At 37.8% G+C, this 71,632-nt stretch overlaps 3 protein-coding genes across 9 annotated transcripts in view; 2 read left to right on the top strand and 1 right to left on the bottom strand.

Annotated features, from left to right (window-relative positions):
- Window positions 1–31,900, top strand: part of ddx4 (DEAD (Asp-Glu-Ala-Asp) box polypeptide 4) — a 33,775-nt gene extending 1,875 nt beyond the window's left edge. Inside the window, exons 4-25 of one of the 4 annotated variants that reach the window (XM_079411311.1) lie at window positions 4,469–4,516; window positions 5,078–5,110; window positions 7,954–8,007; window positions 9,083–9,139; window positions 17,335–17,361; window positions 17,455–17,541; window positions 17,771–17,809; window positions 17,891–17,917; window positions 17,994–18,056; window positions 18,253–18,297; window positions 18,387–18,422; window positions 18,512–18,556; window positions 18,863–19,005; window positions 20,175–20,327; window positions 20,462–20,616; window positions 21,156–21,285; window positions 21,383–21,549; window positions 23,583–23,728; window positions 28,936–29,035; window positions 29,197–29,467; window positions 30,107–30,214; window positions 30,316–31,900. In XM_079411311.1, the coding sequence (XP_079267437.1) occupies window positions 4,469–4,516; window positions 5,078–5,110; window positions 7,954–8,007; window positions 9,083–9,139; window positions 17,335–17,361; window positions 17,455–17,541; window positions 17,771–17,809; window positions 17,891–17,917; window positions 17,994–18,056; window positions 18,253–18,297; window positions 18,387–18,422; window positions 18,512–18,556; window positions 18,863–19,005; window positions 20,175–20,327; window positions 20,462–20,616; window positions 21,156–21,285; window positions 21,383–21,549; window positions 23,583–23,728; window positions 28,936–29,035; window positions 29,197–29,467; window positions 30,107–30,214; window positions 30,316–30,399 (2,018 nt within the window). In that variant the 3' untranslated portion in view covers window positions 30,400–31,900. Of the gene's footprint in view, window positions 1–4,468; window positions 4,517–5,077; window positions 5,111–7,938; window positions 8,008–9,082; window positions 9,140–17,334; window positions 17,362–17,454; window positions 17,542–17,770; window positions 17,810–17,890; window positions 17,918–17,993; window positions 18,057–18,252; window positions 18,298–18,386; window positions 18,423–18,511; window positions 18,557–18,862; window positions 19,006–20,174; window positions 20,328–20,461; window positions 20,617–21,155; window positions 21,286–21,382; window positions 21,550–23,582; window positions 23,729–28,935; window positions 29,036–29,196; window positions 29,468–30,106; window positions 30,215–30,315 lie in introns of all 4 variants that reach the window. The other 3 variants (XM_079411310.1, XM_079411312.1, XM_079411313.1) reach the window with 3 other exon arrangements.
- Window positions 31,901–42,712: 10,812 nt separating this feature from the next.
- slc38a9 (solute carrier family 38 member 9) lies at window positions 42,713–59,506 on the top strand. 3 transcript variants are annotated; one of them, XM_079410563.1, is made up of 16 exons: window positions 42,747–42,809; window positions 43,194–43,214; window positions 44,335–44,448; window positions 45,743–45,872; window positions 46,393–46,511; window positions 46,769–46,832; window positions 46,909–47,002; window positions 48,183–48,353; window positions 48,460–48,516; window positions 50,242–50,436; window positions 50,565–50,672; window positions 51,159–51,265; window positions 52,152–52,265; window positions 52,367–52,515; window positions 58,101–58,190; window positions 58,447–59,506. In XM_079410563.1, the coding sequence occupies exons 3-16, from the start codon at window positions 44,366–44,368 to the stop codon at window positions 58,610–58,612; spliced, it is 1,647 nt and encodes a 548-aa protein (XP_079266689.1). In that variant the 5' UTR covers window positions 42,747–42,809; window positions 43,194–43,214; window positions 44,335–44,365; the 3' UTR covers window positions 58,613–59,506. The 3 variants fall into 3 exon arrangements, with proteins under 3 accessions (XP_079266687.1, XP_079266688.1, XP_079266689.1); XM_079410561.1 differs by lacking the exon at window positions 43,194–43,214 and having other exon boundaries at window positions 42,713–42,809; XM_079410562.1 differs by lacking the exon at window positions 43,194–43,214 and having other exon boundaries at window positions 42,743–42,809; window positions 44,310–44,448.
- Window positions 58,782–70,728, bottom strand: LOC306865769 (SH2 domain-containing protein 4A-like). Of its 2 annotated transcripts, none has more exons than XM_079410565.1 (9): window positions 70,307–70,728; window positions 69,316–69,537; window positions 68,612–68,771; window positions 67,036–67,159; window positions 66,377–66,524; window positions 63,867–64,065; window positions 62,284–62,414; window positions 61,735–61,952; window positions 58,782–60,188 (listed from the first exon to the last, which is right to left on the bottom strand). In XM_079410565.1, exons 2-9 carry the CDS (start codon window positions 69,488–69,490, stop codon window positions 60,096–60,098), a joined length of 1,248 nt encoding a protein of 415 aa, XP_079266691.1. In that variant the 5' UTR covers window positions 69,491–69,537; window positions 70,307–70,728; the 3' UTR covers window positions 58,782–60,095. The 2 variants fall into 2 exon arrangements, with proteins under 2 accessions (XP_079266691.1, XP_079266692.1); XM_079410566.1 differs by having other exon boundaries at window positions 58,783–60,188; window positions 69,316–69,533; window positions 70,307–70,447.
- Window positions 70,729–71,632: the final 904 nt, after the last annotated feature.

Below are 71,632 nucleotides of genomic sequence, written 5' to 3'. Positions count from 1 at the left end.
TAAAAGTATAAAAGTTGCTCTTTTTATTAATTCAGTTATAAATATAATTATTTATTGTGGTTATACAAAACAAATTTAGTTTTAGTTTAATTTTAGTTAGATTTTTCTTTTTTAAATAAAATAATGAAAAAAATAAAGTGTGACAGTTATATTTTAAAATAAAATTAGAAAAAATTATAAAATTAGTCCAATTTAATCAGACAATTAGTATAATAAGACATTTGGGCTGTTGCCAAACAAACGAAATCAATATCAACAAAATTCATCTTTACAATGCAGAGGAAAAGCAGAAACTGCATCTGAAGTGGAATAGATACATTTACCCACTGTTAATGCAGCTCTGAGGGACATGGAATGCTTTAATCTGCAGTTACAAATGAATAAACAATGTTTTGATTCATAAAACGTTAAACTGATATTAGAAATTATTTTAAAAAATTTAAAAATACTGTAAATGTGAAATTAAAACCACCAGTAGGTGGCATCAAGTCACTGTTTATAAGTGAGTCATTGCGATTGAACCTAATCATTAAACAGTTGATTCGTTCAGGAACAAAACACCGTCATGTTGCTCAGAGACGCAAAACAGTGCTGTGGCTGTGTTTGGTATTTTGATGTTGAAATGGCGCAAAAACAAGCAATATGGTGTCTAAAACGGAAGTCCTTAATGTTAACTTGTTTATTGAACTTTTAAAATCACATTTGTACTCATGATGGTTTTTGGAGAGGAAAAAAAATTCAGATCTTCGTGTGAAACTATATGAAATTATATAAATATACATTTTCTGCCCCCATATCTTGAATTTTCTGATCATTCTTCATGCATTGTAATACTGAATCATGCAGTGAAAGAACACTCGCACGTGAGCTAGTCTAACCTAGACGACTTTATGTAATGTATGCGTGCACTCTGTAGATGTGTTTTGTTTGATTCTTGCAATATACTCGTTAAAACAATTACGAAATTATCGCAAACAATATCACACCCCTATAACAAAGGCTATATCATAAAGGCAGTTATTGTTTTTGGTATTGACTTTTTCATAATGTCGAGCCCTTTATTTATTTATTTATTTATATATTTACACACATGCGCATATTTAAACACACCTGAACATGCTAATTGATGTCTTCAGGATCATTAGAAAATTACAGGTAGTTGAGCGGCGGCACATAATATCCGCATTCTGATTGGTCAGATCACCTGTCAATCAAGCTCCCTGCGACCGGTCAATTGATTGTTTTCACGTGATGTCACACCCTTATAGGAACGCCCACCTGGAGGGCAAAACGAAGCTTTGCTCCACTGACGGCCAGCTATTTTTTACACATTGCATTTAGTACTATAGTGTAACGCAGATATTAAAAGGCGAAATTCAGTAAACGCCTTATTGATGTATATTTTGTACAGGCAAACAGATGAACCCAGAATATAAACACAATGTGCAAAGTTTCACATTAAATGGTTTCCCAGAGAAAACTATTACAAGAAAAACACTGAACCATTAAGCGGATTGTGTTCATATTCCGGCCTCATCTGCTTGCCTATGTAAACTATGCATCATTAATGTTTTCTTTTAATATTACTGATTTAAATATATTAAGGCACTTTAAGTGTTTTTACAACGTTTTATCGCACTGATGGAAATATTGACTCTTTCTTCCCACTGGTCGCACTTTTTATATATATATATATATATATATATATATATATATATATATATATATATATATATATATATATACGCACACACACAACATTTGATTAATCAATGCATGCTGATGAACTTTTATCAGTTTATAGTTATATGTAACGAAAGTGTTCAACATTCAACCTGTTCTTTTTCATCAGTATTTGTGATTTTAAATTTTGTGAACAGGAATTCCTTTTCGTGCGCTTTCACTTTCAAATTCGCGATCTTGGTGTCACGTTTTACAAGAAAAGGTAACTGTCTGTTTTGCTTATCTAGATGGATTCATTGTTGTTGTTAATTAAAAACATTCTGGAAGAATACCAGCATGTTCACCTTCTCTGGTTTAAGAAGCGGTCTTTTACTTTAGTTTGAAAACCAAATCCTCCGTTGCGCTCAGTCTGATTAAACCAGTCTCTACCCACGAAGCTTTCGCGCTGAAAGCGCCTCTCTTCACGTGATCAGTGAAATCTGACTCCTGCTACAATGTGCCGCGGCTCTGCAGCACGCGCTGTATGAAGCAGACGCTTTGGAGCAGTGCATGCCATGCACTCGCACAAATGCGACCACGTCAACGGAGTGTCTTTTAGAAAAGTATAGATAGTATTTTCTTTTCATCTTGTCTCTGAATGATGCATATTATAGTGTTCATAAGCGCAGCTCTCCTTTGTTTATAGCGATAACCAAAGAAACGCTGTATCGCTGCTGTTCAATAAGCGCCACCTGCTATTCAGCACATCTGCCGTTTTTCTTTCGTGCAGGTGTTTTATGTAGTGTAGTTTCACAAAACAAGTCAGACCTTTCTGTTTTTGCTTCAAATTAAAAATTATACCATCTTAATTTAGATTAAAAACTACTCATGCTGCATGTATGCTGCATCTTTGTTTGGATCATGATTAAAATGCAGTGGTTGCCTCTATTTTTAAATGGAAAGCGCACAGGCAAAGCATTAGTTTTATATGAAGAGATTTCTTGGTCACTTTATTTGATTTGTGGTTTATTTTAAAATTAAATTTTTCAATTTCACAAAGAAATATGCATTATTTTGTCCAAGCAATAATAAAAGCAGGACACCATTTAATTTACTGTCAGGTAGTTCTGCTCACGAGCCCTGCGGTAGTGTCAGTGTTGCCAGATTTTCATAGAAAAACAACAAAGGACAAGCACAAAAAAGATTGTTTGCTGTTTTATGTCACAAAAAAAAAAAAAATCCGCAACAGACCACTTTGTTAACTCTATAAAGTGCCTATCTTTATGAGCTAAGACCAAACAACATGCCTAAAAGCGCTTGTAAATATGAGGACATGGCAACACTGCAAGACAGCACTCTGTAAAGCAGCCTCCCGAGCATAAACAAAACGTAGCACATCTATCAGCGGTAGTTTAGTTAAAATCAACTGACAAAGAGTCTTTAGCCAAAAAATGGCAGATACCAAACCGCTAAATTCTTCTTCACTTCACAAGATGCCAAAATTTTGCTATGGTTACAAATGCGGGAGTGACTGCCGTTCTGTACACACATGGAACGAAAATTTACGGGACTCTCTCCTGTATTTAAATGCAGTTGTCACTCCTGAAACTTGCAGTGTTTTACATGGCCACCTAGTGGCTGGGTCCTGCTGTTCAGTCTGTATTTCTCACAGCACAAGGAAAAGTGGCTTGGGCTCCTCCGAAACAATCAGAAAATACAAGAGAGAGTTATATGAACACTGTAATGATCTTGTGGCCACCAGTTGAGAACCACTAATGGCTTGTTTCCATCGAGCAGTATGGGTGAGTACAGAGCGTAAGGCTGCTCGTTGGCGAATACATGAGCACAGAGCGCCTGGTAATCGGCGTAGCAAATTTTCAAATGTGCTCTGTCTTTATAAATAAACCGCATACTTGAGTTTTAAACAACTACATTCTCGCCTGAAAAACTCTTAAAACTACATTTCATGACACAATAACAGTAATATTTTGAAAATTACGCGTGTTTTGGGGCCATGACGTTTCACAAGTCCACAAGAACGTATATTGAGAAACGGCTATTGTCTGTGAAAATATAAAATTATAAAATACGCTTATTTTTTTGTTTGCGCACTGATGTAATAATCTGAACACAGCAGAGCGGAACAAGTGAAGGAAAAGCTTTATCCCCTTGTATCACGCAAAAGTGACTATTCTAGTCAACCAATCAAGGTTCTGCAGTGAGTTTAGCTCCACCCTTTTGTTATCCTTTGCTGTGCTAGGTACCCCAATGAAAGGGTACCAAAAAAGTGGTACGGTTTGCTATTTTGGTACCATTCACAAGTTCTGACAATGGAAACGGACATAATTGCGTACCGTACTGTACCCAACCGTACCGCTCAGTGGAAACAAGCCATAACTTACAGACAGAGAAAACTTGTTGCAAATCTGAAAGTGATTGACAATAATATAATTGTTCTAATATATTACAAACCTATATAACTGCCTCACTAATCTAATATTACTTTTTCAAAAGTAAAAAGCTTCAGTGTACTTTTGTCTTTTTTTTCACACTTGCATGTGAAAAATTAAAATATATTTTTTAATGGACTTTTTTTGGTTTGATTGCATTTTACCAGTGTGCAGGCAACTTTGGCTACCTGGTTGACTGTACTTTTTGTTTTATGCACCTGAGCACCTATTGGCTCTTACTTTTTTGAGCGCATAATTTCTGCTTGATTAATATTAATTTTTCAGAATATCTGCAGATTTCAAAGGACTTGAATGTACACTTAGCCTAAATTTCAAATGCACTGTTTTACTTGCAGGTCTGAGCTCTAGAGGTGCAGATGGTGGATTCAAGAGCTTCTATACAGGTCCACTCTCCCATTTTGTACATGCAGTCATTTGTAACTCCTTTTTTCAGACAAAGTAAATATACAGTCATTGACTGACTTTGACAGCAATTCCTACTGTCCTGCAGACTTCGTTTCCAACCCTGCTCCAACACACTGTAGTTATCAAGTAATCCTGAATGCCTTGGTTAGCTGGTTCACGTGTGTTTTATTGAGGTTGGAGATTAAATCTGCAGGATGCTAGGTTTCCAGCAGCAGGATTGTAGAACCCTTCTATAGCATTTGAGTTGCAGCTCTGGACTAGAAATATTAGATGCTAACTTTTGTTTTATGCTCATTAAGCTGCTGCTTTTAGACAGCCTGCTTTAGTCTCCTCTTAATTCAGTCCTAACACATGCAGATTCTGTCTCTAAATTCCACTACCTAAAGTAAATCCAGTAACAATTCATTTTGCACTTCTGTAAATTACTGAAGGATATGTACAGAATGTGGTTAATCATTCTGTAGAAGAGTGGCAACTGTTTAGTTGCGCTGTGTAAATTGTGTGTGAGTAGCAATTCACAAAATGCTTTTTATTTGTAGGAAGTACAGGAAACGGGAAGGCAAACAATGAAGGTTTGTTTCCATTTTTCTCTAGGGCTGTTTCTATGAATTTGTTCTGCAATCCTGAAGGGAATTTCTGTGTTGCAAGGCTCCAGAACACAACTAAAATTGTCGCAAATGCTACAAAAATGTGCTACAAATGTGCTTTTAAAATTTACCAGGACTGTCAGCTAATTTTAAACAAATGAATTAATTGCACAGATTTCTGTGATCACTATTAATCAAGCGGAGTGTGTAGAAACTGGCCCTGCTGCTGGGTTGTTGCCCTTCTCCGGTCCTGTCCAGCTGTCCTCATGTAACGGCCCATCTCCTGGTATCTGAATGCAAATATAATCAGAATCACTTAGAATGAGTATCAAATTCAATCTAATTTATACTAAATACAGCTCATTGAAACTAGGGTTGGGCCGATAGACGATGCTATCGTCCATCGCCGATGACTGATGGACATCACGATGTTGAGCCGACATCGTGATTCCCCCCCCCCCCCCCCCCCCCCCCCCTCTTCCACAATCCGCCACATCCCAATACAGTGTTCGGAAAGGAAGTTAAGTGTACTACGGAACCCCTAAAGGGAATAAATAGCCTACGAAATGGGAGGATAAAAAATGTGTTTCAATACTTTCTCTCGCAATTAAATCTTTGGGTAATTATACTGTATATAAACTGCGGGCATCAGGGAGCTGCTACCAATATACAGGGCATTGAAACCGCTTTCGAATGCGTGCTCTTTCACTTTTGAGATTCGCGATCATACGGACTCTGTACTACGGAGCAGCAATACCACACATTTTACAAGATTAGATAGTTGTCAGTGGTGCTCAGTATCTGCAAATCATTCGCCATTGTCCTATCAGTCATCTCTCCTTACTCTGTGTATGTGGTAAGTAACTTTCATGTGCTGTAATGTAACGGGCAACCGCTAGCTAGCAGCTAATGTCCCTTTAGTGGCTCCGTAGAACGCGTTTCGTTTTCCATGCCTTTCTGCATACGAATTCATCTAACCCCGCCCCCCGATGTCATTGTTCATCACAATGTTTCACTGTAGACATCGTCCGATTGGCCAATTTGGTAGACATCGCCCAACCCTAATTGAAACAAAGCTCTTCTAAAGTCGTGGCCTAATGGTTAGAGAGTTGGACTCGTGATCCAAAGGTTGTGGGTTCGAGTCTCGGGCCAGCAGGGATTGTAGGTGGGGGGAATGAATGTCCAGCACTCTCTCCACCCTCAATACCACGACTGAGGTGCCCTTGAGCAAGGCACCGAACCCCCAACTGCTCCCCGGGCGCCGCAGCATAAATGCTGCCCACTGCTCCGGGTGTGTGTTCACGGTGTGTGTGTGTTCACTGCTGTGTGTGTGCACGTTGGATGGGTTAAATGCAGAGCACGAATTCCGAGTATGGGTCACCATACTTGGCTGAATGTCACTTCACTTCACTCACTCACTTAAACCACAGCAATTCTGTAATTTGTCAATCTTTTGGCTCCTAATTATGTTTTTGGGAGTCAGTGGTCTCTAGCCCTGTGTTGGTTGTCACAGGTTTATTAGAAGCAATAATTACTTAAGCAATTCACGTTATTAGCGAAAGTAAAACATTTTTATATCAGATTCTAGTGTGATTTGGAATAGAGATTGGCGATATGGGCTTAAAAATATACCACGATAATTTCTGGTATTTATTGCGATTTAATATCAATGACGACAATTCAGGGAATCCACTTATGCATCCACTGAGACAAAAAAAAAATCCAGTGTCTTAAGAGAAGTTATCTTTCCTATTTTTACCCTGGTGATGTGAGCATTACTGAGTACGCTGGTAATGGAGTGACCATTTAATTCATACAGGACACCAGAGGGCGTTCTTGCGCAGAAATTGCACATATGCATTGCAGAAGTAATTGCACTGATGCTCCAGGAAATCCCTAATATGGACAAAGTTATTTAGTTATCGCTGAATAAAAAGCAGATTTGAACTTGTCTCGATGTTAAATTTTAACTGAGGAACCTTGAAGACCATAAACATACAATTGCGACTGTTTTTTCTGTGTTCAAGCAGTCTTGGGTATTTTTATTAGAATGAGGTCTATTTATAATGCAATGCTAGTCGACATAGCCTTCATCACGGTATAAAATAGTATAATTTCTGCCTCATTCTGTGATATGAAACTACATCTGATCAAAGTTATTTCAAACACTCGACTGATGTTATGAAGTTAATTTGGAGAAAAAACATGCCAATAAATGATATCTTTGCTGGACAACAGGTTTGTAAACGGGCTCATACACATGCAAAACTCTGCTGCATTTATTCAAGGCTCAGACCGATTTTTGTCGCACTGTACAGCCCTGACCAAACCAGTTCCAGACAGTTGAAGAAGCTCCTCTTTTAGCAATATATTCCTCAATTTCACGTCCTCCTCCTGCCATGTTGCTCCACACGGTCGCACACAGAAATGTCAACAACTAGGCTTTGTTATTGCGGGAAGGCTAATTCTTATCGTGGGGAGAATCTTATAATATCGCAAACGATTATAAATCGCCCATCCCTAATTGTAAACTATGATTCCTGAAAGGTAATGTAAGGATACAGCTCTAAATCAGATCTAAAGTGTGTCCTTGTTAAATCAAATAAAACACTACGTTTATTCGGCTAACACACTTTATTCCATCCATTGCCTCCTTCACATCAGCTCCCACTTCTACACTCCCTTCCTTCACAACCCCGCCCCTCTCACCGCGCGCGCTCACCTTTGAACCAGCGCATGCGCTAACCTCCTTTTTAACCTGGAAGAACCTTCTTCCAAGTGAACAGGGTAGGGATGAAATAACATGTTAACAGTCCTTGTGTTTGTAGATGTTGATGGCAGCTCATGGAAGACGACTGCTGGTGATGGATTCAGGGGCAGAGGTGAGTAGGTGAACTTTTATTAAATAATTAGAAAGCATAATTACATCAGAGTGTTCCCACAGACAGCGTTTCATCTCTCATTCCTGTTCATGGAGCCCCTACACTGCGCTTATTGAATGTCTCCTACTAGTCAATCAGAAACAAGGACTCAAGAGTCCTGTAGTGTAAATTTTTTTAAAAATTTGTAGTGAAGTTAAATTAACTGACCACATTTCTTTCCAAATGGGACATTGTACGCAAAATTTGTGAAAACTACATATGAATGTTTACAAACAAATCACGATTAACCAAAACACTTTCACATTACATTTAATCCTAAACTAATGACAAATGTTTTTATTTGAGTGATGGAAGGCAAAAGAAAATCACTAACTTTTTTAAAACCAGATTTAGAAACCCATGTTAGTTACACGGAAAGTTTTTGTGAGAAATTTGGATGTGTATAAATGAGTAATTTAACCAATTATTAATGAATGAGAACCATTGACTGTACAGCAGCCCTGATTAGGGAGGTGCAGAACTACATATTTTTAAAATAGTCTTTTAAGGGCATTGCGTAAACAACAAAGAACTACAGATTTAAACTTTGTAAATCTGAGTCCAAAGTTGTTTGTGTACAACTGCTGTAAGCTTATGTACATTGTGTTAGACCAGCATTGGTCAAATTATTTATTTAATTTTAATTAAATCAATAATTAAACAATAATATCCTGGTCAGAGGAGAACTGGCCCCCTGACTGAGCCTGGTTTCTGCCAAGGTTTTTTTTCTCCATTCTGTCACAGAGGGGAGTTTTGGTTCCTTGCCGCTGTCGCCTCTGGCTTCCTCAGTTGGGGACACTTAATTTCTAGTGATTATCATCAATTTGATTTCACAGATACTATTTAAACTAAACTGAGCTAGACAATGACATCACTGAATTCAATAATGCCTTTAACTGAAAATTGAGTGTTTAATCTTATTATACATTACTGACACTCCATCCTCCAATTTGATACGGTTAAGTGCTTTGACACAATCTGTATTGTTAAAAGCGCTATATAAATAAAGGTGACTTGACATTGCTTATGTTTGTAGGAGGCAGGGGAGGATCACGAGGAGGAAGAGGAGGCTTCAGAAATGCCTTCAAATTAGGTGATATTACATTGATCTTTCATTCCCCTCAACTGAAGTCTGATTTTAAGGCTATCGGTCAATTTTTGTTATACTCAAAAAAACTAAACAAAAGCTGCCTCCAAAATACTGATGTAATTTGAAAGCTTTTTTCACTCATTGCAATTAGGGCTGGGAATCTTCAGGCACTTCACGATCCGTTTACAAAACTATTATTCATCTACTTTTTTTTTTCCCCACATAATTCTTCTGGTGTGCAAATACAAATTTACAACTTTACATCTTAACCAAAATTGGAGTTTCTATGTTTTTTGTTTATAGTTGGAATCTCTGTGTCGGTACTGTTACTCAAAAGACAAATGCGTTGAACTCCTTTTTATTTGACCGCATCCATTGCAGTCCACCACAAACAAAATAACATAACACCGGAAGCCCCGAACTCTTTTTACACAAGTCCTTACTTCCTTTGCAAGTACTATATGCAAACTTGCATTCAGAACCCTATGAATATAGTACAGAAGTATTATAATGAATAATGATGACTGAAACTTAACAAACTCCATGTCTTAAAAAATATATATATATAAACAAAATTCAGCACGTGACCTAGGAGCTCTCATTGCAAACAACAAAACATTAACATAAAATAACCAGTTTTTTTTTTTTTTTTTTTTTTTTTAAAGCTCCCATTGTCCTTCACTAAGTGCCTTAAGTAATTGCAGTGGTGATGCCCCCTTTTTTGTAAGGCAGTCTGCAAGTTGTTCTTTTGTATTATACCACAGCACTCGTTCAACCCTTTTTTTTTTTCTTGAATAGGCTCTTTGATGCTGCTAATTTCCAGACGCAGTCTTTTCTCAGCAACTGATTTTGTGGACTTCAGTGCATCAACAAGTGAATGATTGTCAGTTACACAGATTATTGGTATAGCATGTTCAGTGTCACCAGTAGTCAGCTCAGAGAACACTGTGGTCAGAAACATTGCATTGTCAATTCCATCTGACATTGCCAATGTTTCACCAGCCATTGTGCTTCGCACAATCCTCTTAACTCTTTTTGACTGCCAGGAAAGGGGAGAGAACTTCCCATTTTCTCCCATGAGAACAATCAGATGTCCACCTTGAGTTCCCCCATCAGAAAGATTTCCAAATGAGGCATCACTGTATACAACCATCTTGAGAGCACTGTCTTTGCTCAGGTATTGAAAGTTCAGAAATACCTTTGTTTACTTCAGTTTACACACTATTCTGTTTGCTTCATGAATAGTCTGCACAGTTGCAGTTTTTATGTTTGACGCTAAGCTGCTGGCATCAAACATTACATCAGGCCTACTCTGCCTTGCAGCCCAGAGTATTTGGCCTACCTTGGACCTTAGTCGATCTTTTTCCTCCTCACAAAGAGGAGAGTTTTGTTCCACAGCTCGAGAAGGATCCAAGTGTATGGGTTGCATATGTTTAATGTAGTTTTCCTCATGTACCTGCATTTTATTTTCCACAGTCTCAAAGTTTATTCCCACGTAACAGAAACTGTCACACTCCTCACGCCCAACTTAAAACATGGACCTGAGATGAGGTATTACTGTTGTGGAGAAACTTTGTGTGCCTCCCCATATGAAGTCATCTACATGGCAAGCAAGTACCCCAGTCACAGTGCAGTCCTGATCTAGCCAATAGAACACAGTAGGATCTACTTGTGACATTGTTCCTCCTGACCTCATCACAATCTCCTTCACTCTATTATACCAGTAGAGTGAAGCATCAGCCAGACCATACACACACTTTTTAAGCTTCCATAGCTTTCCTTCATTGTTGGCCTCAGGAGGAGGTTTGATATAAAGATCACGGGACAGCTCCATTCCTTGTAGAAATGCAGATTTTATATCCATGGAATTAAGTGTCCACTGTCTTTGACAAATCACTGCAACAAGAAGCCGAAGAGACTCTGAAGCACATGTTGGTGAGTCTTTTTTTTAAATTATGACACCTCTACTTCTTCGAAACCTCTAGCAACAAGACGAGCTTTGGGTACAAGCCCCTTGAGTGTCTCTTTGTAGGTACAAACCCACCTAGTTGAAATGCACTTTTGTCCCTCATCCTTCACTTCCTCAAAGACATGGTTATCTCCAACTCTTTATCTCTTCCTGTTTTGCAAAGTCAAAAGTCACATTGTTTGTTACATACACATCCTCACATACATCAGTGGAGTCAGCGTTAGTAACAGTGGATCCAATCTGAAGATTCTCAACATTCGACATGTCAGTAGACTCTGTACTGCCTGCTACATTAGTGGGCTCAATGAGCAACAGGTTATACCAGTTTTTATATTTACCTGTAGCTTTACCTGCACGTCCTAAGACTTCAGCTGTGCACAAAATACCTTTTACATTATCTCTGTATTGTACAATTTGTCCTTTTTGTAAGCTGACAACAGTTTCCAGTTTAGCACCACTGGGTGTCTCTGTATTGTCACTTGTGTGCTGTTCTGCTTCATTCTGCCCCCTTGTGTCCTCCATTTGCCTCACCTCTTGTTGCACCTCAGTCTCGGTTTCTTCTGTCAACTGTCTCTTACTTTCAGCAAACTCCTGTCCTTGTTCATTGTCTGTGTCATTTTCTACATCAGTCTTTGTGGCATGCTGATCCTCTCTTTCTGTATTCACTTTTCTCAGTCTGAGACTATGTACCCTAATGCAAGTCCCTCCATGTCTCACAAATACCACTGCGCCGTCCTGACCAATGACCCTTCCTGGCCCTTTCCACTCTGGACAATCAACTCTCTTGTAGTACACTTTATCACCCATTTCATATTTCTCATCGGTGTGACGTATTTGCTTCCGTAACGCTCTGTGAATTCTCTCTGAGCACTCTGCTTCTGTAAAAGCCTTTCTTGATGCATGTAAAGCAGAGATGTGTCTTGCTACCCACTTTATCCGAAACTATTAGGATTTCATTCTCATCCTCATTCCTTTTCTCTTCAGCAGTTGCCAAGATCTGCTCACTGCACTTCATGTCTTTAGGGCTACTTTCGTTGTCCATTGTTTACACAGTAGTGACCAGAGCTCGTAAACTCAAGTTCTACAGGTTGATTAAACATTACCGCTCTGTCATTTTTCATGTCTAATACTGTTCCTGCTCTTTTCAAGGAGACTTTGCTTAAGAGCAATGGAATGTCAGCTGGGACAACTTCGGTCTTGATATGTCCATTTTTTGCAGGAATTTTCAACCTTTTGTTGGAATGGACCACTTTTCCATCTCCAAACCTAAATGGTCTATGGCTGTGTTTGTCTTCCTCAAATCTGTTGTCTCCTTTTGACTTAGCTCAGTGATGTAGTGATTTAGCCATTCTTGTCCACACACAGTTCGAGTGCATGCAGTGTCTATTATTGCAGATCCAAAACTTTCAGTCATAAGGATTTCTGCTTCAGAGTGTAATTCTTCAGTAAACAGTGTAATGTTGCAGTCCTCTACATTAGTCTCCCCACAGTCTTCGGTCATTTTGATTTGCTCACCTTTGTGTGGGCAGTCCTTGGCCCAATGGAATGTACTTTGACACTGCACATTTCGATCTGCGGCCGTATCTGTCCAGGGGGTTTGTGCCAGGTAACGGTGTCCTTTGTTGGTCATTCTGGAGCCATGACTTGCCTCTCCGTCGCCTCTGTTCTGTTACATATGCCGTTTCCTGGTTGATCCCTACTGTTGAAGCAGATGCGTTTCCTGAGAAAATTCTCTTTAGTGCCAACTTCATTGTCACTAAACTTCAACTTCAAAAGTCAGATCTGCACATGCTGTTAAAGCTAACTGTCGATCTTTCACATCCAAGCATGCAGTGTCCAGCAGCTTAAAAGCTAATACTGCATCAGGAAGCTCCATTTTATACTTGCGCATCCGAGAGCAGCGTTGTTCAAAATCGATTATATAATCTGTCATGGAAACGTTACGGTCTCTCATTATACGATCAAAGCTCGTATAAGCTTCATATGTCCGGTCCTTTTCTTCCTTGAACAAATCAAGTTTCGCTAGTAAAGTTGTCATGCCAGTGTCTGTTTAAATCGTCTACGGGTATTTACATCGCCGTTTCTCTCGCTCTTCCCGACAGCGTCAAAGCAACCGCGAGCGCTTTATTTTTAAGTTCCGTAACCAGGGTACCCGCGGGGTCTTAAAAGCATTGAAAAAGTCTTAAATTTGATCATCTCAAATTAAGGCCTTAATAGCCTTGAATTTGGTATACAAAGTCTTGGATTTCGTTACAAAGGTCTTTTTTTTTTTTTTTTTTCCTTCTCCTAGGATTAAGTTCATACTGTAACAAAATTAACTGTTACTAATGTAGGCTAATTAAATTAATGCAGCGTAACTTTGAGTGCACCTCACGCTCCACGTCATAGCAGAAAGCGCGAAAGCGTGCGCACCCGTTACTATGCAGGGCTCGTAAAATCGCTAGCCCGACATCCCGGGGCTATTGCGTTTTCCAGTCGGGCTACCAAAATGTATCACTGCCCTGCCCGACAGGCTACCTTAAATACAGGGCTCCCACGCAATGTTCTCTCTAAGCTGAGCGCACGCGCGACCGCGCTCTTCTTCCACCGCGGCCGCGCGTTTGATTGAATGCCGCCAGTAAAAGGGAAAGAATAGCAAGGCTCAGGCAAACCGCTATAGAGCTGATGTCACGACAGAGTTAGAACCGGTTTCACAGAGCACGATGTGCACCAAATGAGTCGCTGTAGAAACTGAATACTTCAATGGTTGCGGTGCGGTCAACAAGAGAGACAACACAAACACAATGACGTGAAATAAAACATCCTCATGTATTAAAGAGTGGCTTGATTAAGTGCTGGAAATAATGGAGGATGGGTAACAACTCTGAAACATGTATAGACACACACAAGAGTATTGTACAAACTGTACTTCATAACGATGTTTAGACCGCTATAGAAGAATTCATACGTTCACTTTTTTATTTAACTTACAGATCTCATCTTAAGTTTTGCTTCAGTTTGTGTATTCTATTCTATCAGTTTAAATGGGTTGTTTTGATAATATATTATGTTAGGCCTATATTATAGACTCAAAAACAAGGTCAATTATTTATCAGGTGTTTGACTTTGAGTCTCTTGCTCACCAAGGCTGTATTCATTTAAAAAATACAGATAAAACCGTGATATAGTGAAATATTATTGCAATTTCTAATATTGGTTTCCTATTTTAATACCTATACTTTTAAAATAGCATTTATTCCTGTGATCAAAGCTGAATTTTCAGCATCATTACTCCAGTCTTCAGTGTCCCATGATCCTTCAGAAATCATTCTAATATACTGATTTATTATCAGTGTTGAAACTTGTGCTGCTGCTTATTTATATGGAACCTGTTTCTTTGATTCTTTGATTAATAAAAAGTTTAAAAGGACAGCATTTATTCAAAATAGAAATTTTCTAACAATAGAAGTCTTTACTATCAATTTTATCCATTTAACACATCCTTGCTGAATAAAGTTTATTTAATTTTCTTTAAACCTTTTTTTAAAGTATCTTTAAAAAAGAGAGAAATTTCTGACCCCCAAATTTTGAATAGTTTATATTGTAACACAAAATCTCTATTTTGACTAAACACGGTTCTTTTTTTTTTTACTTTTTATTTTTTAAAAAATATCACAGGTCCCAAAAAATAGTATAAAAAAAAAAAAAAAATACAACTGTTTCCAACACTGATTAAAAATCAGCATATTAGAATGATTTCTAAAGGATCATGTGACTCTGAAAATACTGCTTTGCTTCACAGGAATTACATTTTAAAGTATATTAAAATAGAAAACAATTATTTTAAATTGCAATAATATTTCACAATATTATATAATGGGATATTTCATATTTCGTAATATTATATAAAAATGGGAAAGTGTCGGTTTAATCCGCTGTGGCCAAGGAATCCGAATTACGTTTGGGTCAAGCCTGTGCCAGGAAATGACCGCGAGGCCTATTGCAACCAAGAGCTGCGAAGGCTGTAGTGTTCAACACCAAGTTCAAATTTGTTTATTACAAATCAAATGCGTGTTAAGCTGTTGCGTATGTATTAAATATAACTGATAATTTAAATAAAGTTTTATTTAATTCAAGTAGCCTACTTGTACATAATTATTTTCTAGGGTTCGAAATTTAGACAGATTTGACATTTTCCCCTCATACTTCTGTCGGAATGGGTACGAAGTTGGCATTGAATTTCATTTGAAATGGTATTAAAAAGGTCTTAAAAAGCCTTGAATTTCATTTGGAGGATCCTGGGGGTACCCTGGTAACTCTAGTCCCAATTCCGACTTCATTCTTCCAACTTTCGTATGGCTGCCCCTCGTCAAAGGTTGGTGGGACTCTGTAATTGCTAGCCATCCTCTGCTACCAATGTTACTCAATAAAAGACAACTGCGTTGAACTCCTTTTTATTCGTAGGTCTTAGTTACATTGTGTACTAAGACCTACGGAAAATGAAAAGTTGCGATTTTCTAGGCCGATAGTCTAGGAACTATACTCTCATTCCGGCGTTATAATCAAGGAACTTTGCTGCCTTACCATGGGTGCAGCAGGCGCAATATTACGCAGCGCCTGAAAGCAGCCTCCAGCTATACGTATCGCAACTTTTCATTTTCCGTCAGTACACGATGTAACTACAGAAGAGTCGAGACTAATGCACAGATCTATTTCGATATATCAGATGTTTTGTCCTACTCTGAAAACACAACTGTGTGTGCATCAGTTTCTTATAAAAGTATTCGAAAATGCAAGTGCATTTAACCGCAGCCGCAAACGAGCTTCAGGACAAACAAACACAAAACGCACGTGAAAGTCTGTCAGTGCTCGAGATTTGTGCATCTAATAGTACTGCATTCCAAACGGTATAAATGAAAGCATATCAAAAGCAAGTAAAATACGGCGGGTGGAAGCGCACACTGTCAAGCAATGTGCCTGTGTCTCACAGAGCAAATTCTGTGCAATGTTGCCTGCCACGTCTCTAGCGCACACAAGTGCCATTAGGGCTGTGCAATTAATCGAAATCGAACCGCAATCGCGATTTTTGAGATGTTGTGATTTACTAATCGCAAAGCCTGCAATGTGGACGCGATATTCTCTATTCCAGATCAAACGCAAATGCTTGAATGGCAGTCTTACTAACCAAGCACACCTCCGTTCTCCTCAATCAGCAATGCTCTAGCCAACTGCGTAAACGCCCACCATTTAAGAAAAAGAAAAGAAAAAAACACAACTTGAAGGCGTGCGTGAGTGGGATTATGGCATCTACAAGGTCAGATCAATAGTCAAGTAATACTAAAGAAAATTTTATGTAATATGAGATTACTTCAGCTTCGAAATTACAGACACCGAACAGGAAAGGTAAATTTGCAAGAGCTGTGCCACAACCCATAAGAGCTCCCTTATCGGTTCAGCTTTTAGTACTGGAGAAAGATACATTTTCTTAGATGTTTTTATTAGTACATGAACGCTATCTTACACTTTTATCTCCCCAACAGATTTGAAATAAGTTTATAATGCATGTTCGCTTTTGTGTAATTGTATTGTTCGCTAAATTCTGTAAAAGTAGTAATACCATTATAATCTTCTCTGCTGGAAAACACAATAGAAAATGCAATGGATTTAAGGGTTATAATGGGAATTGTATTGGTTTTAATGATGTGTACTGGCATTTGATGGATTCTATTGGTGGGATGTAAAGCTCAGAATCGATTCTGAAATATTCAGAATCGTTGAAGAGAGAATCGCGATGCATCAGAGAATCGTTTTTTTTTTTTTTTTTTTTCTCCCACCCCTAATTGCAATGTTTTGATGCATCTTCCAAATTTTTCTGGGTGAAATCATTTTACTGTAAAAGACATGTGAGACTAAATCTCTCAGAATGGCATTGTGGGATGGGTCGCCACACAAAGGGTTTCAGATGAATTCCCTTTCTACAAGGCTGTAAGAGAAGGATACATGGTAAATTACTTCCTTGAAGTGACCATCACTTTTATGATAATGTGACCCAGGGTGGCGACTCTATTATTAGTTATAGCACAAAATGAACATCAGGAGGTGTATTTAAAAAGCAGTGTAGCTAACTGAAATTCCTGACAATAATTGTGACACATTGAGCAAAATAATTACGGTTATCAGTTTAACTGTTATTGTGCAGTCTTGCATGTATGCAATTAAGAAATTTAACATGATCTTGCTTATTTTTCAGAAACTGATGAAAATGGCAACAATGAGGGTAATGTTTTTTTTTATTTGTTTTTTGTAAATAAGACATGTTTGTATGACCCTTACACTCCATTGTTTCATGGACCCCCTCTCTTTGTTGCAGGTTGGAAAGATGGTGAAGGCCAAGGGAGAGGTCGTGGTGGTTTCCGTGGTGGTTCTCGCGGTGGTTTGCGTGGTGGTTTCCGTGATGGTTGGTTTTTGGAATAAATTAATTTGAATTGTAATTTGTGAGAAAATAGCCATGCACATTTCTTGTGATCCCTTTCTGCCATGTATGAAGTTGGGTGCCTGAGGCAATGGTGAAATATGTAGTTTAATGCTCATTATACACACATTTAACCACACAACATTGCCTTTGACCAATCATAGTAAAGTTGTGTAATGACTTTTCATTTTAATATTCATTGCCTGTTTTTAAGGTGGTAATGAAGAGACTGGGAGAAGAGGCTTTGGAAGAGGTGATGACTGTTTTCATCGGTGTACAATAAAAAAAAAAAAAAAATATTTTTTAACATGAATTGTTCTTGTTTATCTTCCAGAAAATGACGAAAATGGCACAAATGATGGTAATGTCTTTCTTTCGAATAATAGTCATTTATTAATGACTCGTGATGTTTCAATGAGCCCGTCTGTTTGTTGCAGGTTGGAAAGGAGGTGAAGGCCGAGGAAGAGGTCGCGGAGGCTTCCGTGGTGGTTTCCGTGATGGTTAGTTGTAGTTATAATGTGATGTGATGGTGGCTGGAAGACATGAGGCGTGAATCTAGCACAGCTATGTAAAAAGTTAGTTACCTGGGGCAATAGTGAATTATACAGTTTAGGTTATATACAGTACATGTTTGACCACAGCTGCCTTTGACCAATCACAACTGAATCATGTCATTTCATTTTAATATTTATTTAGGTGGAGGTGATGAAGAGACAGGAAAAATAGGCTTTGGAAGAGGAGGTGACATTTTAATTTTCTTTTTTTTAAAGTAGTTCATGAGTAATTTATCTTATGGGTTCAATTGAATTATTCTTAATGACACTGTGTAGGTTTCAGAGGCCGGAATGAGGAAGTGTTTTCCAAGGGTAATTTACTGCATTTATAGTAACTAGTAAAACTTAGGCTTTTTTAATTTGCTTAGTTTTCTTGTTTGTTTTTTCCCCCGATTGTCCAGCCTCAACAGCAGACAAGCCAGATCAAGAAGCAGGTGAAAATGCAGGTGGGTCATATTTTGCTTCAATGCAAGTCATTGCTTTAGCCCAGGGGACATCAAACTTGATCCTGGAGGGCCGGTGTCTTGCAGAGTTTAGATCCAACTTGCCTCAACACACCTGCCTGGATGTTTCAAGTATACCTAGCAAGACCTTGATTAGCTGCTTCAGGTGTGTTTGATTAGGGTTGGAGCTAAACTCGGCAGGACACCGGCCCTCCAGGACTGAACTTGGTGACCCCTGTTTTAGCCAGTGCAAGAGTTGACTTGTTTTATATCCAGAATAAACTAACCTTGTGTTTCTCTTTCTTGTAGGACCCAAGGTTGTCTATGTGCCGCCCCCTCCTCCAGAAGAGGAGAGTTCCATATTTTCCCATTATGCCACAGGCATTAATTTTGACAAATATGATGACATCCTTGTGGATGTGAGTGGCAGCAATCCTCCAAAGGCTATTATGGTAAGTTATTAGTGCGCGCACACACAGATATATGTATATATGTAAGCAATTTATCTTTCTATTAGAAGATGTAGTATAAGTGCAATTTTTTTGTGCTAAATCAATCATGTTGCCATTTTTGTGACGCATGGCATCAGTTCAGTGTTTTTGGGTTGTTGAAATTAATCCTTTCAATGATGCATTGTGATGCAGACGTGGGCGATTCTGCATCGATGCAGTAATAGACTATAATCGATTATAGCCTACTGCTGTTTCTCTGACGTTATGTCGCATATACGCAAAGACTGGAGTTGGTGCTGCGCTCACACAAACATTCAGGTGCACAGAAAACAGTATCGGTCTATGGGCAAGACTTCCAGTTCATTAGTCACTATAGGGAATTAACGAGAAGAATAACATGCAGTAAACGGTAAAACTAATTGTGTAAAAACTGTGTTCCTAATTAATGCATTAAAATGTGAAGACACCAATTTGCAGTATCAAGCAGCAAAGCGAGCGGTTTTGTACTGCTAAAAATAGCTGGAAGCGAAAGAGACCGGAAGCCTGACCCATAAAATTTACAAATGGGCACGCCCATTTTTACAGGAAGAAAGGTGGATAGGGATGGTAAGATTCACAGATTTCGCATCACTGCATCGGCATAAAAGTTAACAATATCTTGCGTCATTTAAAAAGAGTGCATCGCATTTGTATCGCAGTGCATCTCTTCTAACATACTTGCATCAGCAAAAAATGATTTGTTAAAAAAATAAAACATTTCAAAGACCATGTAAATGTAAATTCATTTTCAATGTTCTTATGAACAATATTGATAAGTAGAACACAACCAGGTAGTGCATTAACCAGGTACACTTTTTCAGATATAATAAGGAACTGGTTAAATCACTCAAGCTTTAAATGAACTGTTTCCCAGTTTAAAATGTCATAATCTGGAACACATCTAAATGATGCCTGTGTGCTTGTGACTGATCTCAGTAGCTCAGATTTGACAAGACATTGATGGAGGAAAAAAAATACATCTTCATTGTCTACACACAGGCTCATTTCCATGAGAGCCGTTTTGTGTACATGGCACGTTCAGAAGCAATGAAAATAGGGCAAAATGGCTACAAATTCAACAATACCTCAAAATAAAATGAGGTCCCTCATGAGCTCGCTCTCTCTTGCAGACTTTTGATGAAGCAGGACTTTGTGAATCACTGAGAAAGAATGTAACGAAGTCTGGATATGTGAAGCCTACTCCTGTCCAGAAACATGGAATTCCCATTATTTCTGCTGGACGAGATCTAATGGCTTGTGCCCAGACCGGATCAGGAAAAACGGCAAGAACAACCCTCTATGACATGCTGCTCTTATTAAATGCCATTTAACATGCCAATTTGTGATTGTTGTGGTTTATCAGTGATGGTAATTACTTATATAATTGACTGTTTGCTTGCTCTGTGCCATCACACAGGCGGCCTTCCTGCTGCCCATCCTACAGCGGCTGATGGCTGATGGAGTGGCAGCCAGCAAGTTCAGCGAGGTGCAGGAGCCCGAGGCCATAATCGTGGCCCCCACCAGAGAGCTCATCAATCAGATCTATCTGGAGGCCAGGAAGTTTGCATATGGGTACGCATTTTAGAATTTTCAGCGATTTTTATACATTTATGTATTTTAATTTATAATTTTCCTGGCTGAAACCAAAGAATTCTGGAAACACTGTAATTTTAAAAAAAGTTATTTTTAATTTTGCTTGAAATAATTTAAATTTTAAGTGGTATAAAATGTGTATATATAGACAGACATACAAGAGTTTTTCTCATGCGTTGCACTAATGTCTCATAGCCTTTGCCTAAATGCTTCTGGCCATAGAGACATGAATCCCATTTTAAATGACTAGAAAAATAGATGCTAACTAAATCTGCAATTGCCTTTTGAATTTTTACAACAGTATGTTATGCACAGTAGGGCTAGGTATTGATACAGATTGAGTCCCTTTATTTAGACCTTTATTTAGTTCTTTATAAAATACATGCTTCCAATTCACAACTCCTTATTAGTTTAGTCCACACTAAGGACTCGTATGAGGTCCCTCATTTATTCTATATCGCTTGTAGCTTCCAGGTTAAAAACTATGGCAATTAAAATATAAAATATATCTTGTGTAGGACCTGTGTGCGTCCTGTGGTGGTTTATGGTGGTATAAATACTGGATACACTATTCGAGAGGTGTTAAAGGGCTGCAATGTTTTGTGTGGGACCCCAGGACGATTGCTTGACATCATTGGTCGTGGAAAGGTAATGCCCCCCCTTAATGTGCTAAAGTATTTCATAAATGATAGAATATATAATGTGGGATGTGGGTATATGTTGTTGTTTTACTTTTCTCTGTCAGGTTGGCCTGAGTAAGCTGCGGTATTTGGTTCTGGATGAAGCAGACAGAATGCTGGATATGGGCTTCGAGCCGGATATGCGTAAGCTGGTGGGATCTCCAGGAATGCCTTCAAAAGAGGATCGGCAAACCCTCATGTTCAGTGCCACCTACCCTGAAGATATTCAAAGGTCTGTCTCTGGCACGCTTTAAAGGCCAATTCACATTGCACCGACAAACATCAACAGACACATTCGTCAGGTTTTGTCTGATTGGTGTTACCCTTGTCTGTTGCCCTTTGTTGGCGCTTGTTTTTGCTGATTGAGCATGTTGAGTCTCTGTTTGTCGGCTCTTTGAACGTGTGATAGTGACGTGCTGTACTTAGTCGGCTGTTGGTCTGTGTCTGTCGATGCAACGTGAATTTCTTTTAAAGAATTATTCTTTAAGACAATGTTAAATGTTCAAGCGGCTTTTTGCAACTACTGTAAAAGGTTACAAAGTTTCAAAAAGAACAAAAACCATCAGAATAGATGCTTGCAAACCAGTTCTTAGAGCTCAATAAAAATGGCTTGGAGACGGTATGCTTCTGTTGTTTCGTTGCACTCCATCTAGCTACAAGAGTGAGTCTAATGTAAACACCCCCTTAACTTGTCTGACTGGGGTCGAATAAATCTAAAACCAGATTAATTACACAGGGCTTTAAACGGATCAAATAGTCATCCACACAACTAGATGATTTTGAAAATGTTTGCACATCTGGGCCTGTATTCACGAAACATTTTATCTAACCACTAAGTTTTCTAAAGAGCAGTAAAAGTTTGGCTAAGAGTTTTCTCTTAAAACCAATTCACAAAGCACCTGAGACAAACTTTTACTAAGGAATAAAGAGTCTTAAGCTAAGACTAAGGGCGGGGTTGACCTTGCTATGGATGATGTCAGCATGCTTACTATGCACACAGTGATTGGCTGATAGTCTCTGTCAGATTTATTCATGGAAATATTGTAGTGCAATATTGTTGCTGTATTCAAATAAAGGTTTAAAAAATAGTTAATAGCCTGCATTTTTTTAATCTTTTTGAATATGGTATAGTGTCACTAATTAAACAAGTATATGTTCAGCTTATTGTCAGCCTCTTACATGTATGCTTCTCAAAAACAATTAAGTGATACCTTTTTAAAAGGTCACTTTTCATCAAATGTTTCTAAAATGTTTACATTCAGAGGCAGATTGCCGGCAACAGCCATTTTAAAAATAGTTTCTGGCTTGGTCTTAGTGACTTGGGAGTCCTCTTCACTACTCCTAACCTTTCATAGATTTAGGAGCTAGTTTTAGTCCTAAAACGCTTTGTGAAATACTCTGAGCAAAATTTAGGAGTCCTAAATTTAGCATTGACACACCCATTATTTTTTAGATTTTCTCCTGAATCTGTGAGTTACGAGCTACTTTTAGCCTTAAAGGGTTAGTTCAAAAATTAAATAAATTCTGTTATTAATTACTCACCCTCATGTCGTTCCAAACCTGTAAGACCTTCGTTCCTCTTCGGAACACAAATTAAGATGTTTTTGATGAAATCAGAGAGGTATCTGACCGTCAATAGACAGGTCCAGAAACGTAGTATATACATCGGTAAAACAGTCCATGTGACATCAGTGGCTCAACTTCAGTTTTGTAACGCTATGAAAATTTTTTTCTTTTTTTTTTTCTTGTTTTGCACAAAGAAAACAAATAACAATTTACTCTACTCAACCATTCTTCTTCCCCGAGTTATGTCTTCCACCATTTTGGAGAGTATGACAACGCATACGCACGCTTTTTCTTAAGCGTAAACGGCGCTTAATACGCAGATTACGTTCATGTATGCGCTTTCCAACCGAACGTAAACAATGCTGATTACGTCAAATACGTTCTTAGGTACTCTCCAAAACGGCGGACGGCATAACTCTGGGGAGAAGAATGGTTGAGTAAATTATTTTTGTTTTCTTTGCGCAAAAAGTTATTCTCGTAGTGTCGCAAACCTGAAGTTGAGCCACTGGTGTCACATGGACTGTTTTACTGATGCATTTACTATGTTATGGTTTGGAACGACATTAGGGTGAGTTATTAATGACAGAATTTTCACTTTGGGGTGAACTAACCCTTTAAGATGTCTTATGAATACGGGCCCTGTTATTTAGTGAGAGTGATGCTTCAGTAGGAATGATCGATGCATCATGTGTTGAATAGGATGGCTGCAGATTTTTTGAAAGTGGACTACATTTTCCTTGCTGTTGGTGTTGTTGGTGGAGCATGCAGTGATGTGGAGCAAACTATCGTTCAGGTGGACCAGTACTCCAAGAGAGACCAGCTGCTTGAAGTGCTCAGAGCTACAGGTGCATTCACATGCACACACCTTTGATTATTTTACATTGAGGGCTTATTGAAAATCCATATGCACTTTACTTATTGAAGCATAAACATGTTGCTTTTAAAAGTCAAAAGCCATTTGATAACCTTTAGAAACTGATGGATATTCAAGTCATTAAATTAGTTCACAGAAACCTTTTAAGGGGTCATGAACTGCCTTTAACCCTCTGGGGCCGACAAACGCGTATACGCGTTTTGGGGCAGATTTTCCTGATAAGGCAGAAATAAACTTGAATTACTCTGCCATTTTTGATCGTTCAGATAAGAGCAATACACCATTCGAATCTGTAAGGGGTCTACTTTTATTTGTATACACTCATAATAACAACTAAACTTTGTGCTTTTGAAGAATAAAGAAAACCGGGTGCGCTCTGTCTTCGTCTCGGCGTACTGTTTTCAGAAACGCGTCACTAAAATGAAGTGTGTACTCGAGACAGCGAACTCAGCGAATACTCGACACAGACATGAGTTATCTCTATAGAAAGCTTGAAGTGTCTATTTTCAAATGAAGTCATATCGAAAACAAATATTCTGTGATAAAGTAATCCGTATGAAACCAACATGATGTTCAATCTGTCCAGTCTAACTCATTATTTCTAATGAGATCCCGTCCCCTCGTGTTCACATGTAAATAACCACGTGACCCGCGCACACTTGGAGACGCCCAACATAAACACAGAGTCAGCAGTGAAGAGTTCAGCGCTGCTATACTGTTCGTTTCTGGAAGACGCGCTGAGTAAAGGCTGGATTTCCCTCAAAATAAGAACAAGAGTTCATCAAGTAGAGAAGATCGATCTGATGAGTAAGTAATGCTGCTTTTCTGCATTAGTTAACGTGTTATTGTGACAAACATGAACACATTACTAGTTGGGTTGTTCCCAAACTACAACACGATGAATGCTACACATCTAAGAAAGTTTAGACCATGTTTATTAATAATCTGTTCACAAATATATTTTAATAGCGTGCTAAACGATAACAATTAGTTCTCAGATATAAAATATATTTTTATAGTACGAAGTACATCCTTTTATAGTACAAAGCATGCGTGAGTCTATGACTGCAGAATCATATCTTCTATAGTATAAAATCATACATGATGTTCAGGATGGCTATATGACTACAAAATCATAGTTGGGTTTTCCCCAAACTGACTACAGTGTTTGAATATGATGGGCAATTCATTGTATTTAAATTTCTTATGGCACGATGATGTTTTCATGCTCAAAATAAAAGTAATATGAGAGTACATTGTAACATGATGAATGCTACGAGTCTAAGTATGTTTAGAACATGTTTATTATTAATAGTCTTCTCTGTTCAAAAATAGATTATAATGGCGTGCAAAACAATTACTTTCTCAAAAATAAAATTTCTTTTTTTTTCTATAATACAAAGCATGCATGAGTCTATGGCTAAAAACCTATATACATGCACACATACATACAGATGCTCCTGATATAAACATGCTCACAAATAGGAATGGGTACCGAAACTCGGTATTAAATCGGTCTCGGGGCTAAATTATGAAAGACCGGAGTATCGATAAGCTCTGACGTTATCGGTACTTCTGTCGGTATTGGAGAAATTAAGAAAACACACATTTATTGTTGCTCTCTCTCTCCCTCTCTCATATATATGTGTGTGTGTATATGTGTCGCCAGCTGTTTTTATGTGCAATAATATTCAAACATTTGTCTGATGCATTTTTGCTATGCGCAATTCAGAAGCCAGATCGTGCTCACGCGGAGGAGCTTCAGCACACGCAACATGAAAATCCTGTTTAATTATGATAGAGGAGAGAACCAACTATTCACACATCTGCTCACACTTTAGGCCTGTGGCTGTTATATTAAGCTAAGTATTTTTATTTTTTTTCGATTTTGATTTTGGCTTCCAAGGATTATAGCCGCATTTCTTCTAGCACAACTCCCTTCCCTTCATAGCGGCGCGGATTCGTTCCTCCGAACCAAAACTTAACATCTGAATCAGCTCAATCAGTGATTGTTATAAAATGCCGTCTTTACTGTTGCTACATTGCAGGACATATTTGATAGTAAAACGATGAAAGTACAATCTGCTGTTCCCCAGGCTGAAATGTGTGTGCGTGCGTGTGCCTGCGAGGCGGCGTGCTCCAAACCGGACAAGCAAAGTACACTTTGAGCTTCGGGCGCGTCGAAATAACACAAAAATATGCCAAAAAATACACACACAATGTGTCAAAATGGCCGGTTATGAGAGTCTTCACTTTTATGTTTTAAGTGGACGAGAACAGTGTCAGTATATTGTCTTAAAGTGTCAGACTGGAGCTTGAGCCATCAATGTTAATCAAAGAACAAAATGCAAAGAGAAAATCACCCACAGCTCTTAATCTGAACAACGTTATAGCTTTAATAAGCATGAATCTATCAGTACATGAAAACTATGCAGTGCTCATTTACATCTGATTACTTTTAGATTTATTTTGTAGTTATTACTTACCTGAACATTAATATTAGTAGACCTTCATGGAAAAATGAAAGCACTGTTTCATTTCGTTTGTGTGTTTGTTTTATTGTATTTGTCAGTTTGTTTTACTTTGTTTCTTTGATCATGTTGTTACTGTATCTTATCTTATGTATATAAAACACTAAAAATACCTGCACACTGGTGCATTTACAAATTGATGAAGTGCAGGCATTTGTAGTGTTTTATATACATAAGATAAGATACTGTAAGAATATGAACAAAGAAACAAAGTAAAACAAAGTACCGATAAGAATACCGTTAAAGTACTTGATCGATAAGCAGTATCGATAAGAGTAGTAATACCGTTAAAACCTTAACGTTACCCATCCCTACTCACAAATGTTTTCTTTTTTTTGGTTTGTATTTGATTGAATCAGATACCTGCACCACAGATGATGAATCCTGCTGACTTTGTCTCTTCCAACTGTTTTCCTCTGAGAGCGCTGCACCAACATCAGATGTTCAACTACACTGATATTCCATGGTAAAACAAGATCCTTGACTACTGATGTTTTTTTTCTTGAATCCATGGAAAGTAGCAGAAACACTTAACATAAATATCAGGTATGATTTATTTGTTTCACTTGTTGAACAGAATCTGTTGCAGGAATGACTCGCAGTCTGTTCACATCTCTGTGGTTAGATCAGTGCACAATGTGTCTTTCACCTTCATTGTATGTTTTGATTATACTGTTGTAAATAAAATAATTTTAAAATCCCATTTTTTTTTTTTTTTTTTCAATCTCCTCACTCTCTCTTACCTGCCTCAGTCACAGTCACACTGATGGGCCATTAGCAGCCTTTAGGGGAGGGCCCTTTGTCTCTCAGGAGAAAAGGACCCTCCCCTAATGGCCCATCAGTGTGACTGTGACTTTGAAGCAGGTAAGACAGAATGTGAAGAGATTGAAGTGTTTTTTTTTTTGTATTTTATTTACAACATAGTAGTATAATCAAAACATACATAATGAAGGTCAAATACACATTATTGTGCACTGATCTAACCACAGAGATGTGAACAGACTGCGAGTCATTCCTGCAACAGATTCTGTTCAACAAGTGAAACAGATAAATCATACCTGATATTTACTTGTTTTATTTAAGTGTCTCTGCTTTCCATGGATTCAAGAAAACAAAAACGGCAATCAGTAGTCAAGGAGCTTGTTTTACCAAAGAATATCAGTGTAGTTCTGAGCGCTCTCAGAGAAAAACAGTTTGAAGAGACTGAAAGTCAGCAGGATTCTTCTGTGGTGCAGGTATCGGATTCAATGAAATACAAAAAACATTTGTGAGCATGTTAATATCAGGAGCATCTGTGTATATATGGATTCTGATATAAGATTTGATTTTGCAGCCATAGACTCACGCATGCTTTGTACTATAAAAGGATGTACTTTGTACTATAAAAAAGGATATTTTATATCTGAGAACTAATTGTTATTGTTTAGCACGCTATTAAAATATATTTGTGAACAGATCATTAGTAATAAACATGGTCTAAAGATTCTTAGATGTGTAGCATTCATCGTGTTGTAGTTTGGGAACAACCCAACTAGTAATATGTTCATGTTTGTCACAAAACGTTAACTAATGCAAAAAAATAAACGTTACTTACTCATCAGACTGATTTCCTCTTCTGCATGAAATTGTTGTTCTTTTGAGGGAAATCCAGCCTTTACTCGGCGCGTCTTGCAGAAACGAACAGTAGCCGCGATCAACGACCTCTTCACTTTTTATGTTTGGCGTTTACTCGCGTGGCTCATGTGGATATTTACATATGAATGGCACGAGGGGGTGGGATTGCATTAGAGATAATGAGTTAGACGGGAAAGACTGAACATCGTGTTGGTTTCATACGGATTACTTCATCACAGAATATTTGTTTTCGATATTTAAAAGTAGACACTTCAAGCTTTTTATAGATATAACTCCCATGTCTCTGTGTTGAGAATTCGCAGAGTTAGATCATTTTAGTGACTCGTTTCTAAAAGCAGTTCACGGAGAAGACAGAGCGCACCCTGTTTTCTTTATTCTTCAAAAGCACAAAGTTTAGTAGTTCTTATAAGTGTATACAAATAAAAGTAGACCCCTTACAGATTCTAATGGTGTATTGCTCTTATCTGTACGATCAAAAATGGTAATTCAAGCTCATTTCAGCCTTATCAGGAAAATCTGCCACAAAACGCATATTTTGTCGACCCCAGGGGGTTAAAGGGACGTTTCACCCCAAAATTGTATTTGTCATATACTCACACTCATGTTGTCCCAGACATGTATTAATTTCTTTCTCGTCTTAACACAAAAGATATTTTAAAGAATATGGGTAACCAAAAAGTAGCTGGTCCATATTGACTTTGATGGTAGGAAAAATTATTCTATGGAAGTCACTGTGACCAGCAGCTGTTTGCTTATTCACATTCTTCAAAAGAACATTTATGTCCAGCAGAAGAAAATCATTCGGTTTTAAAAATTTCTTGTCAATAAATTTTTGGGTGAACTAACCAGTTATGTGAAACGGATTCTTGTTTTTGTTGAAATCCAGTTTTGCATCAATTTTATACACGTTATAAAATGTAAATGGGTTGTGAAGTTTAATGTTGACCTCAACTGCAATGTTCATATCCTAAGCAAACTGATAAATTTCATGGCACTTTGTTTGCAATTACAGGGAATGAACGCACGATGGTCTTTGTTGAAACCAAAAGAAGTGCTGATTTCATAGCAACATTTCTCTGTCAGGAGAAAATCTCTACTACAAGCATCCATGGGTATTTTTTTTGTCCTGTCACTTTCTCCAATTTATTTTCTCTCCAATAACATGTTCATGCTGATATAATGTTAAAGAAAACAAGGCAGTTATAGATGCATGTTATTATAGATCATCTCTGACCAAAGATTTTAATTGAATTTTGTTTTCCTTTCTGAATAGTGATCGGGAGCAGCGAGAGCGAGAGAAGGCTCTCAGTGATTTTCGCGCAGGCCAGTGTCCGGTGCTGGTGGCCACTTCTGTCGCTGCCAGAGGCCTGGACATTGAGCAGGTCCAGCATGTTGTGAATTTCGACCTGCCCAGCAGCATCGATGAATACGTCCATCGCATCGGAAGAACCGGGCGCTGTGGGAACATCGGTCGGGCCGTGTCCTTTTTTAACCCAGAGTCCGACACTCCATTAGCTCGCTCTATGGTCAAAGTTCTGTCAGGGGTTTGTACTTTTCATATTGCATCCAAGATCCTTAGCAGCGTTTGCACCAGGAGTGAAATCTATCTTTAGTTGTGCATGTTCATATTGTGCTTTAGGTCTGTCAAAAAAAATACAAATATTTAGAGTGCTCGTCGAATTTAAATAAAAAATCCACATTCAAATGCAAAAACGCTGCATTCGAATTTTAGGTGTGCATCAGGCAGCCTTATCAGTGGATTCAGACGTTTAGCCAACGGTCCGTGGGCGTGACGTCTGAGACTATTTTCCCCCTAACTGGAATTATGCCTTTTAAATTGGAATATTGATAATATTCAAGTACAAAATTAAAATTGAGCTGTTCAGCCATTTTGACAGCCTTATTGTGCGTATAAAGTCTCTTTATAGGAACAACCGATTTAAATTAGGCTTTTATCCACGTAATTATTGATCATTGCTAAAGCAGCATGTCAAATACGGTCAACTCTCAAATGTGCTTTCTTGACGCTCAACAGAAAACATTGATTTACCATGTTTTATGTGCTTAAAAACGAATTGAATATTGTAATGATGTTGCATATTCTGTTGGAATGTAAACACAGGCAATCAGCTGCATACGGTACATGCAAATCTCAATATAACTTCATAAACCTCATCTCACAGGCCCAACAGGAAGTTCCCAAATGGCTGGAGGAAATTGCTTTCAGTGCTCATGGGACAACAGGATTCAACCCACGTGGAAAAGTGTTTGCATCTACAGACACTCGGAAAGTACGGCTCATCACTTCTCATGTGACTTGTCTGAACCCCAGTTTTGAACTCGAGTTGTAGTAGTTTGGTGCATGTCTTTTAATAATGGCTTTTGTTTTTAGGGAGGGTCCTTCAAGACGGATGAGCCGCCTCAAGCATCCGCCACGAGCCCAGCAGCTGCTGCAGATGATGAGGAATGGGAATAACTACTCTTACACCTTGCGTTCTATGTAGATTTTTATTTTTTATTTGTGAGTGTATTCATTTCTCCAGCATGTTTGTTAAAATGTTGATTGATTAAGGTAGCATTACGGTAAAGCTGTTGCATTTATTTAAAAAAAAAAGTCATTCTGAAAACTGAAGGTTTGATCTGAAGGACAGAGTATTAATCAAGACAATACCTTTTAGCGGTTTGGTTTGAATTAATAATCAGATTTTTGTATCATTTGTTTTGACTAAAGAGCACAACTGCATTAGTGGATTTGTTTTGTTATCACATTAACACTTTGCTAAGAGTATTGAGTTTTGTGAGCCTTCACCTGAAGGTCTTTCCTACAGTTGTACCATATCTATCAGTTCTGTTAAATGTGACAGTTTGTAGGTTGTTTTTCTTGACATTTTTGTCTTAAAGCCTGAGTATACAAGTAAAGAAGCTTGTTTTGCTAATGTACCTTGCCAGATGAAGGTAAATAAAGTGATTGTTTACCATACGACTTAGTTTAAAAATTGAATCTTGCAAAAAAATTCACTTCAAGATTTCTGGCGACTGCTGTACCGCAGAGCAGTTCTTCTACACTTTAAAATGGCTAAAAATAAAGAGTTGACATTTGACTTTTCAAAAATTGTGAGTTTGATTTAAAGTGATTTCTAAACCTTTTTTCCTAAATGTCAAGCTCTAAAATATTTTGTCAGGTAGAAATGAATTGGGAACAGCTGAAGAGTGGAGGGGGAAAACATGCCACATCTCTTGATCGTGAACGGCAAAAAGACATGAATCATTTGAGTCATATATTGGTCTTCCAGTTTTCTGTAAATAAGCTTCGTCTTTACCAAAGAATCTTGAGTATAGCTACACTTTTTATTCTGTGAAGTTTGTGTTGTATTTGTAGATTTGATCAATTCTATGGTGTTCTTAACCGTAAAACAGTGATATGCCTTCACTGAATAGGAGGTTTCTGCTGTATCTCCTTTAATGACAATCTCTGTTTAGGGTCGTCTGTCACAAAAGCGGAATCTGTACATGTTCACTTCTGCATTTTAATGGGGCTGTGACAAAAATACGATGAGGCGTCTCGCACCGTAACCTTTAACCATAGCATCTGGTTAGAAGTGGCAAGTGTTAGTCTGGTTCGTTATGCATGTATAAATACAGATGCTTTAATTTTGAGACTGCTATATATTCGTTCAGTTAAGGCCAGAGTAAAATAGCTGTTTACAGATACTCATTCAACACTGGAGGCGTTAGGGTGGTCACAGATGAAGATCAGCCTTTAATTTCATCGATCTGATTGCTCACTGAAGTCCAATCCTTTGTCATTGATGCAGCTTACATCTCAAGGAAAAACACGCAGAAGTCTGGCACAAAGCAATAACTATAAAATAATTTTGAGGCTACTAGTTTGAGTTTACATATACATTTGTGCTCAAAAGTATTCATACCCTTGGTGAATATGATCGAAGGCGACTGGAAATAAATTATCATTAATCCTTTTGATGTTTTATTTGAAAAATTTTAAGGAATCTAACTTTTCATTGAATAAGAATTTAAAATGGGGAGGAAAGTTGACCACAATTTATCATACTCTTTTATTCAATACTTTTTGCATCCTCCTTTTGCCAAGATAATAGCTCTGAGTCTTCACATACTGTATAATGCCTGATAAGAACATCTGAAGAGGTCCATTCCTTCATACAGAATCACTCCAGACTCAATGTCCAGGTCCATGCTGGTGCTGCTCTGCACTCGTTTTCTACAGGGTTCAGGTCAGAGGACTGGGACGGCCATAGCAGAAGCTTCATTTTGTGTTCAGTGACCCATTTTAGGTTAGGTTAGGGAATTTGGCCTTTATGTGTTCCTTCATATTTATATTCCTGTGAATCAGGAAGTCATGGCTGGATAATTTCCTGCTCCTAGTCTCCCTGGTGTGATAAAAAATGCAAATATGAAAGGGAATATACTTCAGAGATATTTTAATTGTAAGAATTTCTAGGGGTACCAATAATTGTGTACTAGAGAAAAATATTTCATAATGTGATTTTCCCCCACTTTCAATTTCATTTTTTAATTTTTTTTTACTTGATTATATTCAATTCAAGTTTATTTGTATAGTGCTTTTCATGATACAAATCATTGCAAAGCAGCTTTACAGAAAGTTTTAAGCTTCTGCATTATATTTAGGAGGAGGTTATTAGTGGTGACTATTGCAGAAATGTACAGTAAGAATCCTGCAGTTAGTTACATGTAATCAAACAGACGGTGAACACTATTAACTGCAATGATTGTATGTTGCGATTAAGCAAAATTTGGTAGTTTTATATGTTGTTCCATGGTTGGCATCTTCTGGGGGGTGTTCGGTCATCTCAGATCTTTGTCAGGGTTGGATCCAGACTGAAGCTTGTGTAATTCCTAGTTGCCTTGGGATAAAAGTCCTGTGGCAGAAACAGAAGCAGAGACGAAATTAGCATAGCTGCTGTTCCAACCAAGCAAAGATGATGTGTTCAACCTAAGCAAAAGAATGCTAATGTGTATTTCATCAGATATAGCTTAAGTACAAAGTTATGAAATGCATTATGTGAATGCTTGGCTAAAGAGATGTGTCTTTAATCTAGATTTAAACAGAGAGAGTGTGTCTGAACCCCGAACGTTATCAGGAAGGCTATTCCAGAGTTTGGGAGCCAAATGTGAAAAAGCTCTACCTCCTTTAGTGGACTTTGCTATCCTAGGTACTACCAAAAGTCCAGAGTTTTGCGACCTTAGGGAGCGGGTTGGATTGTAGCGTGGTAGAAGACAAGTTAGGTACGCAGGAGCTAAACCATTTAGGGCCTTATAGGCAAGTAATAATAATATGTAAATGATACGGAACTGAATAGGTAGCCAGTGCAGAGACTGTAAAATTGGGGTAATATGATCATATTTTCTTGACCTGGTAAGAACTCTAGCCGCTGTATTTTGGACTATCTGTAGCTTGTTTATTGAAGATGCAGGACAACCAGCTAGCAGTGCATTACAATAGTCCAGTCTAGAGGTCATGAATGCATTTTTGTATCATGGGAAATGCAAACACTGGCCCTAGGGCCTTGCTTCACAACCCTTTTGACTTCAAGGTCCCCATTTTCCAACATTTGTGGATTTTTTCCAGTTTGTGATTTACTTAATATAAAATATTTTACGTGTTTATTAAATATTTATTTATACCTGATAAAATATTTTAGAGCTTGGCATAACCAGAAAATTTATATTCATGAACTGTATAGTAATTATACTATTTCATTATTATTGTTATTATTTTATTTTAAAAAAAAATTCTTTCCAAACCTAGAAATCACTTTTTGGTTTAAAAAACAAAATCGTTTTGTCTTATTTATTTATTTAAATTATCCCGAGTTTGCTGAGCTCGCCTGCTTATGTTCATCTGTCTTCTGTGGTGGCTTCTGCCAGTGCTATGAGGAATCATTTTCAGAGTCTTGGGGTTTTGATGCAAGAATTTAGATTTTATTATCAGAGACAATAAAACCGAGAGACGCTGCAGTGAATCTCCCGAATACATGGCCGCTCCTGCTTATATCCAGTTTCTCCCAAGGAGTGTTCTATACATTTTCTATAGTGTTATTGTTTCTAAGAAACAGTCTCCATCTGTTTGCTAGAGCAGACACTAACCCCTCTGTATGTTACGTTAAATGAAGAGGCATGACTTGGTCATAGGATGTGCAGCATGACTTGGTCACAGGATGTGCAGACACTTTAAACCATATGTCTGCACATTTAATTCTTTTGCAGGCCTCTACACATGCAGACAAATACCATTTTACAATAGTAGAATAACTTGATACATATATGGCTATATTCACATTGATTACACAAATAAAACTCTTCGTCATTCCCCCCTTTGAGACTTACTAAGTCTCATTTTTACTTGTTTTTACCCAGAGTGCTGTTTCATAATTCAGTCTCATCAATTATTACTACCTAGTGACCAAATTAAGTCAGTTTTATCACCAATGACTAGACTATGCAACAGTACTCTGGCGGAGCAGCAGGACCAAACCTCTCCCCCACAATTGACTAGGAAGGAGTAAAAGATCCTGTCTCCCTAATTCCTTATTTAAGATAAAACAATATTATAAGCATGAGCGTGCATAAGCCCAGTCCTGGTAGTGTACATTTTGATTACACTTCAAATTCCATTTTTCATCATCTTGACATTTTAGTATTTCCATTTGCTTAGCTGTGGCTTTGACAACTAATGACCTCAGTATAGGAAGCACACAACAAAACAGTAATCCTCCTATTAATACTGCAACTCCTATAAACATTCCTAATTTAGTTAACCATGCTCCCCATGCTCCTAACTTTAGATCAAACCAATCCCAAATTTTATTATCAGTCCCACATTTTATTATCTGTCCCAACATTTGCTTTAAGTTTTAACCTTAGGTTTTTTATGTGATTATTACTTCACTAAAAGCTCCTTTTGGAGCAGTATTATTTGGGATATAAGTACTGCATTGTTCCTCAAACATAATACATATTTTTCCTTTTTCAGTTAACAAATAATATAAAGCTATTCTATTTTGCTCTGTCATTCTGCTTGTTGCATCCAATTGCTCTTCTAGAAGTTATAAGGTCTCATCAGTGTAATTATGAAATCTTTGCTGATTGTAATATATGTAATTGATCCATTCTGTATTTTTAGTTTGTGTAATCCAAACAAATATTGAGTCAAACCCTGATTTGACTTCATCTCTTGCTTTAAACTCATAAGGTATACCTCTTGGTTGACCAATTGAATCTATAAACTGCAGGGTCTTTTTCATAGGCCCTTTTAGATCTGGATTTTTCTTCATTTGTTGCTTCCTCTTCAAGTGAGATGTGGCTCATTTTATGTGTCAGCATAACCCTAGTACATAATCCTGACCATTTTTTCTTATAATGTTGTTAAGAGGCCTTATTCTAATTCACACATGTCTGTCACTGCAATATCGATGTCATCAAATATAGGTGGTTGGCCTTGTTTTATCATTAAATAGTCATCTTTACATCGTGGTGTTTCCCATATTTTGCAGCATTTTCTTTCAACTTTTCCTACATCACTATGTCTCTTCTTTTCATAACATTCAAATTCCTGATCTGCCATTAATTGTATTCATCCTTGTGGCTTTTGTACTTTTGTTTTCTGTACTATTGGCCATTTACGGGTACGTATGCACTGTAATTCAGTTGCTTCTCTGTAGTTTGTCGTAGATTGTAAAAACTGGCACCAATATGGGCAAAATGCCATTTTTTGGGTACAGTTTCTAAAGATATTTATCGCTCTGCCTCTTTCTATAAAACATTTACCTCCCAATCTTACTACATCTAACCCCATTACATTAGATAGTCCTGGACAGTTGTTAAACCATTCATCATGAAATATTCTACAACTAGACCTGTGTATAGGTAGTAGTACAATATAGAATTGGTCTTGCTTCAAAGCAAACTATGCAGTTTTCTCAATTCTCCTTTTCTGCTGTGTAATTTACCCATTTATACCAATTATTGTCTTCTTCCTTTTCCCATAATATATCTGAATTACCCCTTTTCTTAAAAGTAATATTATGATTATCATTTACAATGTGCATATTTTGTCTAGATAGTTTTTTCTTCTCATCTAATTGTTGTTCTTTTTTAATTAAGTCAAAGCCACTGTTAGTTTCACCCAATAATTGAAAAGTCAATAGTTTGCACTTCATCTTATGTCACTGGTTTCTTCTTGTCACTTTTTCCTAAGTTGTCTGCTTGTCGTTTCCTTTTCTTTCCACCTCCTTTTTTCCATTTGTTGGCCCACATCTGCTCCAAAGTATTTTGATCATCTTATTAGCCATCTCCCATTAATCATTCCATCTTCACCAGGGTGACTCTTTACAAGTCGTTGCAATGGTCTTTCCCTCGTTGGCAAGGGAGGGTCGTTACTAGCACGCCCTTCACCCCTCGCTTCATGCTGTGTGGGGTTGTTGAATGGTGGAGCAAACCATTCCCTGGCCTTGACAGAATTGCTGTAACCTGTAAATGGAAACCTTCACAGTTTTTGTTAGTGATATCAAGCATGCTCATCTGTTCATATGCTCATCTGCTCATCTGTCCAGTCGTCCTGTGGAAACTTCATGTGGGTTGAGGGCTGTCCTGGCCCCTTTTTTGAGCTCTCACAAACCCAGTTCTGTCAATATAATGAGTATAGGGCTAATACCCATCTATAATATAATAAAGAATTTGGTTTTACTCAATTATTTGCATCCTTAGTATTTTTCAAATGATTTCAAATTTATTCTCAACAATTTACTAATTCATTTATCTTTTTGTTTTATAAACTGAGTTCCACTATATCATTTGATAATTTCCTGGGCCTATCTTGCTCAGTAGCATAGGCATTTTCACCAGGAAAACACTCAACCCACTTTATTTATGTTAACAATCAGAAAGACAATATTTTATACTGTTGACACAGAATCAGCTCCATCATGATATGCTGAAAAGTGAAAGTGAAAAGAAAGTTAGATATGGGGTGGACAGAGCAATCTTGCTTGCTTTGCCTTCCCATGTAATGCGCTGCGCAAGTGTGGCACTGTTTTTCTTTCTGCCACAATAATAACATAGGTACTGACCAGGAAACTTAGCCAAATTCATCCATGGTCATTATTTTACTGGGCATAATTTGCCCTGTGGGCCCACATTTTAAAATTTGCATACAGCTGTTTTGGCAAAATAATTCATTTGCCTCAGTGTCTCGTCAGACACCTTCATTCACTCCACAACACCATCTTTCACACTCTTTCACACCCCCCTTTTTGGCCAAAAACATGTTTTATCTTGAGATGTCATCTGATTGTGACCTAAATTGTTTTAGCTGTGGAATGCCATGTATTCTGAATAGGATAAAACAAACTATTTTCGTTACACTCTACTGAGCGTAGACCTGATTGTATTCCACATAGTTTCTGGATGTCCGATGCATCTGGACAACATCAGTCACCATATAGTTTCATTTAACAATGCAGTATAAACCTCTTTTGTTTTTTTGTTTTTTTTTTACACAATTTAATAGATTTATTTGTTTAGAATAATTGTCTGCTTTGTGCAATTGAGAGAGCCAATTTATTTTCTCAAATGTCACTTATTTGTGTAATTTAAAGTTTAGTCACATACGTTTTCTTATTGCTCATGAGCTACTTTGAGAAGAGGATAGGAGCTCTCTGCATAATCTAGGATCCATGGCCATCAGCATTTCTATCTTGTTACCCCCAGTGTTGATAGCATTTATGAGTTCATGATTTTGGATCTCTGGATTAAAAACATTTATTGTTATTTTATTCAAACCTAGTAAATTACCTTTAAACAAAATGGAGTGACCAGTATTTTTATTTTATCAGCTACATTTTTCCTATTTCCTATTGTCTACCCTTTTTTTTTTTTTTTTTTTTTTTTTTTTTTTTTTTTTTTCCCAAAGAGTTCAGTATTGTTTTCAATATTCAGTTATGCATTTCCCCCTTAGTTGGTTAATGAAATAGCCATCACTATGCCAAATCCAGCTCCATTTTTATCTGACTGGTGAGTCAAGCACCCACTTCAGTCTGTCATAATTCCTTTTTCTTTCAGACATAAGGCTGGACTGGTACCTACTGAAAAGCAGATTGAGAATGTTAGTTAAAACACAGAATTTAGAGAACTGCTGAGAGACCAGTGAATAATCAAAATTAATACAATTAATAAAATAATTAACACAATTTGAAGCAGTCTCTATAGTGAGTGATCATTAAATGTGCAGCACCTGTGCCCACCAAGGGAAGGGATGGAAGTGCTTCTGGTTAGATCATCAGTCTGTTGAAGCTGTTTAGCTGTTGCACTGGGTCGTCAGTCAGTGATGGCACTCAAAGGACTGATGTTGTGGTGTATGGTCTCCGTTGTTTCTCTGCCTCTTCCTCTTTCTGGCTTTTGATTGATCCTGCCAGTTTTGCATTTCAGGATGTTCTCATTACCCTTAGGAAAAGTCTCAAGTGAAAGATTCACCTTTTCCTGCTTTAAGTCAGCCTTTCTCCATGTTGACGTGTGCCCTCCTCTTTCAGGAGGGAGTTGACAATCCATCAGTCCCTCACTCTTCTTCTCTCTGCAGCTGAGTCTTTGCTTCGTTGTCATATAATTAGTCAGACTCCAGTTCTTTGCTTCCCTTTGTCAAGGCTCTGTTCCAGAAGCCATCTGAAATTTTTAACACTCAGAGACTGCATTAATCAAATTGCACCTTTATAAACTCTGACTAAATTGTGTCTGAGCAATCAGCTCTTTATCTAAATTTTCACTTTTCAACCATCTCTTTCAATGGTTCCTTAATAAAAAGGTTAAATAAAAATAAATTAGATAAAATAAATGAAAAAAGTAATTTGGTCAAAAACAGCAGTTCCCTCATTCTATTTTAGTCAAGCAAGTTGTTCATTGCAGAAAACCAGCAAGCAGTTTTTTCTTTGCCAACTGCAGAAAGCAGCTACCTTTATTATCTAAGTATACTACAATAAAACAAAAGAATCCTTCATTCTACACCAGCATGACATGCGTATGGTAAAACTAAAGACTTCAATCATATTTTTTTCTTCTATAATTGCAAACATGGTTCAGAATAATCTAGTAATGGTGAATGAATTTTCCCAACCAACATAAAATAATTCCTTTTTATCTTATTTTGGTATTTAATCAACAAGTTCCATTATTACCTTAAAATGTCCTATAGACTTTGAATAAAAATTTATTTGAACTTGGTCACCCAATCTTGCTCTCATTCAACATTTCACTACACAAGTTATCTTTAGTTAACTCAAAACCAAATCTTTGAAACTCTGTAATGGATTCACTTTCACACTGTCTCCCAGGGATAACAAGATACAAATTTTAGACGTCTTCAGATATCAGATATAAAGTTTTAAGCACGTGCAATATTTTTATTCATCTATTAAGACATGTTCTGATTCATCTTTCTTTATTGAAGCTTGAATCTTTTTCTTGTTCTTTTTTGTCAGCTCTTCAAGTTGTAACTGCGTTAATTTTCTCTGTAGCTCCTTCTCTTGAATTTTGAGCTTCTGTTCATTTTTTCTAAGTTGCTTCACTGCATGAGATACATGGTCACAGAACTCTTTGTGTGTTTTAGAGTTTAAACCGACCACGTCCTCCAGCCTGCCCTTTACAGCTTGTGGCATGGCTTCAATCACAGCATTTCTAAACAATGTTGCCATTAATGCTTTAATGTCCCCCACAGCTAAAAGTTTGCCCATAGTTTCTTCTTCAAACACTTTAATCCACTCTCCAACCCCCTCATGGATATCTGGAAGGCGAGTGACCAGCCCCTCAAAGTCCTGTGTGGCCCAGAGGACATACTGTCCCTGTGTACCCTTAATTAAAATTTGGAGTTGTGTAGCCAGTGGTCTAAGCCTTCCTTTTTCTCTTCCTTGTTCCCATGTTTCTTTAAATGATAACTCCTCCCCTTCACTCACTTCCTCTTTGCTTTCTAATAGTTTATTTCTGTCTTTCACCATTTTATGTGCATCTTCAATACATTTTTCTGTTTGTTTAATTTTCCTTTCTATTTCTTCTTCCATAGCCTACTAGTGCTCTCCTTTTCTTCTCTTCTCATCTGCTCTAAAGTTTCCTCATTTCCTGTTTTCCCTTCATAGTTTGCTTTCATCATTTTTAATGCTATGTGTGCCTGTTTATAACAATCTAATGGTAAATATCCTTCATTCTTTTTATTTTGTTGCCTCTTTGGTCTTACGTCTGGTTCTTTTTGTTTGTCTTCCAATTCTACTTGTCCTTGCATTTGCATTTCTCCAGACACCTCTACAGTACCCTTAAGTATTGGGAACTGTCCCCCTGGGGGCAGATATGGGGGTGGTTTAGAATACAACTCTTCTTTTTTTCTTTGTTTCTTTATCTGCCTCTTTTAGAATTTTTCTTCCCTGTTTTATACTTTTCAATGAGTTTTCTCCTTCCTTTTTGAACATGGCTATCACTTCCCTGTCTTTTTCCCTTTTTGCTTATCTTTTTTTTTTTCTCTCTTTTTACTGTTGCCTGTAGTTTTATGATTTTTTATCAGAGTTTCCATTTCCTCTTGTGTATCAGCTCTTTATACAATGGATATTTTAATCCTAGTATTTCCACTGGAGTGGCTGCCATCATTTTTCCTATAATATGAAAATCCTATATTTAAAACTCAATCTATAGTTTATACAACAATTTAAGTTATCATTATTATTATTATTATTATTTTTTTTTTAAATAATAATATATTCTCCACCCTTCTTAAATTATTATTAGATCACTTTCTTCTATTTCCTTCAGTATCATGCACTTTTAGGCCTGGCAATTATTATAACCCTTGCACATTTTCAATATAGAGTGATTTCATACTATTTATTTATCTATTTATCTATTTATTTATTTTTTATCACTTAGTGTCCAAAAAGTGCCAACCTATCACTTAAACATTCTTTGTTTCTAAAAATCCTTTTATCAATAATTCAAATTAGATGTTACAATTATTACAATTTAATTATTTAACAGAGCATATACCTCTATTTTATTCTTTTTATTTTAACAGCATTACTCTTTTAAAATTTCCTTAATATTCTCCCTATCATAATCCCACAACATATCCTTTCAAATGTGTACGAAAAATCTACAACGCCAATCTTGATCCAATCTTTATTGAAACAATTTTCCTAAACACATTCACTCCATCTAGTCCTTTTATTCATAGGGCTCACTCATCCTCTGTCCTTTTATTTATAGGGCTCATTTACTCATTCATCCCTCTCAGGTGCGGCACGAGCTGTGTCCACATCCCGCCAAGCCCCACTTAAGGGACGGTCCAGGAGGGGTGCGCAGCTCTTGCCCACCCAATACGGAATTTATTTATTGTCTCATACAACCATGGTCATTCACACAGACACATACATTAAAATAGATTATACTACTCTCTTCCTGAGAGACCTGTCAGTTCTGCTCGCTCTTTTACTATTACACTTCCTCGACATAGTAAAAAAACAGCACTCTGCAGGATTTTTGCCTACCCGTACAGACCTCTGTAACCTTCCTTTCACCAACAGAGCGGTAACCGTAGGACTTTGCGCGCTTTCCTATACTTTATCTGCTTAACGTTTAATGTTATCCATCAAAGGCCCACTTAACAAAAAACACAGACCATCGCATGCAATGTATATCTGCTTAACGTTTACGTCATCCATCAAAGGCCCTCTTGACAGTAAACACAGATTTTTGCATACACAATCTGCCCTAATTCACTGCTATCCATCAAAGGCCCTCTTAACAGTAAAACAGATATGTGCATGCAATTATTTATTCTGGAATCAAAACCCCCTTTTTCTTTTTGTTCTTTAAATTTGGAAGAGCAATTTTTAAGAGTTCTTACCACCAAGGGCTAAATGGCAAACAACACAAACTAATTATATAAGCATAAACTGCCTACCTTTTTAGTGGCCACTTAATTTGTGTTGCTCGTCAAGTAAGCCCAAACGTGGTCTTTCACCCTCTGCTCCTTTCCATCCTGTTCGTGACGCCAATATGTGGTGGCTTCTGCCAGTGCTATGAGGAATCATTTTCAGAGTCTTGGGGTTTTGATGCAAGAATTTAGATTTTATTATCAGAGACAATAAAACCGAGAGACGCTGCAGTGAATCTCCCGAATACATGGCCGCTCCTGCTTATATCCAGTTTCTCCCAAGGAGTGTTCTATACATTTTCTATAGTGTTATTGTTTCTAAGAAACAGTCTCCATCTGTTTGCTAGAGCAGACACTAACCCCTCTGTATGTTACGTTAAATGAAGAGGCATGACTTGGTCATAGGATGTGCAGCATGACTTGGTCACAGGATGTGCAGACACTTTAAACCATATGTCTGCACATTTAATTCTTTTGCAGGCCTCTACACATGCAGACAAATACCATTTTACAATAGTAGAATAACTTGATACATATATGGCTATATTCACATTGATTACACAAATAAAACTCTTCGTCACTTCCATTAAAATGAACTCTATAATCACAATGCAACAACACTAAATTACACTACGATAAAAATGCGTACAATAAACATTTTAACGTTAGTTTTCTGTTTAATTAATTTAGTTAATATCCGCATTTGTTCATAAGGGTCTGTTCACAGAACAGCGTGCAGTGCGTCGCCCGCTCTGGAATTCTGGGTAATGTAGTTGTTTGAAGGCTTCCTCGCGGTCCGTCTGCGCTGTGCAGCGGTGAAATCTGCACTACTAATCCCATGCGACATTTGAAAAGCATGCGCCGTTTAAATACCGAGTTTCCTTTTCAAAACATTTGTTTGTCTCAGCAGATTGTCTGCTTTGGTAAGTTTATAATTCAAGCTTCCTGTTTATGAGCTTTCATCTAAATACTAAATCTCAATGTGAAGCGTATGGCTAACTTAATTTACCTGCGCAGATAAAAACATAACTCTAAACCTTTTGAGTTTTAGTCAGTGTAATCTTTCGTTGATTTGGTTATAGTCTAAATGAATACTTTACAGTCACAGTCTCGCATGATTTCTCCTGTGTTTGTGTCATCATGTGTATTGCTCCTTTAAGAGCAGATGATATTAGATATGAAGCTGTGCTGTCAGGGCTCATATAATGACACCTGATGTCACATGAAGTCCAGAAGTGCCCTCAAACACTGAATATGATAGATTCAGAAGTACAAGCATGAGTATTAATGCTCTGTTCTCAAAACAGAGAATCTAAACAACAGGAAAGGTACTCTACTTTAACTCCTTCTTACCCTTAATCAGATTTAATCAAAGTGTGTGTTTCTGCATGGCTTTGCTTCTGCTTGCTGAAAGATGTAGGTGATGTTCATTGTAATGATAATAATGAATTTGATACTGATTTTAACACCTTTATTTAAAATCTATTCAGTTTAGGCCTGCAAAACCATTAATCGCGTTCAAAATAAAAGTTTCTTTATATACTATGTGTATTTATTATGTGTATATAAATCCACACATATATTAAAAAACATATACAAAATTTCATATTACTTATATATTATTTATATTATGTATAAAGATTTTATAAATACACACGCATACATGTATATATTAAATACATAATAAATATACACAGTACACACACAGTAAACACAAACTTTGACTTTGAATGCGATTAATTGCCCTAATTCAGTTGAAATGAAACACACATGTTGGTTTTTGTGGTTTATGGGGACTCTCCATAGGCGTAATGGTTGTTATACTGTACAAACTGTATTTTCTATCGCTCTACACCAACCCTACACCTAAACTTAGCCCTCACAGGAGACTTTCTGCATTTTTACTTTCTCAAACTCACTCTGTATGATCTATAAGATTAATAGGGGCATGGGGAAATGTTATTAGATATGATACCCATGTCATTATACAAATGTGTGTCCTCGTATGTCTCGCTCACTCACACTCACACATTCTTGTACATCTATCTTTGTGAGGAGGACATTCATTGTCCTCAATGCAATCTCTGTGTGTGTGTGTTTAGTCATTTATCTTCCCCAATCCATAACGTAAGTCAATAAATAAATAATGCATGTATCAGCTGATGGCAGGAGTTGTGTTGATCTGGAGTGTAAGTGTTCCCACATTACTCACAGGACAGGCATCTCTGTGCTGTTGTTTGGTGACGCTTTAAAATCTGTGTGTTACATGTCTCATCATGTCTTATTATCCATGTGCAGGGTATAAATACATATTTTTTGCACAGGAAAATGTGTATATAAGTTTCATCATCCCTGTTAAAAAAGTAGTTTGGCTGTAAGTGTGGTGATTGAGGAGGATATCACCTTTCTCTGATCCGGCGCAGTATTCTTCTGTGTCTGTCTGTAAAGGTGATGAGGGTTTAAACAAGGCACAGGCATCATGGATGAGGACAGTAAACCGTTACTAGGATCAGTGCGAGCTGGGGAGTACTACACCGATTCATTGGACCCCAAGCAAAGAAGGTACTGTTTTTCTGCTGGCTTTAGTTTAACGTCTTATTACCAATATTTTGGGTGAAATTTCAGATATAGTCAGGAATGGTAAAGATGCATAGAATGTTGCTATGCATTCTTTTTTTTTTTTTTGAGCAAAACATACAAAGATTTTTTTGTATTTGAAATTTACTCAATTACTCTGAACATTTGTTTTTGTCAACTTAGTCACTGGTTTCCTTCCAGGAATAATTAGCATCACTGGCCAGATTGAATTAACGCAGTCTGGTATTTCACAAATACTGTCTAAGATGTAGCGCTATGTGCAAAAACCCTCCTGTACCTCCATGTGCACAATATTACAAAACAGGTTAATGCAGCGGTGCCCAGTCTTGTTTCTGGAGATCTAGCTCCCTGCAGAGTTCATGTCCAGATCACCGACCTCTATCAAGTGATCCTGGAGATCTTAATTAGCTGTAGGTGTGTTTGATTAGGGTTGGAGCATCCCTACAATTAAAGGGGTCATCGGATGCGACATACATTTCAGTTCAAACAACTTGTAAAAGTGCGTGTTGGCAGTGCGTGTACACAACCACCCTATAATGATAAAAATCCACCGTGTTTTTTTTAAAATCCCGTTAAATCATTTCCTCTTTCTTAAATCAAGCCGTTCTCAGATTCTTGCCTGTGTGACATCACACAGCCAAGGCCCCTCCCGCGATTGTTGATTGACGGTAGCATTTTACCTTAGACCCGCCCTGAGTGAGCCGTCATCAGTCCTCCATCGTGTCGACTCCGATGCAGGGAAAGACAAGAATGTCTCAGATTAAGCGATTGAGGTGTTTTGCTGTTGGATGTTATAATGAACTTAGCATTCGTCATTTACTGCTGATATTTGAGCCGCTGAAGATGCAGTGGATTAGCTTTGTTTTTGAAGGTAATGCGCCCCCGATCTACCTATATGCATTTGTTTACGTGAATCATTCGTGATCCAGTCTCACCTACAGAAGAAAGTGAGTATAAGGTTTTTTTAATGAATCTTTGCAAACCGCCTTTCCTAATAATGTGCTAGTTAACCAGTTTCACAATGAATGTGGCTAAAGTTTACCGTCTCTCAGAAGAGTGGGTTCAGCAGAGCTCATTTGCATTTAAAGCGACATGCAATAAGACAGCGCTGTTTTTGACAGGGTAAAAACGGTGTTGTTTTACACTACCATTGAGAAATTTTAACCATCATCTTGTAAAGAACATGTCCTAGATCAGCTTTCTCATTCTGAGGTGTTTGTGAATCCCACCTCAGGGTCCTGTTTGCTTTGTCTTTCAGGCCGTTCCATGTGGAGCCCAGAAACATAGTGGGAGATGATACTCAGGAGCGGGTGTCTGCTGAAGCTGCGGCGCTGAGCAGCAGAGTTCATTACTACGGCCGTCTGACAGCCTCTTCAGACCGACTGCTGGTATGTCCGCTCTCTTCATTACACTTCACTACAAATACCACTGCATGCTTCAGATCTGCTGCACTGTGTCTGGACGAACAGACATCAAAATATCTATAGGTGGTTTATTTTTATCCATAAGCTTACACTGACTTAAACAGTGTACATATTTATATTCCAATTAGTCTCAGGCCAAAATGTCATGATTGTGAGATCATCCTGCTCTTTGTATGTGGGTGAAACCTCTTTATGCTGCTTTATTTCACAGATATTTGTAAGCAGTCTGTTGTTTTGTGTCTGTGCATAATTGAATTACCCCGTGGCTTTGATTTCCTTTTTTTTGTTTTGCCTGGTTTGGTTTGTGGAGGATGCATCTCTAAATACAGATTAACACAGTCTTCAACCACAAATTCTGCTTTCCACCAGTATTTCAGGACAATGCATCATTTGTTTGGGGACTCCTGAAGTTGCAATCTTGTCCTGTATAACATGAAAGGCACTGTGATGTAATGCGTTTGTTTATGTGCCTTATCTTCATCAGGTACCTCCAGATCATGTGATTCCTTCTCCTGAGGAAATCTATATCTACAGTCCACTGGGAACAGCGTTCAAAGTGCAGGGGGGCGACAGTACTGCCAAAAACCCCAGCATTGTCACAATGTAAGACCACCTTCAAAAAGGCTTTTAATGCATTGCTTTATGAAGACCTGCCACAGAGCAAGTTTACCTGTGAATTACAGTGCTATAGAGTGTTAAAAAGATACAGAGCTAGAATGTGACTAATCAGAAAACCAATCAATAATTGCCTTAAACAGCACAGTTATTTGCAGTTAAGACAGGCAGAACAGATTTACATGGTCATATTTTCAGAAATGTACAAGCAGTTATTGAACCACCTTTTGTGTGTGTGTGTGCAGCTTCGCCATATGGAACACCATGATGGGAACATCTATATTAAGTATGCCATGGGGCATAAAACAAGTAAGTTTATCTTGTGTATTTCCTTTCCTCACTGCTGTCTGTTATGAAGACAAATTATTTTTTGTTCTGTTTCTAGGCTGGTTTCACTCTGGGCATCATCATTATTGTTCTTATGGGCCTGCTGACGCTCTACTGCTGCTACAGAGTATTAAAGTCCACAAAGTCCATTCGTAAGCCAACCACATGACCGCTCTCAAATAAACCGTCATTCTTTCACATTTGTTTACAGCCCCAATACAAAAGGCTCAAGTTATGAGAGATACAGTGACTCAGTGTAGCTTTTAGACAAAAACATCCAAAACCTAGCAACCAACCTGGGGACCCTAGCAACCGCATAGCAACACCCTAGCAACCACCCTGGGCACCCTAGCAACTGCATAGCAATGCCTTAGCAACTACCCAGTGTACCCTAGCAACAATGTTGCAACAACTTAACTGCCCTGGGTTTCCCTACAACTGCATGGCAACACCTTATCAACCGACCTGACACCCTAGCAACCGCCTTAGCAACCACCTAGAATACCCTAGTAAGCACTCTGAGGTCTATTTCTTGTCTGTCTGTCTATCTATCTAATCTCTTTCAAAACATTCAAACTTTAAGCTTTTAAAACTACTTTAAATTTCAAACTATTTCAGACTGAAAACCATCAAACTTCAAACTTTTGTAAACTACTTAAACTTTTTAAACTTTTCAAACTTTTTTGCCAACTTAAAGTTTGTCTTGACAAACTTTTAGTCTAGTTTGGTTAATAAGATCTTTATACCGTTCTCAGTTTAATGTTCAATGAGGGGCGTTATGCACCTAATGACAGTTTTGGTACTTCTTTATGTGACCGACAGGATAATCCAGGGCTATAAAGTTTGTTTGATACGCAAGAGTTCAGATCCTGCTTAAACATCAGAACTTTGTGTTTCTTAGTTTGTGAAACAAAAAAACAGTCCAAGAGCGCACATCAATTAGGCCAAAAAAGCTCAATGTGGGTGCTCCACCACAAGAATAAGAACGGAAACATCAAAGTAGGCACACCACAGCTCCAGAGATAGCTGGAAATGTCACCTGTGGGGAGCACATAATTAAATACTTCACATAATTAAATCTCTGGAGCTGTGGTGTGCCTACTTTGATGTTTTATTTCTTTGTTTGTGAAGCCATCATTTAACAAACTCAGGAGTTGCTGCCAGATCTGTTTTCATATGTTCCTACATTACTGCTAAAGAATCTGTTTCTCTGTGGAGCAAATGAATGGGATGTTGATTTGTGTACCCCTGCGGTCTATATTTCCACTATTGCACCACAGCAGCAGGTGTTTAACGGGAGTCCTGTGTAACACGCAGCTCTGTCTTTTGCAGCGTATGTAGACACCTCAGACTGGGAGTTTCCTGATGTGTGTAAATATTACTTTGGGGGATTTGGAAAGTGGTCGAGTCTTGTTTTCTCACTGGTGTCACTGATTGGTGCGATGGTGATCTACTGGGTCCTCATGTCCAACTTCCTGTTCAATACAGGAAAATTCATTTACAGTAAGTGTTTGTTCTCCTCTCCATTCCTCATTTGTTCATTAACTGATGGACTGTTGACGTTTTCTGGGTACGTCTGTGTAACTGCTTGTATATTTTGCATCCACAGACTATGTTCACAATGTCAGCACATCAGATGGTTTTGGCACGAATGGAACAGACAGAGGTGAGTGGACACAAGGATCCATTAATATTATAGGCCTTTTTCACACTTCTGCATTAGAAAAGCGGAAGCTTCAAATAGTAGTGTGAAATAACTCCTGCTGTAACCTGCTGTTTCATCGCAACATATCAACCTCAGTTTACAATCATTAGCCGGGTATGATGATATGCCATGATTTAAATGGAAGCACACAAGACATGCTGTATGTGTATGCATGATACTTCAGAGTTGGACAAGCTTTTTATTAAAGAAATGCAAGAATAGCATACAAACAACATATTGTGTTAAAGAGCAGTAACATTGGATGAGGTTATACTTCTCATAAAACATTGAGTGAAGACTGTACAAATTAAACTGTAATAATGTTAGCACTGCTTTCATGCACTTACTTGACTTCCTACTACAGTCATCACGTTAGATCAAGTTGAGGTTGTTAAATTAATAAATTAATATTTTCAGCCCAGATTCGATTATACAAAAATAACTGTTTTTATCATCTTAAATATCCTCTGGGTTATATCTGGTGTCACATCCTCTGGGTTTGAGTGCATTGATTGGATAGCATTATATTGTAGACAAGATTGTAGATGAATCATAACAAATCCAATAATAAAAACAATAATATAAAAAATTTAATTAAAACTGTGTATGTGTGTGTGTATATATATATATATATATATATATATATATATATATATGTGTGTATGTGCTGTTAAACGATTAATCGCATCCAAAATAAAAGTTTTTGTTTGCATAATGTGTGTATATTTATCAAAGACTTTGATATTTATTAAGTATATATAAATACACACACATGCATGTATATATTAATTTATTTTCAAAATATATACTGTATGTGTATTTATATGTGCATAATAAATATACACAGAAAACACATTATGCAAACAAAAACTTTTATTTTGGATGTGATTAACCACGATTAATCGTTTGACAGCACTTATAATATATATATGTGTGTGTGTGTATGTATATATGTGTGTTATATATACATGAGCAGATTCTCCTTTATACTTTGATTTATCTCATGATTTATTTCATGACTGTATTGAGTGACACAGGTAACGCTGACAATCCCTTTGCTTACATAATGTTTCATGTTAAAATGGAAGATTACACATATGGTAGGTTATTGTATAAGGCTAAATATACTGTTTGAAATACTGATGCTTATGGTTAAGTTCAGCAAAGTTAAATTATCTTGTCAAAACTGGCTACAGCCCGCTGATAGTAATGCAGGCAGAAATTTGCTACTAATTGAAGCTGAATGTAACGACACGTGGAGTGTGAAAAAATCTATTATTATTAAGACTAATTGCTCTGAAGTCATGAGCCTGGTCTCTGTGGATTCTTAGAATCACTCAGAGTCCAGTGATACCCAATGGTTTGAATTTATTTCACAAAATGCTGCATTTAGTTTGAATGAATCTTGGTAAGCGTCAGTCTGTATCTTGGTAATGCTTCTGCATATTTAAATAACTTCAAGTGTAAGAAAAAAAAAATCTGTTAAATTTGGTTAAATATGTACTCATAACCTTTGAATTGATTTGCCAGAAATGTCAGTTTGTAACATTACTCCAGTATGGAATCAATTGATTTGTTTTATATTAGCTCTTGAAGCTGCATTTCATGTGCTTGACCGTTTAAATTGTTCATTATTTCAATTCAGTTTAGTATGACAGCGTGTGTTTCTCTGGTCTCTTTCACTAGTGATATGTCCATATCCAAATTTGGATCCAGATGGGAACCGTACTCTCCAATACTATGCGAGTGAGAACAGCACAGGACAGATGTTTGATCGCTGGTGGAGTAAAACCAACACCATCCCGTTTTACCTCATCGTTCTGCTGCTGCCGCTGCTCAATTTCCGCTCCGCTTCCTTCTTCGCCAGGTTCACCTTCCTAGGTATGGCCTTTATTTTCCCAGCTAGAGTGGTAATATTTCTGCTTTGACGGGGATGAACAGCAGCTTGTTTTGATCAGTGTCTTCTACCATGGTCCTGCTGTGTAAGAGGCTTTCATTGGTTTTCACAGGCACCTTGTCAGTGGTTTATCTCATCTTTTTGGTCACATATAAAGCCATTCGACTGGGCTTTCACCTGGAGTTCCACTGGTTTGATTCATCAATGTTTTTTGTTCCAGGTAAAGGAATCTTTTTTTTTTTTAATCATGTAATGTCTTGAAATCACTCATTTTGAAAGAAACTAATTTTAAAGGGATAGTTATGGTTCTTTATTAATGTCCTTTCACATAACTTACAAACTGCAGTGAACTATACAAAGCTAACCATCGTAACCCATCTACAGTGTTGTGTAGATTAAGTGTTGTTCATCTATAAAATAAAAAGATGAATGTTGTAAAAGATTCAAAAACCTATTTTAACTTTCACCCCATTTGCCACTGACTTAAAAAAAATAAATATCCAGTGATTGATTATATAAATTGTATGCCATTTTAAATGATTAAATGGCCATTACCAGTGCAAAATCAGGTATTTTGCGAGCATCGTTTCTCTTTCCTTGATGTATTGAGGCAGTCAAAGCCCTTACACGAGTCATGTGAAAGAGCTGTGAATTAGCACTTACTGTTCTCTGTGTAATGTGTGCTTGTGGATGATCTCTGATTTAGAGTTCAGATCGCTGTTTCCTCAGCTGAGTGGGGTTCTCACGCTTGCTTTTTTCATTCACAACTGCATCATCACGCTTATGAAGAACAACAGACATCAGGAAAACAACGTGAGTGTTCTCAGCCTGTCCACATCACTGTATTATTACTGACTCAAAACATCATTTCTGTCCTTGTGGGATTAGTTCCATATTCCATACATTATACTTCTGCAGATGGTGCAGAAAAGTTTCTTTTTTTCTGCTACAGGGAAACTAAAACGACTAGTGCTGCAAAAAAGACAGTGTTTTACTTTGTACAAAGGGAAAATGGAGATGAGTCATTGTGGTCAAGAGTGAGTTGTCAGGAAGATCAGAACGAACCTGACAGGCAGCCAAACTATGACCGCTTTTGTGTGTGTGTGTGTGTGTGTGTGTGTGTGTGTGTGTGGTAGCACTTCATTGCACAATGTCCTGTCACTGAGCAAACAGGAATTGTTTGTTGTAGCAACATGAAGATATGAAGACACAAATATATATTTAGTGAGATTTATATTAGGTGAATTCTTAAATCTTTCAAGAACACAGACGGCAAATTTCACATCAGAAGGAAAAAATATTTTGAAAAGTGTTTTGTGCTCAAGATGATAAAAAATACAATAAAATGGTAATATTGTGAAATATTAAATATGCAAAGCTGTATTTTCAGCTTCATTACTCCAGTCTTCAGTGTCACATGATCTTCAGAAATCATAATAATATGCTGATTTGCTGCTCAAGAAACACTTATGCTTAATATTTTTGTGGGAACGTTTTCATGATATGGTTTGGAAAGTCTTTACTCTCACTTTTGATCAATTTAATGCATCCTTGCTGAATAAAATGTTTTTTAATAATAATGGATTTTATTGTCATACTCATCATCATGAAGTATATTTCATGGTAGTATAGTAAATGTCTGAGATGGATCCAGTAGTGTTGTGTACTAGCTGTGGTTCAGTAGTGATTGTGTTGGCAGGTGCGGGACCTGTCGTTGGCGTACCTGCTGGTGGGGTTAACATACCTCTATGTGGGCGTGCTGATCTTTGCTGCTTTCCCATCACCACCGCTGTCTAAAGACTGCATCGAACCAGTAAGACTGAGCATTCCCTGCAGCTCTAATATCAACATTTTCAAAATAAGCTGTTTGTGGTGCATTCATTCATATTGACATGGTCTCTTCTTACATTACAGAACTTTCTGGATAACTTCCCCAGCAGCGATGTCCTGGTGTTTGTAGCGAGGACTTGTCTTCTCTTCCAGATGACCACGGTGTATCCTCTGCTGGGGTACCTGGTGCGAGTGCAGCTGATGGGGCAGATCTTTGGAGACCACTATCCAGGGTGAGTAGTAGTTGTGGACAGGGGTTAAATTGGGATTTATGTGGGGGGTGGTTGGAGGGCTCTGTGGTTTCTGGCTTTTTAGGAGTGCACTAGTCTCGCGTAGCCAGACCTTTAGACTGACGGCTGAAGGTCTGGAATCTATGGCAGGTTTCATCGGCCAAGGCCCGCCCATGAGGCCGTTTGACTGACATGTCAAACAGCCAATCATAGTTTGTTTCGTTCATAGCGTCACGTTTCGGGGCGTGGAAATGTCGCCACAATAACAGACCGGTGTGAGAAACTCTCGGATGTATTTTAAAGATTCTATGCCGCGAACTTTAAATATTTCACATACTTTTGAAAATCCAGCATTTAGTTGACCCTGATAAGCGTTCGTCGTCACAGTTGTAAACACGACGCCTTTCTTCTTTCGTGAGGGGGTTTGGCGCCACGGGATCTTTGTTTCCCGGCAGACCGAAAATAAACGTGACACTCACGTCTCCTGGAAATCCGGTTTAATTCAACCAGTCAGATGACGACTTTGACATTCCTGAAGTGTTTCCAGAAAAGTGTGCCATATGCATCAGACGTTTAGCCAATGTTCTGCGTGACGTCTGAGGATGAGACTAAGAGTGCACGTGTGTATGCAAAGCCTACAAAATCAATTAAGTGAAGTGAAGTGACATTCAGCCAAGTATGGTGACCCATACTCGGAATTCGTGCTCTGCATTTAACCCATCCAACGTGCACACACACAGCAGTGAACACACACACACACAGCAGTGAACACACACAGCAGTGAACACACACACACACAGCAGTGAACACACACACACAGCAGTGAACACACACACACAGCAGTGAACACACACACAGCAGTGAACACACACACACAGCAGTGAACACACACACACACACACACACAGCAGTGAACACACACACACACACACACACACACACACAGCAGTGAACACACACACACACACAGCAGTGAACACACACACAGCAGTGAACACACACCCGGAGCAGTGGGCAGCCATTTATGCTGCGGCGCCCGGGGAGCAATTGGGGGTTCGGTGCCTTGCTCAAGGGCACCTCAGTCGTGGTATTGAGGGTGGAGAGAGCGCTGGACATTCACTCCCCCCACCTACAATCCCTGCCGGCCCGAGACTCGAGCCCACAACCTTTGGATTACGAGTCTCTAACCATTAGGCCACGACTTCCCCTAAATTAACAATTATATTGTAACAATGAACAATTATGTCAATAGATAAACTGTAAAATATAACCAGTTGCGAGAGCCCTCTGTTATGAACACTAAAATCCTGATCAAAATCATTCTAGAAGCTGGCAGTGTGCAAAGCTATATCTGTTTGCAGGATTTCTAAAATCAAATTTAAGTTTTTAAGACCTTTTTTAGGCCTGCAAAAATTAATTTAAAAATAAAAAGTTACCATATGAGCAGGGTAGGGCAATGTCTATGGTTATTAAACTGTAAAATGACTGTAAAAACATTTAATTACAGTTGAGATACAGGTTTTCACAAAAATAAAAGATATATATCTATAATTTCACATTTCAGTCTTTAAATAATTTTTTAAGAAAAGAGGCGAGTAAGAAGTATAAATTATTATATTAATTGAACAGGGTTATATGGGCAGGTGGTGGGAAACAGCAGACGGGCTTATTGTAAATCCAATTTGATTCTCTGCCAGTAGGAGGCGCTTTTGGAACGTCAAAATATAGCGGTTTTCCCAGAAACGTCTGTAAACGAAGCAGTGCGGTGTTCATGAACACTACTTTATCAGATAAATTAAAAAATGCAATCGAAACCTATCTGAAGACACTCTGTTCCTTTCAGCGATAGGCTACATATGCGTCACATCACTGCTTGAATTAGTAAGAATGAGTAAAGTGTTTAAAACTATAGCCTAGGCCAGGGGTCACCAAACTTGATCCTGGAGGGCCGGTGTCCTGCAGAGTTTAACTCCAACTTGCCTCAACACACTTCCCTGGAAGTTTCAAATATAGCTAGTAAGAGCTTGATTAGCTGCTTCAGGTATGTTTGATTTAGGGTTGGAGCTAAACTCTGCAGGACACCGGCCCTCCAGGACCGTGTCTGGTGACCCCTGGCCTAGGCTATAATGTTGATAATGTACGAGGAATGTCCTCTCATGAGTTACCAAGGTAAGCCTATGTGCCTAATTTAAGCCCTGGTTGTGTATAATAATGAGCAGTGAACATGCAGCTGGTGAAAGGCGCATTTGAAACACCTGCAAATCTTTTTTCAAATCAGTGCTTTGTTACCGAGTCATGTGATTTTATTTTTTTTTTTTCAAACAAGGTTTAGTTATGTCATATGTCAAATGTCAGCAGTTTAATGTTGAGCGAGTTTATCTCAGTTGAAACCTTAAACCAGTATTAAAACCGTTTGTAAGTCGGTTTTTATAATTTGAGTGGAATTTGTCAAGTTCCGCTTAAGAAGTGTTACAAACCTGTTTGTGGCACTTACAAAAAATGCTATATTTAATGGTATTTACTGATTATAGAATACACTTTGTAGATTACACTTTAAAGACAGGACTTGCCGGAACCTGTCATCATTAGTCAATATTTTGGGCTGTATTCTTACTGCATTTACATGGCTTAAACCAGCAGATGTCCTCAGCGAGTAGACTATCAGTTGCTTCAAAAGAGCAAATCCGTTCAGTTAACTGTTTTGCAAAAGGATTCAGTGTTTTGCTTCTCCCATCTCTATAGCTTTGACACATTCACTGAAACAAATGAGAACTGAATCTTTAAGTCTTCTTTGCTGTAATGACTGACTGTTTGGTTGAAATGAAATACAAGAGATTGAATATTGTCACCACTGTTGAATAGTAAATAGTAATAGTAATAGGCACATTTGAACAAATAGCTGATATAAAATGATCACCGCACCCATGTTTTTGTTTTTAAAAGAATGAAACACTAAAACACATTTTTGAGATGTGTTGCACATTATGGAACAAAAGAGGAAAATTATGATTAATGTAAGAATAAGTGGGCTTGTCCTTTTAGAAGGTGCTTTTTCATAGTTATTCATAACATCATGTGGTATTTAAAATGCTCAAGTGCGCTGATGAAAGGCTTGCTTGAGATTCAGTCTTGACTCTGTACACTATTTGTCTTTATATTGAGTGTGTTAACCCTTCAAACTACTTATATTTGTGAAATATTTAAAATGTATTCAAATTACACATTCGTGCACAATTTCAGTTAAGGATATTGGCTTTTTGATGACATCGATATATCGGCTATCGGCCAAAATGAGTTGAAAAATATATGCATATCGGCAAAATCCAATATCGTGCATCCCTATTGTTTTTATTACAAAACCCAATGAAAATGCTTATACTATTTGAGATTGATATGCATTGGAGTTGGAAACAGTGCTTGTTGTAGTAGTAGTAGTAGTAATATTAATAAGTTTATTTTATATAGCGCCTTTCTGCAGACTCAATGTCACTTTACAATATTAAAATAGAAAACATGACCGTAGACAAAAAACAAAAGGAAATAAACAAGAAATCCATGACATGAATCAGATCATACAGTCAGAGATCAGAGAAACAAGAAAGGAAAAGATGTGTTTTAAGGTGGGTTTTGAAATCCTGATGAAAGATCATGTATGTGTTTGGGAAGACAATTCCAGAGTGTTGTGGCAGAGATACAAAACGCTCGTCCACCAAATGATGCTAATCTGTGGCGTGGAATTAACAGTAGACCAGTATCTGAAGAGCGTAGTGTGTGTGAACTGGGGAGCAGGTATGGATGAGATCAGAAATATATGGGGGGGGGAGACCATGAAGTGCTTTGAAGGTGATGAGGAGAACCTTGTATCGAATATGAAAAGGAACGGGTAGCCAATGAAGTCTGTGTAGGATGGGAGTAATATGAGAAGATTTCTTTGAAAAAGTGAGAGCCCTAGCTGCAGAGTTCTGGATATATTGAAGCTTATTTAATGTTGTGTTTGGTAGACCATAGAAAAGAGAATTACAGTAGTCGAGTCGAGAAGTAATGAAACCATGAACGCCATGAAACCGTGTCTCAGTATCATTGATGTTTAAGAAGGGACGTAAACTAGCAATATTACGGAGGTGAAAGAAGGCAGATTTAGTGAGTGAACAAATATGAGGAGAGAAAGGAGTCAAAGATTATACCCAGGTTTTTAACTGTGGTGGAAGGTTGAACCAAAATCCCAGCAATGTTAACATTATCAGCACAGAAAGGAGCAACATTTTTTGGTGAACCAACTAGTAGTAGATCTGTTTTATCAGTGCTGAGTTTGAGAAAGTTACTGGTCATCCAAGCATTTATATCAGTAATGCAAGCTGTTATGGAGTTTGTGGGAAAGGGAGAGTTGTTGAGAACTGATATAGAGCTGGGTGTCGTCTGCATAGCAGTGGAAGTGAAGCCGTGATGATGAATAATGTTACCTAAAGGGAGCATATAGATGATGAAGAGTAAAGGCCCAAGAACAGAACCCTGAGGAACACCATGAGAGGACTTAGCCTGGCAGACAGAGATGTAATGCTGACGGTCAGACAGGTAAGAAGTGAACCAAGATAGGCCAGTTCCAGAAATACCAAGAGCCGAGAGTCGTGAGATTAAAATATTGTGAGAGAGTGTTAAAAGCAGAGCAGAGATTTTATTTATTTATTTAGTCATTTAGCAGACGGTTTTATCCAAAGCGACATACAAATAAGGACATAAGAAGCAATCAAAACCAACAAAAGAGCAACAACGTACTAGTGCTATTACAAGTCTCAGTTAGCCTAACGCAGTACAGATAAATATTATTATTATTTTTTAAATAAAAAAACGTAGATAAAATAAAATTAGAATAGAGAGTGCTAGAGTTAGAGGGTCAAGTAAAGATGGAACAGATGAGTTTTTAGCCGTTTCTTGAAGATGGGTAAGGATTCGGCTGCTCGGATTGAGTTGGGCAGGTCATTCCACCAGATGGGAACAGTTCATGAAAAAGTCTGTGAAAGTGATATTGTGTGTCTTTGGGATGAACAATAATGCGTTGTTCACTTGCAGAACGCAAGCTTCTAGAGGGCATATAAGTCTGAAGTAATGAATTTAGGTAAAGGGGTGCAGAGCCAGTGGTGGTTCTGTAGGCAAACATTAATGCCTTGAATTTAATGCGAGCAGCTATTGGTAGCCAGTGCAAATTGATGAACAGAGGCATGATGTGCGTTCTTTTCGATCTAACAGAATTAAAATGCTAATGGAGCCTGAGTCAGTGGCCATAGACAACCTTAAGAAGTGCTGTGAAGAGTGCGAAAACCAGACTGGAAACATTCATAGAGGCTATGAGATGACAAAGATAAGTTGAGCGGCATGTATCTGAAGGGTCAAGGCTGGGTTTCTTTAAGACTGGTGTGACAGCTGCAGTTTTTAATTCAAGAGGAACAACACCAGTGCTGAGAAGTTGAGACATGTAAATCATATAGTATGAGCAGAACACTGACGTGCCCTGTATATTTAAAGGATGATCTCACAGGCTTGTCTGTGTAAAATGGATTGACATTATTGATGCCTCGTCTTTCCATTCCTAGTTTCCTTCATGTGTTTATTCTGAACATCCTTGTTGTGGGAGCTGGAGTCCTAATGGCCAGGTTTTACCCCAACATCGGCTCCATCATCAGGTAAGAGACTTTCCTACTTTCCTAAAACAGGAACTTGGCATCTGGACAGAGCCTGTGTCTGTCCAGCAGTGCTGTGAAGGATTTGCATTGAACTCTCTCTCTGCCAGACTTCAATAATGATACTGCTGTCTCCATAGTTGAGTTTCCAGATTCAGTTTTTTCCTGTTTATCTCTGTGGAGCTGCTTTGACACAGTCTGTATTGTATGAAGTGCTATGGAAATGAAGGTGGCTTTGTAAATGTTGGTTTCCTCGCAGGTATTCGGGGGCCATATGCGGCTTGGCTCTGGTGTTTGTGCTTCCCTCTCTGATCCACATGATCTCACTGAAGCGCAGAGGTGAGTTACGCTGGCCCTCTGCCGTCTTCCACGGCTTCCTCATCCTGCTCGGGGTGGCCAATCTGTTCGGCCAGTTCTTCATGTAGCACGCTGTGCCTTAAATGACCCGCACGTCATCTGCGTTTACCTGATGGAAGAGGAACTCGGCGAGTTGGGAACGGTTCCTTGGATGCTTCTCACAGGAATCAAGTTGTAGGACTGGAAGTATAAACAATACTAATCAAGTACCTATGGATTTCATTACAAAAACTCACTCAAAGGCACAAAACGTCTTTATTTTTTTTTTACATTTTTAAAAGGGTTTAATTAAAGCTATGCATTTATCATATTGCTTTTAACAGCTCTTATCTAAAAAAAACTATCAGCAGGAATTCAATAATTTAATTGTTTTTAAATGCATTTCAGTTTTCTTCAGAATCACTAATGATTATCTTACATCAAGATTTGCTTCCTCGCTCTGAAGTTTAAACATTTAGTTGAATGCAGAGTGAAGACACTTGTTACATGAAATGAGCAGTTTTTTTTATTACTTGAACTGTACCAGTGAATTCTGCATTTTCAATTATTCACATTCAAAATCAAGTTCTCAAAAAATTAGGATCTTGCTAAAGAAAGGAGATGCAGATAAAGTCAGTGTGCAACATAAATGCAATGGGTCTTCCAGACCCAGTCCATACTGTGACAGTGTTGTATAAATGTTATGAAATGTAACCTGCATACATACATTAATGGATACATAAAGGGAAACAAGTCTCTAGATTTGTTTCAGGCAAAACGTTCTGGAAGACTGAATCTGAGTGTACTGATGCATTCTGTGTGACTTCATATCACTTTAAGAAATATGTGCACATCAATAAGGGAAGCTTAAATTTGCACACTTTTGGGAGATTCCAAAGCTTAAAGTCAATTTGAAGTGTTTGTAAATGCACATTTGTATGTTTCTGTCTTGCGTATTTTAATTAAATTGAAATGAAATTGTGACTTCTCTGTATTAGATGTTTTTTTGCAAATAGTGCAAATTGAACCCAGCTCAGTTAAAACCTATAAAAATCCAATATTGTGTTGTCAAGAGAGGGTGTTTCCTTCAGAATGGTTTCTATTCATTTAAAAAGTGCTGAATGTTTTTAAGGAAAATGTCAGTCAACTGTAAGAGTACATGTTTTCATATCACAGCCAAGCACTTTTATTATAAAGTGTCAGCGGAACAAAACTACATGGTTTCAAACATATGTTGTAATTAAAAAGAATAAACACTTGGAATTTTTGCTTAATTGTACATCAATGATACAATGGCACATCCTAGAATAAATCTAAGTCTGAGCAGTTTCAACTGACAGAAACTTGCTCTGACTGATCTTAAAATATAACCGTGCCTTTGTTTTGCCTTAAGATGCACACCAGTAATGCTTTTTTCGAAGTATGTTTATAAAAATTACTTAAATGTCCTAATTGAACTATGGCCTAATCCTGGCTTAGTTTAAGCCCTGTCTGTGAAACCGGGCCATAGTGTGTTTGCAGTGCTGATGACGATGTGAAGGCACAGGTTCTCCTCTCTTGTGTTTGTTGTGTTCAGGTGAAGAGATCTGTGTAATCCGCTGCGGCCGCGCTCTGTCCACACGCGCTCCGCAGATACTCCTCTCCAGACGAGCTCAGCGGCTCCACCTGGGGCCAGACAATATAGAGTTAAACATGTGGGCAGTAGAGAACAGAGCTAGCATTTACACATCAATCCGAGTTTAAACCCAACATACTGTGAGATGACTGGTATAACTACACACATTCACTTTTTTCCTATGCCCCATGATGCTTTGACTGAATTATGATGGGAATCTCTGTTAAACTGTTTACAATCCGTTAACGTTTTGCTGTGTGAACGCAATAAGCATTTTCAAAAACTGGGTACAATGAGGTTACATTAATCTACTTCATCCTTCAACAGACTGTGAACCCCAAAAATCTCTTATTTTTGCAGCAGTAAATACCATAAATCTGCAGTAGGTCCTGTATGTTGCCTTAATCGAAAATGTTAGTTAACTGGAACATTGAATGATTTTTGTCATTTTGACAGACAATAAATATTGTATTTATCTGCTTTAGAAACATTCCAGTAAACACTGCTAGTAGAATACTTTAAGGTCCAGTTTTCACTGTTAACAAACATTAACTATGGCTTTTGCCTCAAACTGATAATTAGTTGTTTATTAATAGTTAGTGTAGTAGTTGTTAAGTTTAGGTATTGGGTAGGATTAGGGATGTGGTTTGTATGAACTAATAAACAGCCAATATGTACTATAATACATACTAGGCATGTTAATAAGCTATTAGTGAGAATTGGTCACTATGCTAAAGCATTAAAGGGAGATTACATTTGAAAGCATCCATTTAAAAACAAACCTGATACGTGAGGATTTGGGGAGAACAACGAGATTCTTAATGCAAATTATTCACAGGTTATTGTGAAAATTACAACGGGAGAGCACAAATGTGCAGGATATGTTGTCTTCAAATTGTTACAGTGGTATACATAGAAATAAAATAATCATGAGGAAAAGAATGCAGTGGATTGAAAAGAGACGCGTGTAAATAACAATAATGAATAGCTGTGCAGTGATTTGTGTTGGTTGTATGGTATGGGAATGTGTCTTTTGTGTCTTGTGTGTGGAATGTGGTCTATTGTAATGACTTTACTCTGCAGGTCGGTTCACTCTCCGCCTTTGACTGGCATGCATGCTGACATTTCCTGCTAACAGACGCGAGGCGCCAAACTCATGCTTTCTGTGATCATCATTGCTGTGTTTACTAGCACATATGTGACCCTGGAGCACAAAACCAGTCTTAAGTAGCACGGGTGGGGTATATTTGTAGCAATAGCCAACAATACACTGTATGGGTCAAAATGATAGATTTTTCTATTATGCCAAAAATCATTAGGATATTAAGTAAAGATCATGTTCCATGAAGATATTTTGTAAATTTCCTACTGTAAATATATCAAAACTTCATTTTTGATTAGTAATATGCATTGCTAAGAACTTCATTTGAACAACTTTAAAGGAGATTTTCTCAATATTTAGATTTTTTTGCTTCCTCAGATTCCAGATTTTCAAATAGTTGTATCTCAGACAAATATTGTCCTATCATAAACTTATTTATTCTGCTTTCAGATGATGTATAAATCTCAATAAAAAAAAGTGTAGAGCACATTTACCTCATGATACTCCACCAGTTCACAGAGCGAGCTGAATCTGATCTGGTCTCCCAGCAGCATGTAGCAGTTCTCTGAAGCATCGATCAGCAGGTGCTTGGTTCCCTCACTGCATCTGTAGGAAAGCACATATCCAAAGATCCTCTCGCTGACACGCACCAGGAAGAACCCGGGCTCGCCCTCGGCCAGCAGCGCCTCCGCCTGTTCACGGGATATTATACCTGCAGGGAACATCAGGTTATGTGTATGACTGGAAATCCAGCAGCAGTCTGACAACTCCGTGAGTACTGTATGAATGCAGATGCCTACAGTGTAACCGCAATAACGTTTACAGCATTTCTGACCGATTCATTTATTTATTTTGGAAAAATGTTGCTGGTATTTGACAGATATTAGTGAAGCAAGTGTTGGGGTAGTGCTGGACAGTCAAAAAGAGTCAGAGCATTGACCCACACACTGTCCAATCAGAAAACTGGCCAATCCAAAATGCTCTACAAGACAAGGTCTAGATTTAGAAGTTAAATGAAGGATTATAGTCTGTGTTTTTCTCACCGTGAAACCAGGGTGCGATCCGGCTCTGGTCGTGCTGGAATCCGGCTCTGAGCGGCAGCTGTTCCTCCCTGAACCAGCGGATAATATGATCTCGACTAGACGTCGACAGAGAGCGCTGCATGCCACCCTTCCTGTCAATCACAGCAAAACAGACGTTTGATTTCTCTCATATAGGCCTGTTTATTCAAATCCTGGATCACAAGCCCAGAACTGAAGCTCTGTGAAAGGATATGTAACATGGTCCTTCACATAGCTCATATATTTGGCCTGTTAAAATCTTTAATGTTTATAAATATTAAAACACTGACAACACATTTGCACAACAGATGATGTGTTGAGAGGAAAACACGTAACTGCAGTACGACATTGCTCAGATGAATATGACACCTGAATGAAAAGATGTGACATACAGCTATGATCAGTATATCACTATTAATAGCTCTATCAAGAGAGAAAGGCAACAATCCAGTTTTCCCAGAGTCACAATACTGTAATCAATATTCTCACATCAATATTTGAGTTGCATGCATATTTTTGTAAAAAAAAGCAGCCTGACCAGCATTCAGAGCACTTGAATAATGAACATATTACTGCTTTCAATCCACAATAAATCAAGCTCCATAATTTATATTCCACTCAAATCCAAACCTGGGACAAAAAAATAAATAAAATAAAACATTTACCACTACACTACAGGTAAGATTGATTGATTAATTGAATTGAATTGAATTAAATTAATACTTTTATTCGCACAGGACACATTGAATTAATCAAAAGTAACAGTAAAAACATTTATAATGTTACAAAAGATTCCTGTTTCAAATAAAAACTGTTCTTTTGAACATTTTGTTAATTAAAGAATCCTAAAAAAAACTTTTTTTCTAAATATTCAGCCTTGGTGAATTAAAAACATTGAAAAAACTCTTGCAGACCCCAAATGATGAAGTCTATGGTTATATGGTTACCTCTATTCAAACATCCTCAATACTGGTTTATTTGTGTTTACATGCACATTCATTTAAGCCAAAATTCAGTTGTTGTTTAAAAAAAAAAATCTAAATAATATGTAATTTAGACACTTTATTCACAATATCCACTTTTCAATTATATTTGCATGTCCAAATGAAATGGAAAGCATTTCTGGAGTGAGGAGAACGATCCATACAAGCATGAACGTAATCAATATACAGATGAGAGAAAGCACCATAAGAGTCCCATGACCTACATTGATTGCTCCTTCAGTGTGCTATAATCAACAACATGAATGAGCACGAATAAGGTTCAATTGCTGTCATAATTACACAATCACAACAACAGAACTCAAATAAATGTCTAGAGCAAGCCTATCCAGTATTTCCAGGAGGAACAGAAAAAGCAGTTTACAGTTCATGAGGGATATGCTGATTACAACAATAGCATATAAACTTTTTCAGAATAAATTTGACCAAATGATGTGCGTGTAAACATGGCCATTATGACTGGTGATTACGATCTTTCAAACCACCAGCCCTTCTTTATTATTCAGTTACTGCCACACAAATGAAGGCGGCTGTCTCTGATGTGCAGCATATCAGGTGACTCACCGGCTGATAGCACTGCTGTTGTTTGTGGTGGTTCTGGGTTTGGGTTTGGGTGGAGCGGCTGGATTCGTGCTGCCGAAGGCCTTTGTCACGGCCGCTACTCGTCCTCTTTCCAGAGCTTTAACTGAGCGCCTGCGGTGGTCCTCAATAGTCTGCTTGGCCAGAGATCGTCTGCGAAAGTCTGCAGCTTTTGACTTCTGCACTGGAACCACATATGCAAAACCACACCGGTTATGCCTTTCATTTATGCATGACTGAGAAAATAACAGCACAAACAGAGCCACGGAGAACAAAACATCCCTTCTCAGACAACAACTCTCATGTGTCAGCTCCTCTCCACATTGTTTTTGTGTAATACTCAATATTCTCAGTGAGGATTTTCAGTAGATTCTTATTATTGTAATGTAGAAAAACAATAAGGGTAACACGTTAGAATAGGGGACACTAATTCACTATTAACTACTTTTCCCTCAGTAAATTCATAATTTGCTGCTTATTAATAGTTAGTAAGGTACACTAATTCTAGCAGTTATCGTTGATTTGATTGCACAGATACTATTTAAACTAAACTGAGCTAGACAATGACATCACTGAATTCAATAATGAAATGCCTTTAACTGAAAATTGAGTGTTTAATCTTATTATTATACATTATTGACACTCTATCCTCCAATTTGATACGGTTAAGTGCTTTGACACAATCTGTATTGTTAAAAGCGCTGTATAAATAAAGGTGAGCTGATTTGACTATAGTTATTAAGTTTATGTATTGGGTAGGATTAGGGATGTAGAATAAGATCATGTAGAATAAGGCATTAATATGTGCTTAATTACTACTAATAAATGGCTAAAATTCTAGTAATTTGCATGCTGATAAGCAACTAGTTAAGAGACCCTAAAATAACGTGTTACCACAATAAGAGGTCACACTTTAAAGGTCCAATTCTCACTATTAACTGAATTTTGCCCCAATAAACTCCTAATTTGCTTTTTATTAATAGCTAGTAAGGTAGTTGTTAAGTTTAGGTATGGGGTGGATTAGGGATGTAGAATATGCTCATGCAGAACAAGACATTTATATGTACTTTATAAGTACTAATAAACAGCTAATATGCTAGTAATATGCATGCTAGTTAAGAGTGAGAATAGGTCTTTAAAATAAAGTGTTACCCAATAATATATTCATATTTAAGGTTTAATTTATACATAAATTCAGTTTCAAGTTTTATGCTGATTTAAAAAATCAATACAACATATTACTGTACTACTGTAATGAGAATAAACATTGGCAATAATGAGAATTATTCTCAGAATAATCTCAAAAGATTATACAGAATGAAGAATGTTTTTTTTCTAGTGCTGTCAAATTGATTAATCGTGATTAACGCATCCCAAATTAAAGTTTATGTTTACATAATATGTGTGTGTACTGTGTATATTCATATGTATATATAAATACACACACATACAACACAAACTTTTATTTTGGATGGGATTAATCGCGATTAATCGATTTGACAGCACTCATTTTGTCTTGTTACTGATTCCAAAAAATCCTAATGGTCTCATAATAGACTTAGGCCCGGTTTCACAGACAGGGTTTAGACTAAGCCAGGATTAGGCCATAGTTCAATTAGGACATTTAAATCATTTTTATAAACATGCTTAGAAAAAAGCATTACTGGTGTGCATTTTAAGACAAACAAAGGCACTGATATATTTCAAGATCAGTCAGAGCAAGTTTCTTTCAGTTGAAACTGCTCAGATTTACACTTTAGTCTAGGATTAGGCTTAAGCCTTGTCTGTGAAACCAGGGGTACATTTTATAAAGTTTATATTTTTTTCCTTTTGGTTTTGGGGTAATATGTAACTTTCTGCCTTAAGAACGTGTTTTTGTGAGATTCACTCCATTTCTCATAAATACTGTAGATTACATCTCTTCAGTAGTTCTTAAAGTGCCCCTATTATGGGTGAAGAAAGGTTCATATTTTGGTTTTGGGAGTCTCCAACAACAGGTTGACATGCATGCAAGATCAAAAAACACTTTCTTTTTCTTATAATATGCATTTATTTTTACCTTATTTGCTCAATGGCTCCCAAACGATTCGCTCAATTTTCTAAGCTCCTCCTTTGCATGACGCTAATCTGCGGTGATTGGTTGATTTCATTTAAAGCAGTGTTTGTGAGCTTTTACTGCTCCAAAAGTGGCATCTAGTGGCAAAGAATGAATTTGCATTTTCATTCAGACCAATATGCTAATGTTTCATGTTGACGTCAGCATGCTCGGGATTCGTTTTAAAAATGACTCATTTCAATGATTCAGAGTCCACTCTTTCTTTTGAGAGACAATAACTTTATACACGGTGCACTTTCAGATTTAAAACGTTGCAGGATGTTTTCGTTCGCTGTTACACACTGCATGAAAGCTCATCTTCAAAAATCCATTATAGGGGCACTTTAAGATCTTAGTAATTGACGAAATGTGTAGGTTGTATGGTTGCAGTTTTCTTTACATGTCTTCTGCCACTCCTTGTCCTCCTCCTCACGAGTGTGTTTACTGCCCTGCACCTCCTTCAGGCTGATGTAGATCTGCTGTTTCCTCTCCTGCTCCAGCCTCCTCAGCTCCTCCTCAGCCTTACGCCTCTCCTCCAACTCCAGTTTCTGACAAAGAACAAGCCTCCAGGTCAGGACAGACCCAAAACATTTGCCTCTTCATTTGTTTAAAAGCAAAGACGAGATGGGGAGCGCTAGTGGCCTAATGGTTAGGGGAGCGCTAACCATTAGGCCACGACGGGGAAGTCGTGGCCTAATGGTTAGAGAGTCGGACTCGTAATCGAAAGGTTGTGGGTTCGAGTCTCGGGCCGGCAGGGATTGTAGGTGGGGGGAGTGAATGTCCAGTGCTCTCTCCACCCTCAATACCACGACTGAGGTGCCCTTGAGCAAGACACCGAACCCCCAACTGCTCCCCGGGCGCCGCAGCATAAATGGCTGCCCACTGCTCCGGGTGTGTGTTCACGGTGTGTGTGTGTGTGCATTTGTTCACTACTCACTGCTGTGTGTGTGCACTTGGATGGGTTAAACGCAGAGCACCAATTTCGAGTATGGGTCACCATACTTGACAATACGTCACGACTTTACTTTTTTTACTTTAGTGTTTGTGCGGCGGCAGCACCTTGAGTTCCTCCTCCGCTCTCCTCTGCTCCTTCTGCTGGATCTCCTGCTCTGACAAAACCACCTGATCTGGATCCAGATGCAGGCCTGAAAAACGCTTCTCCAGCTCAGCCTCTTTCTTAGCCCTGTAAACACAAAAACACGCAGGCCACTTGCATAGGTTATTGGAAGTCATTAATTATTCACAGAACTGAAGAGGAAGTAGTTGCTATGAGGCGAGACTGTGAATGTCAATGAGAACATTCATAATAATATGACAGAGAGGTCAAATCCTTCACCAAGACATAAGGGCTCATGTTCACACAATGCAAAAAAGAAATTCCTTGTGCTTACTGTCTAATACATACTATGTGTAAAGAAGCCAAACAAGCTTTTCTGTGTTTTCCATGATATGAAAATCAGGCAGCTATCAATCTGTGTTGTATTTAAGCCCATATTTCATACTACAGTTGCACATCATAAACAGTTAACTAACAGTTTGACTGGATAACAGCAGGCATTTACCTCACACCTTATATTCAACAGACGCCTCTTTTGTTACTTTGAACACAGATGTTTGCCCTTTAGTTCAGTGCGGTTATCTACAACACATATTGCATCATGGAAATACTGCCCTTTTGGTTTGTTTGCACTGATATGCACCCAAACAGGCACTGATTATTATAATCTTACATCAGAAATGCCTCTAAAAACTAATATTCATTTCAACTTCTGTCCAGCAGCCCTATTGAAAAGAGCAAGAGGAGGAAGTGGCATTAGGAGCACAGTATTAGCACACGAGCGCTGCGATGACAACATTCCAGTAAACTGGTCAAATATTTAACTAGTGTTGACTGAATGGATCACTTTACGGTTTATGCCAAGCAATACATTTTCAGAGTCAAAGAACAATTATAGTGCTATTGCTGAGTTTGATTGGGTAAACTCTCAAAAACTAAAACTATTAAAAACATGTTGGTTAACTAAAATAAAATAAAATATAATTATTAAATGAAAAACTTAAATTTAACCAAAATTAGAAGTGTTGCCTTGGCATCTAAATGAAATAAGTTTCAAGTTGAAGCACTAAAATTACTAACTGGTCATAAAAAATGAACTAAACTTAACTAAAACTTACACTTAAAAGAAAAAATAAATTAAACCTACATAGTAATATGAAAAAAAAGCAGTACTTTGCATACTCAAAACAATTACAGGTGCGGTGGAGTTTAATGAGCAACATTTGGATCAGATGACCTTCCTCGGGCTGACCGAAATGTTGCTCATTAAAATTTCTGTGATGATGCAAACTTGAGTGGTGTGTGGGCCTAATAAAAATGAAAAAATATTACTAAAAATTAAACTGAAAATATAAAAATAAAAGCTGTTTTCAAAATATGAATAAAAAGTATAATAATATATAAAAAATATCAACATAATGACTTTCAATGGCGATTTTCATTAGATTCTCATGATAAATGATTTTTTTCAGTATTAGATAGAATAACATTATGAAAAGCTACTTTATAAATGAAATCATATATAATTGTGATTGCATTACATGAATGAGCCTGAGAGTGTGACTGGTGCTGTTTTACCGGAGCTTCTCGGCCTCTCTCTGGGCCTGCAGGGCTGCTCTCTCGGCCATGATCTCGTCACAGATTTGATCGTAGGGTTTGTCTTCAGGATGCTCTCCCATCACCCAAACCCACACATCGTCATCCAGACCCTTCATCCACGACAGAGTCTTTCCTGAAACTGCATTCAGCACACACACATTTCACAATATTCACAATGATGACTGGTTTTGTGGCACTAAATAGCATTAGCAATGTTGGGTTGACTTTGCCTCTCTGAGGCTACAAGAAGAGTGTCACACAAAGTCACAAATTAGATTTTATTAAAGCCAACATTAATTGTTGTTTGCAACCCATTTTGCTTCTATAATAGGACACAAGTTTGGGAAATGGGGTATTTTTGGGAAAAAATTGGGTAGGACTTGATTATGTAGATTAAAAAAAAGACTGAATGAGACATTGAATTATTTATATGCAATAATGCAACAGGAGGAACAACCTATTATATTATTCTTTGGAATAAAACATGCATGAACCAATCATTAAGCAAGACCTTAAACGTGCATTTAAAAAAGTAAAAAATGTGAATTCTGATTTCATGTTGACTGTTGAATAGTTTGTGTCTTTTGGACAAATTTACAACCTTCTTGTTTAACAAAGTACAAGCTTGGTGAAATCCAGAGAGCCATAGACTTGTGGCAGATCCTCTGCCTGTATATTCACACCTTGTGTGACTTTACCACGAGCAGCTTCCTCCTTCCCCAGCTGCGTCTCTCTTTCTCTCCATCTCCGGAGCTGTTCTTCTCTCATCTTAAAGAACAGAATCTGTTTCTGTTGCTCATTCAGCTCGGCCAGCAGCTCCGGCTCGATGTACAGATCAGTCAGTATCTGCTGCAGCATCTTCACTCCTCAGCTCAAACACCTCCAGCAGAAGAGAATACCCCTATCTTTGTAAACAAAAAACCTTGAACCATTGAATGACACAAAAGAAGGAACACAAAAAGAGGCTGAGAGAGCTCAAAGCGCTGTAACTTCAGAAAACACCTTCATCAGTTTGACAGCAGGTGCTGCAAATGCTCTCAACGCAAACAAATAAAGCATTTCTTTCTTTATTTTGATGTGTTGTGAGCATTTTTAGCGTGTTTTGTCAAATTGATGAAGCTGTTTTCTTAATTTGCAGGTGTTTTTTTCTATTTGCAGCACATTGAGTTCTCTCTCACTGTAAAGCAACAACAAAAACATTGAGCCATTTCTCAAAATATCTCCTATTATGTTCCACAGAAGAAAGTCGGTCATACAGAGTAAATGATGACGATTTTTGATATTTTGGGTGAACTGTCCTGGGCTGCGTTTCTCAAAAGCACCATAAGCTTAAGTAGCCTACATCATAGACCCATTGAAATCAAACTAGGCTTACGATGCTGTTTTCTACTTGTATTACTCGACAAATAAAATAAAATCATTTTTTCACAGATACAGTAGATACAGTGTAAGAGGAAAGCATTTCTGCGATTAAAACTACAGGGATGTGATTGTCTCCCACAGAAGCCTGCTGTTAGTACAGTTAATATACAGTACTACTGTAAACGAGGAACAGGAAGCAGGACAAAGAGCCGTCAATCAATCAGTCCCACATCAAAACCAGTCATTTATGACACACACACACACACACACACACACACACACACACACACACACACACACACACACACTTACCGCTGTAGTAAGGCTTCACACACTCATTACTCGCTCGAAGATCAGTGCAGCACATCTGTGGAGTATCTATAAAGGATCCAGGTTCATCTTGTAGTATAGTAATGTTTGTGTCAGAGCAGCTGAAGCCTGCACAGAAAGGTACTGTGGAGTGAGATCTGTGGTGATGTCCACACCCTGTAACTGAGTTCCCTCCTACACCTGCTTCTTCCTCCGGCTCATTCAGCGCTGTTCGGATTATCAGCGTTATTAGACACATTTATACATCTAGCTCAAAATACTGTCAATAATCTGATCATGAAATTAAACTAATGAACGCAGGAAAGATCATAACATACATGGCCATGTCTCACACATTTGGCTATAATTTACATATTGTTTACAGCATCGATAAACAGACTTTCTAGTGTTGTGATTTGTGTTATGACTAACAGCGTGCACTAGGTGGCGCACTTGTCACAAAACGCCACTGAAGCGGCACATGGTTCGTATTTCTTACTGTGTGCTATAGGCCATTTTCAAACTTTACCATTCAAAATGCTTGGATACATTAAAAAAATTATTACACAAAAATATTATTACACCAGCAGATCATCATTTCCATTGTGATAAAAAAAGACTCAACAAATAGAAATAGAAAACAGCTACTCACATTGCCCTCCAACACAGTAGGGGGAGGGGTTTAGCAAAGGAAGGATACACCTGTTATTAAAATGAAAAATACTCCAAAATGTGTTTGTGAAATTCACATGAAATGAATCACAAATGCTGTTGTTTTTATATTAGTGACAATCAGTGCAGGTCACTGAGCCACTCACAGCAATGAGAGTTAGTCTGTCCCTCAGTGAAACACAAAAACATCAATTAAAAGAAATAGAAATGAGTAAACAGAGTGATTCAATGTAATGCAGTATTAAACATATGGTAAGTGGTTTTGGTTCAAATAGGTCTGGGTTGGGTTCATATACTTGTTATAACGACAATGTTTATGCAAATGCAGCGCGTTGCGTTCTTCTGACCTCATCTGCTTGCCTGTATATAGTTGGCATAATCATCAGTAAAGTGTTCTGAGAGCTGAGGTCTTGTATCACTGTATTAGTTATATATCACTGAGGCGGTTACGCAATCCTGCAGTGTGACGTATGAGGGGAACCCCAGTATTACAGCACAGTCACACAAGCCATGATACAAAGCTACAGAAACTAAGCAACCGAAATAAAGAATTAAAAATAATCAAAACTTCTACTTAGAGCTTGCTCCATTTCTGCAAATCAGTTTTTTGTGAATGAATGGCCTTCATCAACAGCCGATTGCGCCACCTGCTGGTGA

This window comes from Barbus barbus, assembly GCF_936440315.1.
Source record: "Barbus barbus genome assembly, chromosome: 47".
NCBI classification, from domain to species: Eukaryota; Metazoa; Chordata; class Actinopteri; order Cypriniformes; family Cyprinidae; genus Barbus; species Barbus barbus.
The sequence above is the reverse complement of the archived record's forward strand: the minus strand, read 5'-3'. Positions and strand labels throughout refer to the sequence as shown.

Excerpts from the sequence above, each read along its gene's own strand:
- slc38a9 (XM_079410561.1), top strand. The coding sequence starts at position 44,366 with ATGGATGAGGACAGTAAACCGTTACTAGGATCAGTGCGAGCTGGGGAG. Across the intron at positions 46,833-46,908 it reads TGCCATGGGGCATAAAACAA|GCTGGTTTCACTCTGGGCAT; the intron begins GTAAGTTTATCT and ends TTCTGTTTCTAG. Across the intron at positions 51,266-52,151 it reads ACAGACATCAGGAAAACAAC|GTGCGGGACCTGTCGTTGGC; the intron begins GTGAGTGTTCTC and ends TTGTGTTGGCAG.
- LOC306865769 (XM_079410565.1), bottom strand. The coding sequence starts at position 69,490 with ATGCTGCAGCAGATACTGACTGATCTGTACATCGAGCCGGAGCTGCTG. Across the intron at positions 67,160-68,611 it reads AGAGAGGCCGAGAAGCTCCG|GGCTAAGAAAGAGGCTGAGC; the intron begins GTAAAACAGCAC and ends TTGTGTTTACAG. Across the intron at positions 66,525-67,035 it reads GAGCGGAGGAGGAACTCAAG|AAACTGGAGTTGGAGGAGAG; the intron begins GTGCTGCCGCCG and ends GTTCTTTGTCAG.